Source organism: Pteropus alecto, unplaced genomic scaffold, assembly GCF_000325575.1.
Source record: "Pteropus alecto unplaced genomic scaffold, ASM32557v1 scaffold122, whole genome shotgun sequence".
Lineage (NCBI taxonomy): Eukaryota > Metazoa > Chordata > Mammalia > Chiroptera > Pteropodidae > Pteropus > Pteropus alecto.
The window spans coordinates 430,559-502,647 of NW_006431917.1; the positions used below are offsets into that span (position 1 = coordinate 430,559).

Sequence of the window (72,089 nt, forward strand, 5' to 3'; positions counted from 1 at the left end):
ATATGTGAAGTAAATGTGGACAGAATTAAAGGGAGAAATAGTTCTACAGCAGTAGTTGGAGACTTAATTGAATGTATGTGTCACATGCTGTTGAGTTGGCTCTGACTACTAGTAATCCTATCAATGAGTGATGTCCACAATGTCCTGTCCTCCACAGCCCTTCTCAGCACCTGTAGACTCATGCCTATGGTCTTTTTTTTTTTTTAATGACCAATCGAAGTTATTTATTTAAGCTATCTCTTGCCATAAGCAAAGGGCTGGAAGATAAGTATACTGATAGTCGTTTGATACAGAGAAAGTCATCCTAAAGTCCCATACACTTTTCTGGTCCATGTTTAGAGTAATGGTCCAAAACAGTGCTGTGGTCCCCACTGAGTAGTGATCCAGGTTCTCTTTGTTCATCTTCATAGCCAGTTGGAAGTGGATTCACATGAGGATTAGAGAATAGACTATGGTTACCATCTCCCCAGGGAAAGGGCAGTATCAGAATGGCAGAGGTAGGTATGGGGGAGAAGATGTTTATTTAAATGCAGATTTCTTGGCTCCATTCCAGACCTTGGACCTGATTTGGAGATGGGGGTCGGCGACGAACTAGCGTCTCTTGTGCTCCGTGGTGTGACTTCAGGAAGATGTTCAGCATGCTCATTCCCACCCTGGGGAATGCGATGAAGTAGGTGAGGGTCTTCCTCATGCCAGCTGAGCCCTCCTCCCCGTGAACCCCACCCGACATGGGTCGCGCCAGCTGTGGCCGGAACTGACTTAGCAGCCCAGAAAACCCGGACCCTGCTGCCAACACCATTTTTGACCAAGACCCCCTCAGAGCCTCTATGACCTCTTTTATAGAAGTACTCCATCACATATTCAGTTTTCTTCATTTCCTGCTGCCTTCTATTTTCCCCAGCATTATTGTATTTTTTAAAAAACACTGCCTTCTCATGATGTGCTCGAAATAGGAAACCTTCGGTTTTGTCATTTTTGTGCTCAGTAATATTCCAGGCTTAGTTTTCTTTAGGACCCACTTTCTGGTGGTCCAAGTTATCTGTAGAATGCTCTTCTAACACCATACTTTAAGAGCATTCTTAAAAATTTAGACTTAAATGCTCACTTTTTTAAATTAAACTTACTGGGGGTGACATTGGTTAATAACATATAAGTTTCAAGTATAATACTATAATACATCACTTGTATATATCATTGTGTGCTCATCACTCATGTCTAGTCTTCTTCTGTCACTATTTATTTAATCCCCTTGACCCTCTTCATCCAACCCCCAACCCACCTTCCCCTCTGGTAACCTTCATATTGTCTGTGTCTATGAGTTTGTTTGTTTTGTTTGTTCATTTGTTGCTTTCTGTTTTATATACCACATATTAGTGAAATCATATAGTTTTTCTCATTTTACATCTGACTTATTCCACTTAGCACGATACCCTTGTGATCCATACAAGTTGTTGCAAAAGGCAGGATTTCATCCTTTCTTATGTCTGAGTAGTATTCCGTTGTATATATTCTTCATTTCATCATCCACCAAAGGACATTTATGTTGTTTCTGTGTCTTGGTTATATTAGTAATGTTGTAATAAACATAGGGGAACATACATCTCTGCAAATAAATATTTTCAAATTTTTGGATAGATGCCCAGAAAAGGGATTGCTAGGTCATATAGTAACTCTATTCTTAGATTTTTGAGGAACATCTATACTGTTTTCCATACTGACGGTAACAATTTACATTCCCACCAGCAGAGCATGAGTATTCCTTTTACCCCACAACCGCTCCAACATTTGTAATTTTTTTGTCTTATTGATAATAGCCATTCTAAAAGGTATGAGGTGATATCTCATTGTGGTTTTGATTTGCATTTCCATTACAGCTAGTAAAGTTGAGCATCTTTTCACATGTCTGTTGGATGTTTTTATGTTTTCTTGGGAGAAGTCTTTGTTCAGATCCACTGCTCATTTTTTTTTATTGGATTATTCGTGGGTTTTTTTTTTTTTTGAGTCATATGAATTCTTTATAAATTTTAGACATTAGCCTCTTATCAGAGGTGTTCTTTGCAAATATCTTCTCCCATTCAGTTGGAGCCTTTTTGTTTTACTGATGGTTTCTTTTGCTGTGCAGATTTTTAGTTTGATGTAATCCCATTCATTTTTTTTTGCTTTTACTTTCCTTGCCTTTGGAGTCAAGTTCATAAAAGCCTGAGACCAAGGTTCACAAGTTTAATAACTATGTTTTCTTCTATATGTTTTATTGTTTCAGATATTATATTTGTCTTTAATTCATTTTGAGTTAATTTTTGTATATGATGTCAAAAAGCAGTCTAGTTTCATTCTTTTGCATGTGACTTTCCAATTTTCTCAGCACCATTTATTGAAGAGACTTTCCTTTCTCCATTGTATGTTTTTGGCTCTGTTGTTGAAAATTAGTTGCCCATATACATGTGAATTTATTTCTGGGCTCTCAATTCTGTTCCACTGTGTATCTTTCTGCCAATACTATTTTGATTATTGTAGCTTTGACATATAATGTGAACTTGGGTAGTGTGATACCTCTGGCCTTGTTCTTTTTTCTCAGGATTGCTTTGGCTATTCAGGGTCTTTTGTGGTTCTATACAAATTTGATGGTTTTTTTTTTTTGTTCTATTTCTTTGAAAAATACCATTGGGATTTTGATGGAGATTGCATAAATCTGTATATTGCTTTAAGTAGTATGGCCATTTTAACTATGTTGATTCTTCCGCTCCATAAACATATTACATGGTATTCTGGGATGAAAAGCTCTGTAAATATCAATTATGTTCATTTGGTCTAATGTGTCATTTAAAGCTGATATTTTCTTATTGATTTTCTGTTTGGATTACATATTCATAGCTGTTAATGGGGTATTTAGGTTACCTACTATAATTTTGTTTTTTGTTAGTTTCTCCCTTTAGTTCTGTTAGTAATTTCTTTATATATTTTGGTGCTCCCAGACTGGGTGCATATATATTGATAAGTGTTATGTCTCTCATTATCTTTTTAATCTAGAAATCTATTTTGTCAGATATAAGTATGGCTACACCCACTTTTCTTTGGATGCAATTAATATTTGGAGTTTCATCTTCCAATACTTTATTTTGTGTCTGTTTGTCTTTGTAGCTGAGGTGGATCTCTTGAAGGCAGTCTAGGAAGTCTATAATTGGCTTTTGTTTTTTAATGAAAGTGTATTCTGCTGTTTTTCCAGCAAGATTTATTATATAAAGGTCTCTCTTTAGCCTGCTGCAGAGAAGGTGCTTTTCTTTTGGTTTCCAGTAGATGGCGTCTAAGCTTCTTGAATCCCTGCTTTATATAAAGCCTAAGAATGCTTTTTTTATTTTCTTGTAGATATTTAAGCACGCTTGCTACCCTCAGTTTCAGTCCCTGTCAGTGTCAGCGACAGTCTCAGCAGCATTTGCTCAGATTCCCCTGGGGCTCCGCGGTGTTGGGTCTCAGAGAGTATGGGGGGAGGGGCCTTCTGGGTTGGGGGTTGGAGGCTGCGGCTCAGCATCGGTTTTGCAACTGCAGATGGTAAAATCAACAGTTGTTTCTCTACCATCTCACTTCTCTGCTTTCTGACCTGATGACTGGACTTGCCACTGGCCAGCTATGGGGAGCTCGCAACTTTCCCCAGCAGGGCTGTTCAAGGAACTTGCTGCTCCTTCTCCCCTCCCCCTCCCCCTACAGGGAGCTCTGCTGTGAGAGGTAGCTTCTTTGTTTCTCCCAGTCTACCGCTAGACTCCTGCGGTTCTGACATGTGGTAACTCATGCGCAGATCCCACGGTCAGCCGTGCTGGTGCACAGTTTGAGTGTTTTTTGTTGAGTTTTCGATGGTCAGCTTATTGTTGTTTCAAGGGGAGATATCTGAGGACGTCTCTCACTCTGCTATGTTTCCCAGAATGGCTTTTGTTTTTTAATCTATTGTGCTACTCTGTGCCTTTTAATTGATGAGTTCAGCTCATTTACATTTAGGGTGATTATTAATATATGAGGATTTCCTGTAGCATTTTATCCTTTGTATCCTGGTAGCTCTGTCTCCATTGTTTCTTTGTGTTTCTGTCTGTAATTTTAGTATGATTTTTCCCTGTGTTTCCTCTGTTTTTAATGGTATGTGTCTCAGTTCTAGATTTTTGTTTTGTGGTACAATTAGGTTTATTCAAAAAATGCTTACTGTATACAATAGACCTTTTTCTTTTGATTGTATCATATCTCTGTTCACCTGTGCAAGATCAGTCCTTTCCCCCTTTTATGGTTTTGGTTTTTTTTTTTGCACAAATTATACCTTTTTTAGGCTGTGTGTTCATTTCCAAAGTACAGTAGCTCTTGTCATCTTTTTAAAAAATTGTTTTTACCCCACTTAATCTTTACATATAAGTATTTAATACCCTATTCTAAACAAAAGTTGCAGTTTCCTGCTTCTGTCTGTCAATCTTCTTACTCACAATTCTGTATCCTTTTGTCTTTTTGTTTTAAGCAGAAGGGCACCTTTCAGCATTTTTGTTATGCAGGTCTTGTGGGTAAATTCCTCCAGCTTCTGTTTGTCTAGAAGCCTTTATTTCTCCTTCATATTGAAGGGGTAACCTTGCTGGATATATTATTCTTGGCCGGTAATTTCTCGAATGGTTTAAATATTCAGTTTCACTCTCTCCTAGTTTTTAGAGTTTCTGCTGAAAAAATGCATTGATAATCTAAAGGGGTTTTCTTTATAGGTTACTTTCTTCTTTTCCCTGACTGCTGTAAGACTTCTTTCTTTGTCATTAATTTTTGACAGCTTTAATATAATGTGACTTGGAGAAGACCTTTTTGGATTGAGCTAATTAGGGTTTGTCAGCTTCTTGGATATGAGGATTCATCTTTTTCCATAGGTTTGGGAAATTCTCATTAATTATTTGTTTGAATAAGCGCTATGTTCCCTTCTTCCTCTCTATTCTTTTTGGTATACCCATTATTCTTATATTACTCTTTCTAAAGAAGTCAGATAGATCTCATGTAGTTCCTTCATATTTTATTTATTTATTTATTCTTTCTTTCTTTCATATTTTTTAACTCTAGTCTCTTCTTCCACCTGAGTCACTTCTATATTTCTGTCTTCAATATAACTAATTCTTTTATCTATCTGGTCTGCTCTATTTCCTAAGCTTCATAGTCCATTCTTCATTTAATTTATTGATGTCTTCAGCTTCAAAATTTCTGATTTTCCTTTTTACTTTTTTACAATTCAACAACAAGTTATATATATTTTGTATTGTATCTTAACCACCCATAGTTAGATTTCTTTCTGTCACCACATATTTGACCCCTTTTACCCCATCTATCTCCGATCTCCAACCACAACCTCCCCTCTGGTAACTAGTCTATAACCCATATCCATGAGTCACTGTTTTTCAAGTTTGTTTGTTGCTTTTAGGTTTATATCCCACATATAAGTGATATCATGTGATTTTCTTTTTCTATCTGGCTAATTTCACTTAGCATGATTATCTCAAGGTCCATCCATGTTGTTGCAAATGGCAGTATTTCATTTCTTCTTATGGCTCAGTAATATTTCATTGTATATCTGTACCACAGCTTCTTTAGCGAAACATCTAGCGTAGGACACTTTGAGTGCTTCCATGTCCTGGCCACTGTGAATAATACTACTATGAGCATCGGGTTCAAATATCTTTTCAGATATGAGTTTTCAAGTCTTTGGGGTAAATACCCAGTAGAGGGATTGCTGGATCATATGGTAGATCAATTCTTAGTTTTTTGAAGAAACTCTATACTGTTTTTCATAGTGGCTGTGCCAATTTACATTGCCACCAAGAGTCCATATCCTCAATACATGTTACCTTTTGATTTTTTGATAATAGCTGTACTAACAGGTATAAGGTGATATCTCAATGTGATTTTGATTTGTAGTCCCTTAGAAGATTAGTGATGTCGAGCACCTTTTCATATATCTGTTGGCCATTTGTACATCTTCTTTGGAAAAATGTCTATTCAAGTCCTGTGCCCATTTTTTTTTTGGATCACCAAGTATTTGTTTTCTTTATTTTGTTTTGCTATTGAGTTATATGAGTTCTTTATATATTTTGGAATTTTTGCTTTTACTTCCCTTGCCTTTGAGGTCAAATTCATAAAATCCTCTTTAAGCCCAAGGTCCTTGAGTTTAGTTCCTATGTTTTCTTCTATTCATTTTATTGTTTTAGGTCTTATATTCAGGTCCTTAATCATTTTGAGTTAGTTTTGGTGTGTGGTGATAGACAACAGTCTAGTTTCATTCTTTTTATGTGGCTTTCGAGTTTTTCCAGCACCATTTATTGAAGAGGCTTTCCTTTCTCCACTGTATGTTTTTGGCTCTTTTGTCAAAAATTATTTGCCCATATAAACATAGGTTTACTTCTGGACTCTCGATTCTGTTCCACTGGTTCATGAGTCTGTTTCTCTGCCAATACCACGTCATTTTGATTATTGTCACTTTGTAGTATAATTTGAAGTCAGACAGAGTGATGCCTCCAGCCCTGTTTTTTTTTTTTTCTTTCTCAAAGTAGCTTTGGTGATTTGGGGACTTATGTGCTTTCATATAAATCTGATTATTTTTTTTTCTATTTCTTAAAAAATACTGATAGAGTTTTGATGGGGATTGCATTAAATCTGTATAATGCTTTAGGTAATAAGGTCATTTAAACTATGTTGGTAGTTCCAATCCAAGAACACGAAATATCTTTCCATTTCTTTGTATCTTCTTCAATTTCTTTTAACATTATATAGATCATTTTATAGGTCCTTCATATGTTTCATCAGATTTATTCCTAGGTATTTTATTCTTTTTTTTTTTTCAATTGCAAAAGGAATTATTCTTTCCACTTCTTTTTCTGACACTTCGTTATTAGAGTATAGGAACACTATGGTTTTTTTGAGCATTGATATTGTATCCAGAAACTTTACTGTATTTGCTTATTTTTTCTAGTAGTATTCTTGTGGAGTCTTTAGGGTTTTCTATATAGAGAATCACGTCATCCACAAATAGTGACAGTTTGACTTCTTCGTTTCCTATTTGAATGCCTTTTATATCTTTCTCTTGCCTGATTGCACTCGCTAGGACTTCCCATGATATATTGAATAACAGTGGCGATAGTGGACAGACTCGCCTTGTTCCTGATCTTAGAGGGAAGGTTTTTAGTTTTTCACCATTAAGTATAATGTTGGCTGAGAGCTTGCCATAGATGGCCTTTATTACTCTGTTAAGGTACTTTTCTTCTATACCAATTTTCTTAGCTGTTTTGATCATAAATGGATGGTGTATCTTGTTGAAGGCTTTTTCTGCATCCATTGATAGGATCATAGGATTCTTATTTTTTAATTTATTTATGTGGTGTATCACATCAATTTGCATATGTTAAACCATCCCTGTGCCTCTGGGATGAAGCCCACTTGATTGTGGTATATAATCGTTTTAATATGTTGCTATATTCAGTTCTCTAGTATCTTATTTAGGATTTTTGCATTTGTGATCATGAGAGAGATTGGTCTGTAGTTTTATTTTTTTGAGTTATCTTTACGAGGTTTGGTATCTGGGTAATATTGGCCTCATAAAATGAGTTGTGAGGTATTGCCTTCTCTTTGATTTTTTGGAAGAGTTTGAGGAGAATAGGTATTAAATCTTCTTTGAAAATTTGGTAGAATTCACTGGTGAAGCCATCTGGTCCTGGACTTTTACTTTTTGGTAGGGTTTTGATGATTGTTTCAATTTCCATACTGCTGATAGGTAGGTCTATTTAGATTTTCCAGAAGTTCTTGATTCAGTCTAGGAATGTTGTATTTTTCTAAATACTGGTCCATTTCTTCTAGGTTATTAAATTTGGTGTTATATACTTTTTCATAGTATTCTTGTGTAATCCTTTGTATTTCTGCAGTGTCTGTCGTAATTTCCCCTTTCATCCCTGATTTTATTTGTGTCCTTTCTCTTTTTTCTGTAGTGAGTCTAGCCAAGGGTTTGTCAATTTTATTAACCTTCTCAAAGAACCAGCTCTTTGTTGCATTTATTTTTTCTATTGTTTTGTTTTGTTTTCAGTTTCATTTATTTCTGCTCTAATTTTGATTATTTCTTTCCTTCTGCTGACTTTAGGCCTTATTTGTTCTTCCTTTTCTAGTTTTTTAAGATGAAGTATTAGGTTGTCATTTGGGCTCATTCTTGTTTTTGGAGATAAGCTTGAAATGATATGAACTTTCCTCTTATGACCACTTTTGCCATCCCCCCAAAGTTTCGATATGTTGTACTATCATTATCATTTGTTTCTATGTATCTCTTGATCTTTTTATTTCTTCTCTGACCCAGTTATTCTTCAGTTGCATGTTGTTTAATCTCCATGTATTTGTGGTTCTTCCTGCTTACTTTTTGCAGTTGACCTCTAGTTTCAAAGGATTATATTCAGAGAATATGGTTGGTATGATTTCAATCCTCTTATATTTGTTGAGGCTATCTCTGTGTCCCAGTATGTGATCAATTCTTGAGAATGTTCCATGTGCACTACACAAAAATGTATATACACCTGTTTTTAGATGAAAGGCTTGTTTTTTCCTTCTGCTGACTCTAAGCTTCATTTGTTCTTCCTTTTCTCATTTTTTAAGATGAAGTGTTAGGTTGTTTATTTAGGCTCCTTCTTGTTTTTGGAGATAGGCCTGTAATGATATGAAATCTCCTCTTATGACTGCTTTTGCCATGTCCCAAAAGTTTTGATATGTTGTACTATCATTACCATTTGTTTCTATGTATCTCTTGATCTCTCTTTTTATTTCTTCTCTGACCCAGTTATTCTTCAGTAGCATGCTGTTTAATCTCCATGTATTTGTGGTTCTTTTTGATTTCTTTTTGTAGTTGATCTCTAGATTCAAAGCATTATGATCAGAGAATATGGTTGGTATGATTTCAACCCTCTCATATTTGTTGAGACTATCTCTGTGTATGTGGTCGTTCCTTGAGAATGTTCCATGTGAACTAGAGAAGAATGTATAAGTAGCTGTTTTGAAATGGAAGGCTCTGTAAATGTCAATTATGTCCAGTTGATCTAATGTGTCATTTAAGGACGTTATTTCCTTATTGCTTTTCTGTTTGGATGATCTGTCCATATATGACAGTGGTGTATTTAGGTCCTCTACTACGATAGTGTTTTGGTCTGTTTCTCTCTTTAGTTCTGTTAGTAATTGCTTTACAAATTTCAGGGCTCCGATTGGAAACATAGTTATTAATAAGTGTTATGTCTTCTTGGTGCATGATTCTCTTTATCATTATGAAGTGTCTCCCATTATCTTTCTTTACCTTTTTGACATTGAAGTCTATTTCATCTGATATTAATACCACTTTTCTCTAAATGCCATTTGTTTGAAATATCATTTTCCACATTTTCACTTTGAGTCTGTATTTGTCTTTGGAACTGAGATGTGTCTCCTGAAGGCAGCATATGGTTGGGCTTTGTTTTTTGACCCATTCTGCAACTCTGTGCCTTTGTATTGGTGAGTTCAGTTCATTTACATTTAGGGTGTTTCTTGAAATGTGAGGTATTCCTATAGCCATTTTATCTTTTGCTTTCTGGTAGCTCAGTGTTTTCATTGCTTCTTTATCCTTGTGTTATCTGTTTTTTCTTTTAGTTGGATTTGTGGATTTTCCCTCGTTTTTCTTGTTTAATGTACTTCAGTTCTGAATCTTTGGTGTGTGGTTACCATTATTAATATGTAAAGGTAATATACACACATGCACACACATATACATACATACATACATACATACATACATACATACATACATACAGTAGTCCATTTTCTTTACTTGTACCTTATCTTCGTTTCCCTTTGCAAATTTAGATCTTTGTATTCTCCCTTTTCTGTTATTGTAGTCTTTTTTTTTTTTTTTTCTATGTATGCTGAACATTCATTACTATCTGGCAATTGCAAATCTCTTCTTATTGCTTAAGCTTATAATGCCCTGTTCTCAATAATGGTTGCACTACTCTATCTGCTTGCTTGTCACCATACTCCTAATTATGTGTTTTTTGGTTGTCATTTTGTTTTAGGTGAGCTGACCCCTTTCAGTATTTCCTGGAATGCAGGCTTCATAGTGGAAAATTCCCTCAATTTTTGTGTGTCTGTAAAGGTTTTTATTTCTTCTTCATAACTAAAGAAGAGCTTGCTGGATACATTACTCTTGGCTGGTAGTTCCTTTCATTTAGTAGTTTGACTATTTGATTCCCCCGGATTGTAGGGTTTGTGCTGAGAAGTCCGATGATAATCTAGTGGGTTTTCCTTTATAGGTCACCATCTTCTTTTCTCTGGCTCCCTGAGAATTCTTTTTGTCATTGGTTTTTGATAATTTTAATATAATGTGTCTTGGAGAAAGCTCTTTGGATTGAGATCATTGGGTGTTTTGCTGGCTTCTTGAATTCTAAGCTCCAGCTCATTCCTTAGATTTGGGAAATTCTCATCAACTATTTGTCTGGAAATGCTTTCTAATCCCTACTTTTCCTCCTTTCAAGAAGAGCCATTATTCTTGTTTCTTCTCCTGATGCTATCAGCTAGTTGTATTTATCTTTCATGTTTTCATTCTTTGGTCTCTCTCTAATTCATTTTGATTTATTGCTAGATTTCTGTTTTTGATAACACTGATTCTTTCCTCCATTTGGTTGACTCTATTTCCCAAGCTTGCTGTTTCATTCTTCATCTCTTTTAGTGTGTTCTTCATCTCCAGAAGTTTTACTTGGTTCTTTTTTAGGGTTTCATTCTCCTTGCTAAAATCTCATTTTGCAGATCTATTTGTTTCTTTTCAATTCCTGGAATTGTTGCTTGAATCATTTTGGATCTCACTGAGCTTTTTCAGAAGTACCATCCTGAACTTTCTGTCATTAAGTTACAGACATATTTCTATGTCTTTAAGCTTACTTTCTGGAAATTTTTCTCTTTCCAAGCTGCGTTGTTACCTTGGTTGTTCATGATGTTTAGTGGACTATTTCTTCACCTGGGCATTAATGGAAGTATATATATATATATTTTAATTTATTTTTTCCCAGAAAGATTTATGATATAAAGGTCTCTCTTTAGCCTGTTGCAAATAAGGCCTTTTTTTTCTTATAAATGTTCAGTCAGCTCACTACCCTCAGTCTCAGTCACTGTCGCTACCCTCAGTCAGTGTTAGCGATAGTTTTGGTAGCATTTTTTTCAGATTCCCCTGGGGCTTTGTGGTGTTCAGTCTTGGAGGATATGGATATTCAAAAATGAATAATTCAGGTTTGGAGTACGAGAGTGTAGCTCAGTGTTGCATTTTGCAACAAGGGCTGGTAATGATCAGCTATTGCTTCTGTGCTGTCTCTACTTTGTTTTGCTTTGTGCCCTGATCCCTGGAGCTCCAGGTCTTTCAGACCTGGCTGTTCAGGGAATGCGCCACACTTTCTCTCTTCCCCCTCCTCCTGCAAGGATCTTCAATTGGGAGAAGCACCTTCTTTCTTTCTTCTGGTCTACTGCCTGACTCCTGAGGTTCTGACCTGTGGTAACTCTTATTCATAGATTACTCCCTCACATGTGCTTGTGTGCAGGTTGGGTGTTATTTGTTGAGTGTTAGATGTTCAGCTTATTGTTATTTCAAGGGGAGAGCTCTGGGGACATCTCTCACTCTGCCATGCTTCTGACATCCTTGTTTTTTTTGTTTGTTTGTTTAGTTTCGATTTTTATTGTAAAGTGCTCATTTTGTTCATTGATTTTATTCCTGAACTCATTGAATTACTTTTCTGAGTTTTCTTTTATCTCGTTGGGTTTATTCAGCACTTCATTCTTGAATTCTCTGTCATTTAAATCACTCTTTTATGTCTTAAGTTTATTTTCTGGAGATTTTTCATATTCTTTCTGATCTACCTCGTTACCTTGTTATTCATTGTGTTTGATGGGTTATTTCTCTGGGCATTTGTAGGAATAAAATGTTTTGTTTGTTTGTTTGTTTTTTAAGTATCTGATTCTTAAATGTTTAGCATGTTGACTAGTAGAGGTATTTCTTTTGTTTTCCAGTAGGTGTTGCTGTATTACAAGTTTTTGCTTTTTCTTACCTGCATAACTGGGGTTCGATCTCTGTGGAGTGATGTCATCTTGGCCATGGAAAATGGCCTGTATTTCCTGAGGAGGTGGGTATCCTTTTTATTACTCGGTTGTTTTTCTGGCTCAGGGCACCACTCGTTTTATGTTGTGGTAATCAATGGACTCCTGGTCTGTGTGTTCCCAGCTTTGCTTTCTTGCAGCCAGAAGCCACCAGCCCCCAACTCTAAATGTGTATCACCTACCTCAGGAAGTTGGTTCATGCATCTTTGGCTCTGCTCTTTCCAGTGGCTTTAGCCACAATGAGAACAGACAACTTGGCCTGTAAAATTGCCTCTACCTTTTTGTGATCCTTCAAGTGAAGGTTTTAATTCTGGGCATGCGACAGGAGGGTAGAAAGGAGTGTTTCTGTGTCTGAGGCTTTCTATGTCTGGTGATTGCAGCTTGTTGAACATTGCCATCCTTGCCTCACTTCTCTGTCCCTGACCTCACACTCAGTCTCAATGTGTACTGGTCACCCAGGCCTGATTACTGCTGCTTCACCTCTGTTCTTCCAAATGGGAGGTTGCACCTTGACCCTTCACTGCTATTGCATCCACTGGAACTGTGGCAAGTGCCTGAGCAGTCAGGCATCTCCTGTCTTTGTTCTTCCTCCCTTCCCACTACCTCCCTGCTTGCTTTGATATGCCCACCTGCAGGTGACTCAATGTGTGGATCCCTCAGTTGTGTTTTTGTATTGAGCAGGGAATCCTTTGTTGAATTATAGATGTCCAACTTGTAACTTCAAGGGGAGAAACCTGGAGGTCCTCTCACATCACCATACTGTTTATGTTACCAGTACCTCATTTTTATCAATGGATAGAATATCTAGACAGATGATCAATAAGTAACTGGAGGACATGAACAATACAAAAAAACCAACTAGCCCTAACAGACATACTTGGAACACTCTACCCAACAACAGCACATACACATTCTTCTTAAGTGCTTATGGAACATTCTCCAGGATAGACCCTGTGTTAGGCCATAAAGCAATTTTCATTAAAAACAATTGAAAGCATACAAGGTATCTTCTCTGACCAAAGTGAAATGAATCTAGAAAATAATAGAAAGAAAACTGAAAACTTTGCAAACATATTGGAATTAAATGACACACTCTTATACAACCAATTTGTCTAAGAAGAAATCACTGAGGAAATTAGAAAATACTTTAAGACAAAGGAAAATTAAAACACAACATACCAAAATTTATGAGAGGCAATGAAAGCAAGTGCTTAAAGAGACATCTATAGGTGTAAATGTGTACATTAAAAAAGAAAATCTCAACCTAACATTACATCTTATGGAACTAGAAAAAGAGGAGCAAACTAAACCCAAAGCCAGCAGAAGAAACACAATACAGATGAAAACAGAGATAAAAAAAATATAGAATTTTAAAAAACAATAAAGAATCAATGAATCCAAAAGTTGGTTCTTTGAAAAGATAAACAAAATTGAAAACCTTTAGATAAACTGTTTAAGAAAACAAGATACAAATAACTAAAATCAGAAATGAAAGTGGGGACATTACTGTAGTTTTTAAGAAAAAACTACAAACAATTGTACACCAACAAATTAAATAATCCAGACTAAATGTACAAATCTTCACATACACACAAATTACCAAAATTGACTTCAGAAATAGAAAATCTCAATGAACCTATAACCAGTAAAGAACTGAGTCAGTAGTTCAAGACAGTCCGCCACCCCAAATTCACCAGTAAATTCAAACATTTAAAGAAAAATTAACACCAATTCTATTCACTCTTCCAAAAAATAGAAGAGGAAGGAATACTTCCTAACACATTATATGAGGTCTGCATAATTCTGGTGCTAAGGCCAAACAAAAATACCACTAGAAATGAAAACTACAGATGATTGTGTCTCATGGATATAGATATAAAACTCCTCAATAAAATGTCAGTAAACCAAATCCAGCAGTACATTGAAAGGATCATACAGCATGACAAAGTGAGATTTATCCCAAGAATATAAGTATTGTTCAACATAAGAAAAAAAATCAATGTAATATACTACATTAATAGAACAAAGCAGGGGGAACCCCACATGATCATCTTAATTGCAGAAAAAAGTATTTGAAAAAATGCAACACCATTTCAGGATAAAAATGCTCAGCAAACTAGGAATAGAAAAGAATTTTTTAACATAATAAAGGAAATTAATGAAAAACCCATGGCTAACATCATTCCCAATGGTAAAAGTCTGAAATCTTTCTAACATCAGGAGCAACAAGAATGTCTGCTTTCACCACTTGTATTCAACATTGTACTGGAAGTCCTAGCCAGAAAAAAATTAGTCAAGAAAAATTAATAGAGGGCATCCAAATTGGAAAAATGGAGTTGAACTATCTCTATTTGCAGATGTCATGCTTCTATTTATATAAAATCTCAAAGTATTCCCTCAAAAATAATACTACAGCTAATAAAAATAAGTTGTGTTTCTATACACCAGCAATTAATCCCAAAAGGAAATTAAGAAAACAATTCTATTTGTAATAGCATTCAAAAAAATAAAACATTTAGGAATAAATTTAACTGAGGAAGCAAAAGACATGTAGACTGAAAACTATAAAACATTGCTGAATAAAATTTTAAAGACATAATTAAATGGAAAGACATCCCCATTTTCATGGATTAGAAGACATTTTTGTTAGTCTATTACAGCTGCCATAACAAAATACCACAGACTGGATAGCTTAAACAACAGAAATTTATTTCTCACAGTTCTGGAGGCTGGATATCCAACATCAAGGTTTGATTTCTTCTGAAATTCCTCTCCTTGACTTACAGATGGCAATTTTCTTACATGGCCTTCTCTCTGTGTGCGCAAATTTCTGGTGTTTCTTCTTCTTATAAGAACATCATACCTATTGAATTAGAGCTTCACCCTTATGACCTCGTTTAATCTTAATTTACTACTTAAATCTCAAAATACAGTCACATTGTGGGTTAGGGATTCAACATATGAATTTTGGGGACAGAGTTCAGATTCAACGTAATCCCTATCAATATTCTAATAGTCTTTTTTTCAGATTGGAAAAGTAATTCCTCAAATTCATACAGAATTTCAAGGGGGCCCCTGTAGATTAAAGCTGAGCAAACCCCAAACAAGATAAATCCAATGAAATGTATGCCAAGAAATATTATAATCAAACTTCAGAAAACTTAAAGACAAAAAATTCTTGAAAGAAATAATAGCATTGTTATAGAGGAACAAGGTAGAGAGAGAAAGCAAGTTTTGTGTTCTTATAAGGGCATTATCCCATTAATGATAGTTTCACCCTCATGAACTAATTACCTTCCAAAAGCCCTAGTTCCTAATACTATCACATTGTGGGTTAAACATATGAATTTGGGGGGTTGGGAGTACAAACAATCCACAAAAAAAGCCACAGATATTATCCCCTGGAGCAATGGTTCTCAAAGTGTTATCCTGGACCGGCTTCATTGGCACTACTTGGGAACTTGTTAGAAATGCAAATTCCTGGGCTCCACCTCAAACCTATTTACTGAATCAGATATTGATGGTGGGTCCCAGCAATGGATTTTAACTAGCATTATTCTGATTTTCTGATAATCTGATCCATTACTGCCAATAATACTCAACCTTGTGAAGATACAACTAAAAGATGGTCATCTGTAACCAGGGTAAAGGCTTTCACAAAAATTTATCATGCTGGCATCCTGATCTTGAATTTCCAGCCTTCAGAACTGTGAGAAATGAATGCTTGTTGTTTAAGCCTAAATAAATAAAGAATAGCTAGAGGAAGTTCTTTAACAAGAGAAATGATAAAGGAAACATGGACTATCAGGAATGAGGAAAAAATAACAGTAAAAATATGGGCACATTTAATAGACTATCTCCTACTGATTTCTAATATTAGATCTTTCAAGCAAAAATGATATCTTATGTAGTTCTTAAGGTATACAGGAAATATTTAAAACAATTATACAATAAAGTAGGGAAATTAAAGGACCTCAGTTGAGATAAAAGGTTTTAAACTGGTTAAATGGTGACAGAAGTAGACCATGGTAAATTACGTATGTATAATGTAATACCTAGAGCGAACACTAAACATCTGTACAAAGAAATATACTTAAGAACTCTATAAAGTAAAATTCTTTAAAAAAAAAATGCTTAAGTAACCCATAGTAAAAAATGAAGTGAAACAGGAAGAAAAAAAAGTAGAAAACAAATAAAACAACCAATAAGATGGCAAATGTTCATAGCAGTTTTATTTGTAATAACCAAAAGTTGGAAACAACACAAATGTCATTCAATGGCTGAATGATTAAAGAAATCGTGGTATATCTTTACTTGGAAAACACCCCCCACCCCAAAGGAATAAATTATTGTACCTGAAAAACTGGGATTGATCTCAAGGGAATTATGTCGAGTGAAAAAAAGCCAATCTCAAAAGGTTCTATAGCGTATGATTCCATTTATAAAACACTCTTTGTATGACAAAATTATAGAGAATAGGTTAATGGTTGCCAGGGTTTAGGAGTGGGGAGCAGGCAGTGAAAGAATGGAGACAACTACAAAGGGATAGAATAAGGGATCTCTGTGACACTGCAAGTTCTTTATCTTGATGTGGTGGTAGTTACACAAATTTACACGAGATAAAATTGTATAGCCACACATACACAAGTGCATGTAAAACCAGTGAAATATAGTAAGTTCTGTGGATTGTACCAGTGTCAAATTCGATACTGTACTATAGTAATGCAAGATATTACCATTAGGGAAAACTGGTTGTAAGGTACACAAACTAAATAGTACTATATGGTGTTACTTCTACAGCTTTCTATAAATCTATTTCTAAATAAAAACATTTTTTGGAAGTCCCAGTAGAAAAAAATAGACAAAACATATAAATGGACTATTCATAGACAAGGAAATCTGAGTACCAAAAATACTTGAAAGGCCTCATTGTAGAACAGCTGTGGTACAGGAAGTGACCTTTCACATCCACTGAGTCCTTACATGACACATTTAAATTGCCAGCACCTGCATCCCCACTTAAAGATCCAGAATCCAAAGAAACCTTTGTTGAGGTACATTAAAATCGCTTCTACTCTTATGTTGGTAACTATCCTTGGCTTGACATGTTAGAATCACTTTTTATAGTATGCACAAATGATCTCTTCCTCTCAATCCGAAACCAACCCAAATGTAGATTTTTTTCACCCAAATGTAGAATCAGTTATCCCAACAACTGAATTATTTTTGTTTCTTTACTACTTTCAACTAGAAAAATACTTGTTTGTAATAAAAATTAAAATTAAAAAAAAAAATGGCCTCAAACAAATGTTAGATACTGATTTTTATTACCCTAACATTATAAGGACATGGTAAGCAAAGCATTTTAATTCAGGTTTGGTTTGTGTAATAGCAAAGAAAATTTTCTGTAAGTGTTAGTATCTAATAAAAAATAAGAATCCATTTAAAACTGGTTTCTATAGGTCTAGGTTTCTTGAACCCATTTGATTCTTTTTTAGAGAAATGGGTAATAAAGAAAGGCAAAAAAGAATATCCCCCAAAAAGCAACATAATTTTTACAACCAGATGGTACCTGTCATATTTGTTTCATTCTTTAAGAAATATTACAGATAAATATAACTACTCCCTCCAAACCTTTTTCACTTCCTGAAAGTGGGACCCATGGTCATATATGGATCCATGGTAAACGAAGTACTGTTCTTTGCATTATTTTATAATATTTACACAAATATATTTTATTGTACTTTTTACTTATTATATACTGTGCTCTATCCCTGTATCTCTATGTCAAATTTGTATTTGCTAAATACTGTACTCTATCACAGAAATAATCACATCATATGGATTTACCCCTCTACTAATAGAAATTTATATCTAATTTAGAGTAATACAAACCATGATGCAGTGAACATCCTAGACATAGTAGACAGACATATCTTTGTGGACATGTGTGGGTGCCTCTGAAACCAATAAACCAAAATAGAATTGATTATTCCATATTTGTTTTTAAAGAAATCCTGTTACTCTAAAATATTTCGTTATAGTTTAAGAATTTGCTTTTTATATTCTGTTCTTCAATCTACTTGGATTTTAATTTATATATGTATATATGTATATAATTTTTCATTAATATGTCTTCCATTTATTGAATAGGCTATCTTTTCTTCAATTATTTCCATAGCACTATCATATACAAAATTCCCACTTCTCTTTCCTACAATCCTCGATTTGTTTCCACTGATTTGTTTACTCATGAAGAACACACTGTTTAAATTACACCAGCTTTAAGTATGTGATATCTAGTGACTGTCTTTGTTTTACTTTTCACATTTTCTTCAACCATGTGTAGTCATTTACATTAAAATATAAAATTTTGAATCAGTTTGAAATTCTTAAAGTATAACTAACTGGTGAATGCTGAGTTGAAGTACTTTATAAACTTAGAGATTTGAGAAACAATTTATATATTTTATAATGTTAAGTCTTTTCAGAGTGTTATTTTTCTAAATTTTAAGGTGTTTTTTTGTGTCCTTTGAAATGTTTTATAACTATATATAATGCCTTGTTTATTCTGAGATATTTCATATCAACACACTTTCTAATTATTTCTCATAAAAAAGGCTATTTTTATAGTTTCTCTTTTTTCCCAATCTTCCTTTTTTTGCTAATCCATTGGCTAGGAGCTCAAATATCATGTTGATAAGCAGATATCTTATTTCTAGTTTTAGGGAGAATATTATCAATAGATGTCTAAAGGTTTTTGATGATAAGCTTTTTCATTATACAATTTGTAACCTTGGTAAGAATTGTTCCGTAAATGTGACTTCTTCAATAGGCTTTCTCGCATTAAGATTTCCACTCTAGAACCAATTATGTAATGTGCAAGGAGGTGTTAATACCTACTGAAGTCTTTTCCATATTCAAATATTCATAGTGTTTCTATTTCTAATGAGTATGAATTCTCTGATGTCTAACAAGGTGTGACTTTTGGCTGAAAGCTTTACCACACTCATTACAATGATAAGGCTTTTCACCTGTATGTTTTCTCATATGAAGCGTAAGTGATGAGATCTGAGAGAAGGCTTTTCCACATTTACTACAGTCAAAGGGTTTCTCACCTGTATGACCTCGTATATGTATAGTAAGGGATGAACTTTGGGAGAAGGCTTTTCCGCATTTATTACATTCATAGGGTTTTTCACCTGTATGACCTCTCATGTGTACAATAAGGGAGGTTCTTTGAGAGAAAGCTTTTCCACATTCATTACACACATAGGGCTTCTCACCTGTATGACTTCTCATATGCAAATTAAGCAATGAGCACTGAGAGAAGGCTTTCCCACATTTATCACATTCGTAAGGCTTTTCCCCTGTGTGACTTCTCAGATGAAGCGTAAGGGATGCAATCTGAGAGAAGGCTTTACCACATTTATTACAATCGTATGGTTTCTCTCCAGTGTGAACTTTCTGATGTGTAATAAAATTTTGCTTTTGGCTGAAGGCTTTACCACATTCATTACATTCATAGGGTTTCTCTCCAGAATGAATTTTTTCATGAGCAATGAGATTTGATTTCTGGCTAAAGGCTTTGCCACATTCCTTACATATATAGGGTTTTTCTCCAGTGTGAATTCTCTGGTGTCTAATGAGATTTGACATCTGAATGAATGCTTTTCCACATTCATTACATTCATAAGGTTTCTCTCTAGTATGAATCTTTTGGTGTGTAATGAAGTTTTTCTTGTGGCTGAAGGCTTTTCTACATTCCTTACATTCATAGGGTTTCTCACCAGTATGACTTCTCATATGTACAGTAAGGGCTGAGCTTTGAGAAAAGGATTTTCCACATTCTTTACATTCATAGGGTTTCTCACCTGTATGAATTCTCACATGTATAATAAGCATGGAAAACTGAGAGAAGGCTTTTCCACATTTATCACATTTATAAGGTTTTTCTCCTGTATGACTTCTCATATGAAGGGCAAGGGATGCAATTCGAGGGAACGCTTTACCACATTCATTACATGCATAAGGTTTTTCTCCAGTATGAACTTTCTGATGTGCAATGAGGCTTTGCTTCTGGCTGAATGCTTTTCCACACACATTACATTCATAAGGTTTCTCTCCAGTATGAATTTTTTCATGATCAATGAGATTTGATTTTTGGCTGAAGGATTTCCCACACTCTTTACATGCATAGGGTTTCTCTCCAGTATGAATTCTTTGATGTCTAATGAGATTTGACATTTTAATGAAAGATTTCCCACATTCGTTACACTCATAAGACCGCTCCCTACTGTGAATTTTATGATGTTTAAGAAGTTTTTCCTTGTGGTTGAAGGCTTTTCTACATTTTTTACATTCATAAGGTTTTTCTCCAGTATGAATTCTCAGGTGTCTGATAAGATCCAAGGTTTGACTGAATCCTTTTCCACAATGATTACACTTAAAGGGGGTTATTACAAAATGAGATGAGCTATTGCCAAATGACTTTATAGGTTCACTATATTCACAGTATCCCTTTCTTATAAGGATTCTTTCATTATTATGACAGTCAAAATTATTATGTTCTAAACACTTTCCAAATAAGTTACAATCATAGAGATTGTGACTGGAAGGAAAAAAGTCTGAGTTTGGAGAAAATGCATTTGCAAATTTCTTATGCCATTCATTGACTTTTCCTTCAGTCAGTGTTTTTGTGACTTTATCTTCAAGTTGTGTCAAAAGTCTGTGCTGGATATTATGATGCTCATCAAGTCCCCATATTTCTCCTAGAATAGATTGCAAATAAGTATTACTTTTAATTTTTTCCATTATTATAACATCAAGATTTCGAAAAACTTGCTATTATAGGACTGGCTTAAGGCCTAGTTTACCACTATTAAGCAAATTCCAGGTACATAAAACTTTTATTCCTAAACTTCAGAAAATTTCAGGAAAGCAAATAAGAGTAGAGGCAGACATTTATAAGTATAGCTTTGATTGCTTTTAAGTGAGATTTGAAAGAAAACAGAAAAATTGTTGGATACATAAAAGAGAATGTAGAATTTACAAATAAAGTAAGAAGGAATGATGATAAAGAAAAAAACAGACAAGAAGTTAAAAATACATAATAAAACTATTTTGCAAGACACTATTGAAATATACTTTCACAAAATGACATGATAACTTTCTGGAAAATATAAATGACCAAATTTACTCTATAAGATATAGAAAACCTACATAGGCCAATTTCCACAAAATAAATAGAAAAATCAAAAAACAAAACAAATAGGAAAGGCCCAGAGAGATTAACCTGAAATTTTAACAAACATTTAATGGACAGCTCTCATGCTATGTAAAATGTTACCAAAGACGAAAAGAGAAGAATTCTTAATTTCATGTGATGAAACAAATAATAGTAATACCAAACCTGACAAAGATGACAACCAAAAAAGCAAACTATATGCAAATTTCACTTATGAATATCAATGTAAAAATTTTACATAAAATATCAAAATGACTCAGAAGAAAAAAAAGTTATCCAGAAGCACATTAAATATAAGCTATATCATACCTGAGATTCCCCCCCGCCCCTGCAGGAATATAACTATGTTGCAATATAAAAAAAATCCATTACTATAAGTAAATATATTAATAGGTCAAAAGTGAGAATTCAAGTAACAATTTACAAAGATATTTAATGATAAAATTCAGTATCTATTTTCCATTAAAAAACTCTTTATAAAATGGGACTAGACAGACACTTATTTGACTTAAGTACAGTACAACTTATACACCAGCACCATACTTAATGGGAAAAATCTCAAAGCAATCACGTTAAAGTGAGGAAGATGAATATTATACCACTATTATTACAGTATTGGATAGTACATTAAATATGGAAAAATCAGAGGTATAAGAAGTTGAAAAGGAAAGGTAAAATTAATGTTACTTGTTAACAATAAAATGATTTACCTGCAATATCGAGTCAATTGTAAAATTATTATAAGTAAGAAACTAATTAAATTCACTACATACAGTAAGTATTCAGTTTCAATAACTCTCACCTATACAAACAACTATTTACAAAAACATAAAAGAAGACTACAGGTACAAATGTTACAAAAATATGAAAAATCTGGGGAAAACTTTAATAAGAAATATCCCAAAATTATAAGAAAACTTTAAAATACACACACAGATTTGAACAATTAGAAAGTGTTATGAGTTGAACTGTGTGCCCCCACCACCCCCCTAAAAAAGACATGTTGAAGTCCTAATCCCCAGTACCTTGGAAATGTGAAGTTATTTGGAAATTGGGTCATTGCAGATGTAATTAGTTAAAATGAGATCATAGGGGATACCCTACTCCAATATGACTGGTGTTCTTATAAAAAGAATGTCACACAAAGAGATAGACAGGGAGAACACCATGTGAGGATAAAACACTGGAGCTATGATGCTATAAGTCAAGGAATGTCTGGGGTTACCAGAAGCTGAAAGAGGCAGGGAAGGGTCCTTCTCCTACAGGTTTCAGAGGGAGCATTGCCCTGCCGACACTTTGGTTTAGTATTTTTAGCCTCCAGAATTGTGAGAATAAATTTCTGTTATTCTAAGCACCTAATTTGTGGTACTTTGTTATGGCAATCCTAGGAAACTAAGACAAAGGAATATTCTATTCTTGGAAAAGAACATTCAACTGCAAAGATGACAATTACTCTCAAGCTAACCTATTAACCTAAAGTGGTTTCAATAAGAATGTTTGAAATTACAAGTAATAGCTCAAAGGAGAATGATGCTAGGGGTTGTCACCATAGAGGGAAAATGAGTAAGAGAAGAATAATTACTTTTCGATATATAACCTTGCACCTAAAAAACTGTACTATAAGCATGTATTATGTATTTTAATAAATAAATAAAATTGTTCTAACAAAGCAGTAATTAATAAACAAGAACAAACAACTAGAAGATAAACATGAAAGAGTTGGAACATAAAACTGAAAGAGCCTATCTACCATAATTGGATAGGGAGTAAGTATAGTGAGCAGGAAGAGAAACAAAGAGTGAGAAATTGAGCTTAAATATGGTATAATAAATACATGAATTTATCTATGATCACATCTAAAATTACACTAATATGAGATAAAGAAAAAAGGTATAAACTGACAAAGACAAAGACCATTCCTCTACCCCAGAGAAGATGAAAGATTACTCTAAAAACAAAATGGAAGCTGAAAGGCTCTAGAGTCAGGGACACCAAGCAGAGGAATATGGAGAAAAGGAACTGGCTAAGCATAGAGAGAATAAGTGAAATTCTACATACCGAAGGGTGAGACATACAGTCCCCTGTTGCTGCTTAGCTCCTAGATAGGAAAATGGAGATGTCACTCCCTCTCTGCCACACTGAGAATTATGTAAGGGAAAAATTCTCATGAAGTGGTAAAGCAGGTAAAGTTAGAGACCTGGTTGCAGACTATAAATGTAAAAAAGGCAGTGGAATATTAAGCTTTTGAGTCACTTCGATTAGGAGAAAAAGAAAAGCTCAGTTAAGCAAAAGATGTTGAGGAAGAAGGTAGGATTCGGTACTATACAAACAGAAGTGAAAAAGAACTCCAAAGGCAAGATGAAAATATCTAATGTTACAGAAAAGACTCCATGTTTTAAATGATAGAATGAAAAAGTATCTGATCTATTTTCCTCTTTACAAGAGTGAAGTTATTGATTCCTTTGCGGTGGCTGTAGCACAAATGATATTAAATGGGTTAGTGTTGACAAATACAGTGAAGGCTAGAACAGAGGAAGAAAGACTCTAAAAAAAAAAAAGCTGTTCATGCTGATCATGGGCAGAACAAGCAGCTGACAGTGTTGAAATGTATAACACATCTTGAATGGCAGAATTAATTATCCTTTGAATATAACATTGAAATTTGGGAGTGTAGACTGGTTACAGGAGACTTGATATTCCAAGATATGTCAGAGAAGCCAGGACTGAACAAGGAAACATTCTGAAGTGCTATCTTTTCAGGAACAAGTCTACTGGGGTGAGAGTGTAAGATTCAATTATGAGAAGACTTGCAGCTGCAGTTCCCTTTTGGATGAGAAGAAAAAGCCTAACCATACTTCTACATACATAACCATATAAAATAAAGGGCTTCAATTATGAAGCACAGGTGCATTCATATACATCGAGTTGACAAATTTTTTCTTAAAGGGTCAGATAGTAAATAATTTAGGCTTTGTAGATCATATAGGTTTTTTTAAAATTAAATAATTTTTTCTAATTTATGGTGACATTAGTTAACGAAATCCAACAAGTTTCAGCCATACACTTTAACAGTAAGGCATATATATATTTACATTGTGTGTTCATAGATCATATAGTTTTTGACACAACTATTTGACTTTGCTGTTGTAATGTTAAAGCAGTCAGACAAGATGTAAATGGGTGTGGCTGTGTTCCAATGAAAGTTTATTTATAAAAACAAGTGGCTGCCCTACAAGTCACAGTTTGCTAATCTCTACTTTAGATCATACAGCACTCATTTTCCTTCCTCGACATCACCTTTCTTTAAAGCAGGTCAAGAAAGAACTATCCTCACTCAAAAATGACAAGGTGCTGGAATCAGATCTATAAAAAGTATTACAAGAGAAAAAAAAGAATAGAAATATGATATAAAGAAAGCAGACAAAAATACAAGTGAAAGCCATTATGACACATACTAAATGAAAATCCTGACTAAATATATTGTCATGAATGAAAAAACTTAATGAAAATAGCACCTATGAGTCAGGAGTTCACAATATAAATACATGAGGAAGAAACAATAAGAAAACATAAGAGGATTAAAAAAAAATTTACTGGCAGACTGAGGAAAGAAATGAAAATAACAAAGCCACCTGGAACAAAGAACACCATGCAATTGGGAGGAAAAAAGACAGAGAGAGACTAGTTAGGACTTTTAGTATTGAAATTATGGTGGTGTAACCACACATTGCAAAACAACAAGATAATGAAAAAACGATGAATAACTGGGCTTATAGGAAGTAGCATAAATCATCTCAGAATACCTCAGTACTTTCCATCAACCACATCTGAGCAACACATACACTCAAAAGTGAACAAAACAAAAATAAATAACTTGTATCCAAAACCAGGACTGAGAGAGAAAATTAGAAAGCAAGCTAGAGAATGGATCTGACTTGTGTATCTATGCAAACAGAAGTCCTGTTTAACTGAAGCATAAGCCTTGGACCAGCAATAAGGAAGAGAAACTCAACTGAGGTTCCTACAAAAAGTAAAGACCCTCAAAGAATATTTAGCTGGTCCTCTCTTGGTAATGGCTGCTGGCATCCACCAAACATACATTCAAATCATCTTTAGAAGAAAGCAACCCAATTTAGGACAATAACATCAGAAATTAAGATTTTAAAATTTGAATTCACCATCGGCAATCATCAAGCATGTGAAGAAGCAAGTACAATAAGTGAGTCACTGAAAATAAGATATTTAAACCTAAGGACTTAAAATATTAGAACTGTTAGATACAAAATACAGAAGAGTGATGTATTTTTAAAGAAGCAAAGGATAGAAACAAAGCTGAACAAAACACAGAAATAATTAGAAAGGACAAGAAAGATGTGAAAAAACATGGCAAAAAAAAGGAATGTCTAAAAATATAAAATACTACTATTGAGAACAAAATTTTTAAATGAATGAATTAAAAAGACAAATAAAAACAGTTGAAGAGAGAATTCGTAAACGAGAAGATATATCTGAAGTAATTACTGAGAAGGCAATACAGAGAGGTAGGAAAGTAGAAAATAGCAAAGGAAATGAAAAACAATATATATGTAGGAAAAATAAAAAGGTCTAGAATCTACTTAATAGGAGTCCCAGAAGTAGAATACAGAGAATGAAGGAGAGCCAATATTTGATAAGACTGGCTGAGAAATTTGCAGAATAGAAAACAAATAAGAAAAGAACACTATGGGTAATTTTATAATAACAGATTTGAAAATACAGATGAAATAAATTGTTAAATATAACAGATGACCCTGGAACATCAATATATAGTAAACTTTTACAGATACAGAGAAAACAAATATTTATGAAAGTTATGTTATTCAAATTTGTTAAAATTAACTTGAAAATCAGGATTAAATGTAATTTTCTGGAAAAATATAACTTATTATCAAAAAGTAATACCAAAAGAGAAAAAAACCTACACTGAAGTTATAAAAGGAATAGTAAAAAAAAAAAAAAGCTGTCAAAGAGCCTTCACTCAATAGTCCGCATGGTCCAAATAGTTCAACAGGTAAAATAATCCAAGATTTTAAGGGACTTATATGCTAATGCTATTATAAGTGTTCCAGAACATGAAGAAAAGCTTCCAAATTCTATTTATGAAACCAATGTAAGATTGACTTCAAAGCTTGAAAAAGAACAATTATTTAAATTCATAGTAAAAGAGTGAGAATGAATCATTATGAAATAAACATAATTTACCCATTTATATAAAAGGAAAAAAATCATGGTAAATAAGAAAAGACTGTAACTACATGAACATTAAAAAACTCAAGGTGGGTAAAAGTACTTCAAAGAGGAATTGTACTTCAAATGACCAATTGTGAAAAAATACTAGAAAAACATATAGATAATGGGGTAATCACATTAATATGTTGAGTTCATAAAAATTAAGAACTCAACAGAAAAAAGGGCAAAAGACACAAATTGTTCACAAAGAAATATAGATTTTAAACATATGAAAAGGTTTGTTTGCCATCCCTTGTAATGAAGGAAATGCAAATTCAAACTACCATAAGTTATTTTGTACTTGGAAATATCTATCAAATTAGAAACACATATATTTTATATATGTATGTGTATGCATGTATATATATGCATGTACATATATGTATGTGTGTATACACATATCACATGCATACACACAAATATGAGTACACATACATGACAAATGTAGCAGAAAATGGGAGTTAAGATAAAAATAGCATGGTATTTAAAACTTTTCTTGAAGTGAAAGGGTTGTAGCTATTTCTGTAGTATGGGCACAAAAGCTAAAAATATAGTGGGAAGTATGATTATGGGCACAAAATATGATGCTAAGGTATTCACGATGAAAGGAACAAAAGAAAGCAGAAAGTAAAGAACTATAACTGTTAACAGGTTTATTTGAACAACTATAATTCCATGAATATGTGAAAGCAAAAAAGAAAGGATCTTATGTAAAAGGGTGGGCAGACACATGAAAGATGACCAAAACACAATGATTATCAAAGTAAAGCTGGAAATGTGTTAGGAAATATTGATATGTAACACGCAGGTAAACAGGTCAACTGATCTTTTAAGTTCCTTGGAAAGAAGTTCTGAGGAAAGAAGCATCTTATTTAGAAATAACATCTTAAATTTATAAAGAAATCACACTGATTGTCACTATCAAAGTCTACAGTCTTTAAGAAAATATCTTTGAAGATCATTTCAGAGGAATCGACTATTCACAGATTAACCATTAAAGTTTCCAGCCCCTCCTCTCTTGCCTGGTTCCCTCCCACTAACCTGGACAGTGTCTCCTTAACACTTCTTCCTCTACCACCCAGGGTTCTTCTTCTTGTTCCAGCTTGAAAATCACATCAGGTTTGGTGAATGGATAGCCTGCCAAAGGGAAATGACATAAGGCTTAGGCATAAATACTAGAACAAAGAATCACTCAAGAATTTAGGCCGGCACAAGGAAACCAGGCTTTCTGAAGGACAAGAAAAATGTGGTTTCTGGGGATGTTGCCCTGTGAATCATAACCAAGGAGGACTTTTTGTTTTGAAAGCCACAGCATGCACATTCATGTAAGCAAAGGCCATATTCACTCTAATACTTAAAGGTTCCACACACTTCAGAAAATTGGGGAAAAAAGCGACTTTACTCCCAGAATTTGGGTTATACAGGAAACTACCCTTACCCACTGTGATTAAGTTGTTATAATTTTCTAGCATCACATTCCGGTACAGGTTCCTTTGAGCAGGATCCAACTGCTGCCATTCTTCCTGGGTGAAGTCAATAGCCACATCTTTGAATGTCACTGTTCCCTGTAACAACACACTCCTACTCAATCTGAAGTCATCCACCTTAGATGCTGTGGGCAAAACATATTGAACTGTGTTCTCACGGTATGCACAGGTAAAAGGTTTTAAAAAAAAAAAAACTTACCTAGTTTTGTAATCATCTAAAAGAAAAAAACATTACCAACATCTTGTCGGTTTATGTTCGTTTACTAAATTAGCAAGCGCATATCTTTAATAACCACCAAAGGTTAAAGAGATTTTAGGCACCAATTTATACTGAGTGTGGAAAATGGGGGGAATATACAATTTTACTCAAGTTACTCATTTGGGAACTCACTAGATGCCTGTGATTCAATGAGGCAGGAAAAAAATGAAACCAAGATTTGGATGGAAGCAAAGCAGGGAGAGGAGGATATAGAAAATTTGTAGTATGGTAGAACATTCAACTAGAGATATACATTGATTTAGCAGATGGACATATTCATTGCACAAGAAGTCTACAATGAAATGAGGATTTTATTATTGTTCCTAAGCCTATACTAGGTGTCAGCAGCCATGAAAATGGGATATGGCTGCTCAGAGTTCACATATATTTAAAAAAGAGGGCTACAGACAGAATCATATAAATATCAACGGAAGAAAAAAGATTTATTAAGTTTTCTAGTGCTTTGAACTACAGTTACAAGCAGAACTATGAGAAAACATCAATAATGCTTTAGAATGTATTTCGCAAATGAGATGTGGGTGACAAATTGCTTCAAAGCAGTATGATTTGTTTGCCATTAATTTTTTACAGTTTTAATATAATGTGCCTTGGAGAAGGCCTTTTTGGATTGAGATAATTAAATTTTTTGTTTGCTTCTTGAATTCGAGGATCTAGTTCTTTCCATTAGTTCTTTCCATTAGTTCAGTTCTCATTATTTGCTTGAACAGGCTCTCTGTTTCCTTCTCCCCATCTTCTTCTTCTGGTATCCTTTATTGTTCTTATATTGCTCTTTCTGATGGAATCAGATAGTTCTTGTAGAATTCTTTCATTTTATATATTTGTTCATTTATTTATTCATTTATTTATTTTTATTTTTTAGGCGAGGCAACTCTTGGTTGACCTCTCAGATTGCAAGGATCTTGTCAGTTTACAATCCCTTATTCTTTTATTTTTTACGCCTATAGCACCTGGTCTTCCTAGGTGGTCTCCCATCCAAGTACCAACCAGGACCGATCCTGCTTAGCTTCCGAGATCAGACGGGATCGGGCTTGTTCAGTGCAGCATGGCCACAGACTCATTTTTTTTAACTCTCAAGTCTCTCTCTTCTTCCAGCCTAATCATTTCCAGATTTCCATCTTTGATATCACTAATTCTTTCCTTCATCTGGTCCACTTTGTTTCCTAAGCTCGCTATTTCATTCTTCATGTCTTTGAGTTCTTCAGCTCCGGAATTTCTATTTGGTTATTTTTTAATTTTCAATCTCTTTGGTAAAGTATTCTTTTCATTCACTGATTTTATTTCTTAGTTCATTAAACTGCCAATTTGAGTTTTCTTGTACCTTATTGAGTTTTTTCAGAACTGTAATCTTGAATTCTTTGTCATTTAAATCACATATTTCTTTATCTTTACGTTTACTTTCTGGAGGTTTTTCATTTTCTTTCTGAGCTGGCTTGTTACCTGAGTTGTTCATGGTATTTGATGGATTATTTCTCCACATAGGCATTTACGGGAATGAACTCTGCTTTTCAAAAAAATATTTTTAAGAGTAATCCCTCTTCAGTAGGTTGATAAGAAGAGGTTTTTCTTTTGTTTTCCAGTAGGTAGTACACAAGTCTCCTGCACTGCCCAGGCCTCCCAGATCTCTGCTGTGTGGCAAAAAAAAAAAAAAAAGACCTTTATTCCCGTGGGAAAATGTGTGGGCAGCGGGGTTTTGGGTCCAAGCCCCTGAAGAGCTCCTGAACTCATGGTGCTGACCCAGAGCCAGATGCAGTGTTGTGGTGCCTGAAGTATCTCAGATGCCTCTGCCAGGTAGGGGTGGGGTGGGCTGGGAGAAGCTGTTGGTGTGGTTGTGGCTGTTTTCCTCCCAGTAATGGTGACTGCCAGGCTTCAGCTGCCTCGCCTCTGTATCTCCACCCATCACTAGGACCAGCAACAGTGTGTGTCTGCCACTGAGAAGCTGTTTCCTCAGTTCCTGGGGCTGCAGATTCCCTGCTCTGTATCTTGACACTCGGTGCTGCAGATTCCCTGGGGGCCCACTGCTAGCTCTGGGAAGCTGAGGGGAGGAGAGCTCAGGGAAGGTCAGGGGAGGCAGCCTGGCTCCACGACCCCATTCTCCTTCTGTTTGCACATAGCTGTAGCATCTCTGCCCTTATCACTGGTTCCACTGTAGTATATGCTGATCACTCAGACAGAAATGCTCAGGGCTACAAAAAGTGCACACACCAACCTTATTCCTCCCCTCTCCCCAAGTTTCACAGCAAGTTCTAGGCTGTGTCCATGGCACCTGTCTCTGTCCTCCCTGTTTGCCCCAATTTGCCCACCTTCGGATGCTTTGATGTGCAGATCTCTCAGAAGTGTTTTTGTGTTAGGCTGGAAATCTTCTGTTGGATTATAGCTGTTCAACTTGTACTCTCAAGGGGTGGGATCAAGGGGACCCCTTACGACACCATTCTTCTGACGTATAAGCAAAAACGATGTGATTTGAATATTAGAAATATAACACATTTTTCCTAGTTAAAAACTGATGTCCAAAAGAATGTAACTATACAAAAAAAAAATCTTCAACAGCACTATAACAAAGGGAGCTCTGTCCATATTTCTTGCCCTTTGAGAAATTTCTATGGGAGATAGGTGAGATAAGAAATAACCAGGATCTAATTCACGATCACTGTTTCTAAGAATTTATTTCTAGATCCTAAAAGGACTCTATGAACATAAACATCCACTAACACAAAAGGTTCAGAGTAGGCTATGGGACATGGGAAATCCTCTTTTGGAACCCTTTTCTGCTGAAGATCAAGGCCTTTGAATTAAATAGATTTAAGAAACCAAAGGCAATTATGACTGAAAGACATCCCTCATTTGCTTCCTCCTTCCCCACAACAACAATTTGGCATCCATCCATGTCCAAAAGTACCTTTGTGGGAGCTGTGGGATCCAGCACTATATGTCAAGGGACTTAGGAAGAGTATTGCCAACACATGCATTGGATAATGGACATACAGACCTCAGTCCCAGATGTGGACTCAGCAGTGGCCCATGAACCAATTTTAGTCCCTCTTGGCCATGTTCCAGGAACCCCTGAAAAAACTGTCTTAGACAATCACACATGGATGACAGAGCCTTTGTGAAAGTCCAGGTCTCCAGCAGAGAAGTTCCAGCACATCACTGGAGCAAAAAATTTATTTGGATTCATCAGAGATGGTAAGAACAAATTGACTTTACTCGCATCATCAAAGGTAGTACCTCTCCCTCAAGGTAGTACAGCTTAAGGCCATGAGAGACCCTCTTGGTCCATGATCTCATCCACAGAGAAAAGTGAGAGTGTGTGAGTGAGCACCTGGCTTCCTAACTGTACAGGATAGTGACAGAGAAGCTCATTTCTATCTTGCCCCATCCAGAGTACTGAATTCTAAGCTGCATGACAGTGGGAAGGAAAAGTCTGGGAGAACGGAACATAGGACTCTCATAGGGCATTAAGGGACATGATCCTACTAACTGCATTGTAAACTCCCCAAAAAGCCTGCCCATAAGCTTCTGGGTATGCTTTGCCTCCAGAGTCCCAACTGCCACAAGGGCACACCTAGAGCTCTGCAGGCCTCACTGCCACACACTCTCACATTGTACTTGGCTCCCTGTGCATGCTCCCAATGGTGGTGGTCAGGGCAAGCTTTGGCAGATGAGTAATGAGCATGTACAGAGAGTCAGGCTGAATCTGCAGGTCAGGGAAAGACCACAAACGTGAGTTTAGCACTGCCTTTGGGAAAACAAAAGTGAGTCTCTCAGCGAGCACTCTGCCTGGTGTGTTGTAGGCTCAAGAGAGAGAATATGAGTTTAAGAATTCTGCCACAAGAGGGAGCAAGAAGAGGGGAGTGGGTATATCCAGAGAAGTTCTGTAAAGTCTCAGAATCTCTAGCAGGGCTGACGAAAGTTGTTTTCTGAAAGTAGTTAGTAAAAACTGGAGAAGGTGACTGTTTCAATGCAAAACTTCAAGGAACATGAAAAATCAAGGAAACAATACCACAAAATAATCACAATAATCTTCAAGAAAGATCCCCAAAACATGGATATCTGTGATTTTCCAAATAAAGAATTCAAAGTCATTGTTTTAAAGAAACTCAAAGAGCTACAAGAAAACACAGAAACACAATTCAACAATATCAGGAAAAAAATACATGAACAAAATGAGAAGTTCAACAAAGAGGGGGGAAAAAAAGAACTGAACAAATTATGGAGCTGAAGAATACAATGAATGAAATGAAAAATGACCATCAACAGCAAAATAGATTAAGCAGAAGATAGAATCTTGAGTTAGAAAACAGGAACTGTGAATTATCCAGTCAGAGGAGAAAAAAGAATGAAGAGAATGAACAAGCCTATGTGAATTATAGGATATCATCATCAAATGAAACTATATTCATATTAAGAGAATCTCAGAGTAAGAAGAGAGAGAAATGGGGCAAAAAGATTATTTAAATAAACATTGCCTGATAACTTCCCCCAAATGGGGAGACTTTTTGATAACTATGTTCATGAAGCTCAGAGATTACCAAACAAATTCAATTTAAAGAAATCCTCTCCAACATACACTGCTGGTGGGACTGCAAATTGGTACAGCCACTATGAAAAACAGTATGGAGGTTTCTCAAAAATCTAAGAATTGATCTACCATATGATCCAGCAATCCTTCTGCTGGGTATTTACCCCAAAGAATTGAAAATTCATTATCTGAAAAGATATTTGCACGCTGATGTTCATAGCAGTATTATTCACGGTGGCCAGGACTTGGAATCAACTGAAGTTGATTCCAATAGATGACTGGATAAAGAAGCTGTGGTACATATATATAATGGAATATTACTCAGCCATAAGAAGAGATAAAATACTGCCATTTGTCACAACTTCAAGGTGACTGACCTTGAGATAATCATGCTAAGCGAAATAAGGCAGACAGAAAAAGTTAAAAACCACATATCACTTGTATGTGGGATATAAACCTAAAAGCAACAAATGAACAGGACAAACAAACAGATTCATAGATATGTGGTTACCAGAGGGTAGTGGGGACGGGGTAGATGCAGTAAAAGGGGTCAAATATGTGGCGACATGAAAAAATTAAAAATAAATAAATAAATATTTTTAAAAAGAAATCTCCAAACACATTAAAATATAACTGTCAAAAATCAAAGACAAATAGAGAATCTTAAAAGCAGCCAGAAGAAAGAAGCTTGTAACTTATTGAGAATCCCTATTAGGCTAACAGTAGATTTTTTAGCAGAAACCTTACAGACCAGGAGAGAGTGAGATATATATTCAAAGTACTGAAATAAAAAAAAAAAACCAAAAAACTGCAAACTAAAAATACACTATCCACCAGAGCTGTCCTTCAGAAATGAAAGAGAGAGACTTTCCCAACAAACAAAAGATGAGGGAGTTCATCACCTCTAGACCTACCTTGTAAGAAATGCTGACAGGAGTTCTTCAAGCTGAAATGAAAGGATGCTAACTAGTAACATGAAATACATAAAAACATACACACACTGGTAAAAGTAACTATACAGTCAAATTCAGAAGACTCTAATACTGTAATATGGTGGTGTATTAAGCACTTACCTCTAGTTTAAAGGTTAAAGGATAAGAGTATTAAAAGTAATTATGGCTACAATAATTTAATGAATCAATATAAAAAGAGGTAATTGGTGACATCAAAGACATCAAAGAGGGGCGTAAGAGGGTAGAATTTTCATATGTAATCAAAGTTAAGTTGTTACTGGTGTAAAATAGAATGTCACATCTATAAAATATTTTAGGTAAGCTTTATGGTAACCACAGAACAAAACCGACAGCAGAAACACAAAATACAAAGAAAAAGGAATCAGAGCATTCTACTACATAAAATCATTCACAAAAAAAAAAAAAAGGCAACGAGAAAGAAAGCAGCAAGGGAACTACAAAACAGAAAACAATGAAAACAATGACATGTCTAAATCCTTACTCATCAATAATTACTCTAAATGTAATTGGATTGAATTCTCCCATCAAAAGTCAAAAAGTGACTCAATGGATAATAAACAAGACCCAACTATATGTTCTCTACAAGAGAATCACTTTAACTCTAAGGATATAGATAGTCTCAAAGCAAAGGGATGGTAAAAGATATTCTATGCAAGTGGAAAATAAAAGAGCAGGGGTAACGGCATTTATATCAGACAACACAGACTTTAAGGCAAAAACTATAACATGAGACAAAGAAGGTCATTATAAAATGATAAAGTAGTCAATTCATCAAGAAGATGTAACAATCATAAATATATATGCACCCAACATTGGAGTACTTAAAAAATAAGCAAGTACAAATAGATCTGAAGGGGTAAATAGACAATGACACAATAATAGTAGGGGACTTCAACCTTTCTTTTAACCATGAACGGATCATACAAATAGATAATCAAATAAAGAAACACTGAAATATAGTTTTAAACTATACTTTAGACCATATGAACCTAAGAGATATATAAAGAATATTCCACCTAAAAGCACTAGTATACATATTCTTCCAAGTATGCACAGAACATTCTCCAGGAAAGTTCACTTGATGTATCACAAAACAAATTTTAGTAAATTGAAGAAGACTGAAGTCATACCAAGTATCTTTTCTGACCACAGTGGAATGAAACTAGGAACCAAAAATAGGACAGGTAGAAAATTCACAAAGATGTGGATTAAACATTTAATTAAACGACATACTCCAACAGCTAATGGATCAAAGAAGACAACGAAAGGGTAATTAAAATATACCTTGAAGAAATAAAAATGGAAATAAAACATACCAAACTTTTAAGATGCAGCAAAGGCAGTAGTACTAAGAGGAAAGTTGTGATAAATGCCTACACTAATTAAAAAGAAAGATCTCAAATAAACAACACTTCACACTTCAAGGAACTAGAAAAATGAACAAACTGAGTCCAAAGTTAGCAGAAGGAAGAAAATAACAAAGACCAGAGCTGAAATAAATGAAATACAGACCAGAAAAAAATATTGGAAAAGATAAATAAAAACAAAGGCTGGTGTTTGAAAGATAAACAATATTGACAAACCTTTAGCTAGAAGAGACAAATAAGTAAAATCAGAAATAAAAGAGACATTATAATTGATACCACAGAAATACAAAGGATCATAAGAAACTCCTATGAACAATTATATGCCCAAGAATTGGATAACCTAGAAGAAATGAATAATCTCCTAGAAACATACAACCAACCAATAATGAATCTTGAAAAAATAGAAAATTTGAACAGACCAATAAACAAGTAAGGAAACTGAATCACCAATCAAATATCTCCCTACAAAGAAAAGCTCAGGAAGTTTCTCTAGTAAATTCCACTGAACATATAAAGAAGAATGGACACAAATCTTTCTCAAACTCTTCCAAAAAAGTGAGGCTGCATTACCCTTATACAAAAACCAAATAAGGACACTACAGGAAGAGAAAACTAAAAATCATGAAAATATAGATGTAATTCTCAACAAAAGATTAGCAAACCAAATCAACAGAACATTAAAAGGATCATAAACCACAACCAAGTGGGATCTATTCCTGGATGCAAAGATGGTTCAACATATGCAAATCAATAAATGTGCTACACCACATTATCAGAATGAAGTATAAAATCATATGCTCATCTCAACAGACTCAGGAAAAGTTTGTGAAAAAAACATCATTTCATGATAAACACTCTCAATAAATTGAGTCTGGAGAAGTAATATACCCTAACATAATAAACAACATATATGATAAGCCCACAACTAAAATCATGCTCAATGTTGAAAGCTTTACCTCTAAGATCAGAAACAAGAAAACTGGAAGTCCTAACCAGAGCAAGAAAAAGAAATAAAAGGCATCCAAATCAGAAAGGAAGAAGTAAAACTGTCTTTGTTTCCAGATGGTATGATCTTATATGGAAGCAATCCTAAAGATGCCACCAAAAAAACTGTTAAAGCTAATCAACAAATTCAACAGGGTTGCAGGATACAAAATCAACACAGAGCAATCAACTGCATATATATACTAACAACAAAATATCTATAAAAGAAATAGAGAAAACAATCCCATTCCCAATAGCATCAAAAACAATAAAATACTTAAGAATAAATTTAAACAAGTAAAAGATCTGTACAATGAAAACTACAACACTCTGATGAAAGAAATAGAAGACACAAATGAAAAGATATCCTGTGTTCATGGATCACAAAAAATAATATTGTTAAAATGTTCATACTCCCCAAAGTCATCTACAGATTCAATATAATCCCTATCAAAATTCCAATGGATTTTTCACAGAAAAAAAAAAAATCCTAAAATTTGTATGGAATGAAAAAAGACCCTGAATATTGAATATTCAAAGCAATCCTGAAAAAACAAAAACAAAGCTAGAAATATCACCTTTCCTGATTTCGAACTATAGCACAAAGCTACAGTAGTCAAAACAGTATGGTACTGGCAAAAAAACAGACACAAGGACCAATTAAATAGAATTAAAAGCCCCAAAATAAACCCATGCATACACAGTTAACTAATATTTGACAAGGAGTCAAGAACACTCAATGGGGAAAGGATAGTCTCTTTAATAAATGGTGCTGGAAAAGTGGATAATCACATGCAGAAGAATAAAATTAGACCTTAGCTTACACTACTCATTAAAATTAACTCAAAATGGGTTAAAGATTTAAACATAAGCCTTAAAACCATAAAACCCCTAGAAAACAGAGGAGAAAAGCTCCTTAACATTGGTCTTGGCAATGACTTTTTGGATATGATACCAAAAAGCATAAGTAACAAAAGCAAAAATAAATAAGTAGCACCACAGCACATTAAAAAGCTCCTTCATAGCAAAAGAAACAATCAACAAATGAAAAGGTGACCAATAAAATAAATTATTTGCAAATCATGAATCTGATGAGTTAATATTCAAAATATATAAAAACTCATACAACTCAATAGCAAGAAAAAAAATTCTGATTAAAAAATGGGCAGAGGACCTGAATAGACATTTTTCTAAAGAAGATATACAAATGGCCAACAGGTATATGAAAACATGTTTCACATCACTAGTCATGAGAAAAATAAATGATGATTATCTCAAAACCACACTGAAATCTCACACCTGTTAGAATGGCTATCATCAAAAAGACAACATATAACTGTTGATGAGGATGTAGAAAAAAGGGAACCTTTGTGCACTGTTGGTGAATGTAAACTGGCATAGAAAAACAGTATAAAGTATCCTCAAAAAGATTAAAAACAGAACCACCATATGATCTAGCAATCCCACTTCTAGGTATATATCCAAAGGAAATGAAAACAGGATCCCAAAGAGATCTCTGCCGCCCATGTTCATTGCAACATTATTCATAATAAACAAGATTTGGAAGTAAGTGTCTGTCTGCAGATGAACAGATAGTGGTATACAGCACAACAGAGTATTATTCAGCCATGATATAGAAGGAAATGTTGCCATTTGGGATAATGTAAATTGACCTTGAGGGTGATATGCTAAGTGAAATAAGTCAGACAGAGAAAGACAAAGACTGTGTGATCTCACATGTGGAAAGTGAACAAGTCAAACTCATAAAAAGAGAGTAGAAGAGTAGTGGCCAGGGGCTAGGGATTGGGGAAAATGGGGAGATACTGATGATTGGGTACAAACTTCCAGATATAAAGTAAATAATTTCTGATGATCTAATATACAGCATGGTGTGTACAGTTAATAATAATATATTATGCACTTGAAAGTTTCTACACCACAAAAAAAATTAATAGTAATAATGTGAAAGGATGGAAGTGTTAGCTAATACCATGGTGTTAATCATTTTGTCATATGTAAGTATATCAAATCAACATGTTGTACTTTAAACTTACACAGTATTACATATAAGTTATATCCCAAGAAAGCAAAAAAATATTTTTTACAAAGAAACCAAAGTCAAATTGTCAAACTAAAAAACTCCTTAGTAGAGTTTGGAGAAACATGGCAGAGTGAGAGACATCCCCAGATCTCTCCCCTTGAAACAACAATAAGCTGAACATCTAAGACTCAACAAACAACACCCAAGATGCACACCAGCATATCTGAGCGTGAGATCTGTGCATAAGAGCTACCACACATCAGAACCCTGGGTGCTGGGCGGTGGACTGAGAGAAATAAAGAAGCTGCCTCTCGCAGCTGCCAGAGCTCTCTGTAGGAGGAGGGGGAGGAGAGAAGGAGCAGCGAGTGCTGTGAGCTACACGCAGCCAGCAGCAGGGGCCAGTCACAGGGCAGAATGCAGAATGCACAGAAGCCGGACAGCAGAGAAACAACAGTTGATTTTTATCTGCTGTGGTTGCTAAACTGAGGTTGAGCTGCAGTCCCCAGCCCCAACCAAGAAGGGCCCTTCCCCATGTCCTCAGAGACCAACCATCCAAGGAAATCTGAGCAAACGCTACCAAAACTGTCACTAACACTGACAGGGACTGAGACTGAGAGTGGTGATAGCAATTAAACATCTATAAGAAAAAAAAAGGCATTATTAAGGCATGATAAAGGGAATCATGCACCAAGAATATATGACACTTATTAATATCTATGCTCCCAATCAGGGATCCCTGAACTTTGTAAAGCAATTACTAACAGAACTAAAGGGAGAAACAGACCAAAACACTATCTTAGTGAGGAACCTAAATACCCCATTGTCTGATATGGACAGATCATCCAAATGGAAAATCAGGAAATCACATCCTTAAATGACATATTAGACCAACTGGACATAACTGACATTTACGAAGCCTTCTATTCCAAAATAGCTGCTTATACATTTTTCTCTAGTGCAGATGGAACATTCTCAAGGATTGACTACATACTGGGATGCAGAGATAGACTCAACAAATGTAAGAGGGTTGAAATCATACCAACCATATTCTCTGATCATAATGCTTTGAAAGTAGAGATCAACTGCAAAAAGAAATCAGGAAGAACCACAAATACAAGAAGATTAAACAACATGCTACTGAAGAATAACTGGGTCAGAGAAAAATCAAAAGAGAGATCAAGAGATACATAGAAACAAATGATGATAGTACAACACATCAAATCTTTTAGGACACGGCAAAAGCAGTCATAAGAGGAAAGTTCATATCATTACAGGCCTATCTCCAAAAACAAGAACGAGCCCAAATAAACAACCTAACGCTTCATCTTTAAAAACTAGAAAAGGAAGAACAAATGAAGCCTAAAGTCAGCAGAAAGTAAGCAATAAGCAAAATTAGAGCAGAAATAAATGAAATTGAAAAAAAAATAGAAAAAATAAATGTAACGAAGAGCTGATTCCTTGAGAAGGTTAATAAAATTGACAAATCCTTGGCTAGACTCACTAAAGAAAAAAGAGAAAGGACACAAAATAAACAAAATCAGGGATGAAAGGGGAAATTATGACAGACATCACAGAAATACAAAGGATCATACAAGAATACTATGAAAAAATATGTAACACCAAATTTAATAACCTAGAAGAGATGGAACAGTACTTAGAAAAATACAGCCTCCATAAACTGAATCAAGAAGATCTGGAATATCTAAATAGATCGATCAGCAGTATGGAAATTGAAACAATCATCAAAAACCTACCAATATGTAAAAGACCAGGACCAGATGGCCTCACCCGTGAATTCTACCAAACATTCAAAGAAGATTTAATACTCTCCTCAAACTCTTCCAAAAAATCGCAGAGGAGGAAATACTTCTTAACTGATTTTATGAGGCCAATATTACCCTGATTACCAAAACCCAGTAAAGACAACACACAGAAAGAAAATTACAGACCAATATCTCTCATGAACGCAGATGCTAAAATCCTAAATAAGATACTAGTGAACAGAATACAGCAACATATTAAAAAGGTTATACACCAAGATCAAGTGGGCATCATCCCAGGGGCACAGGGATGGTTCTAAACATACGCAAATCAATTAATGTGATACACCCCATAAACAAATTAAAAAATAATCATATGATCCTATCAAAACATGCAGAAAAAGCCTTCGACAAGATACAGCATCCATTTATGATCAAAACACTTAACAAAATTGGTATAGAAGGAAAGTACCTTAACAGAATAAAGGCCATATATGACAAGCCCTCAGCCAACATTATACTTAATGGTGAAAAACTAAAAACCTTCCCTCTAAGATCAGGAACAAGGCAAGGCTATCCACTATCACCACTGTTATTCAATATAACATTGGAGGTCCTAGCGAGTGCAATCAGGCAAAAGAAAGATATAAAAGGCATCCAAATAGGAAACGAAGAAGTCAAACTGTCACTATTTGCGGATGACATGATTCTCTATATAGAAAACTCTAAAGACTCCACAAGAACACTACTAGAAAAAATAAGCAAATACAGTAAAGTTTCTGGATACAATATCAATGCTCAAAAATCCATAGCGTTCTTATACAGTAACAATGATGTTACTGTATAAGAAAAAGAAGTAGAAAAATTAATTCCTTTTGCAATTGCAACAAAAAGAATAAAATACCTAGGAATAAATCTAACGAAACATGTGAAGGATCTATATAATGAAAGCTATAAGACCCTATTAAAAGAAATTGAAGAAGATACAAAGAAATGGAAAGATATTCCGTGTTCTGGGACTGTGAGAATCAACATAAGTACAATGACCATATTACCCAAAGCATTATACACATTTAATGTAATCCTCAACAAAATCCCATCAGCATTTTTTTAAAGAAATGGAACACAAAACCTGAGAATAAAGAACGAGGCTGGAGTCATCACTTTGACTGATTTCAAATTATGCTACAAACCGGCAGTAATCAAAACAGTATAGGCAGAAAAATGGACACATGGACCAGTGGAACAGAATCAATATTCTAGAAGTAAACCCATATTTATATGGGCAAATAATTTTTGACAGAAATGCCAAAAATATACAGTGGAGAAAGGAAAGCCTCTTCAGTAAACTGAAAAGCCACCTGCAAAAGAATGAAACTAGACTGTTGTCTATCACCACATGCCAAAATTAACTCAAAATGGAATAAGGACCTGAATATAAGATCTAAAACAATAAATTGTATAGAAGAGAACATAAGAATTAAATTGAAAGACCTTAGACTTAAAGAGGATTTTATGAATTTGACCTCAAAGGCAAGGGAAGTAAATGCAAAAATAAATGAATGGGACTACATCAAACTAAAAAGCTTCTGCTCAGCAAAAGATACCGTCAACAAGTTAAAGAGACAACCATCCAAATGGGAAAATATATTTGCAAGCAATGCCTCTGATAGGGGCCTAATATCCAAAACATACAAAAAAAATTCATACAACTCAGTAACACCAAAAAAAAAAAACCTTAAAAACAAACAAAAAACACCAAGTGATCCAATCAAAAAATGGGCAGAGGACCTGAACAGACACTTCTCCCTAGAGGACATACAAATATACGAAAGGATGCTCACAATCGCTAGCTATTAGGGAAATGCAAATCAAAACCACAATGAGATACCATCTTACACCTGTTAGAATAGCTGTTATCAACAGGAGAAGTAATAACAAATGTTGGAGAGAATGAAGAGAAAAAGGAACCCTCATACACTGCTAGTGGACTGCAAGCAAATTGGTAATAGCCACTATGGAAAACAGTATAGGGGTTTCTCAAAAAACTAAGAATTGTTCTATTGTATGATCCAGCAATCCCTCCGCTGGGTATTTACCCCAAAGACTTGAAAACCCATATCTGAAAAGATATTTCCACACTGTCATAGCAGCATTATTCATAGTAGCCAGGACATGGAAGCAACCTAAGTGTCCTACAATAGATGATTGGCTAAAGAAGCTGTGGTACATATATACAATGGAATGTTACTCAGCCATAAGAAGAGATGCAATATTGCCATTTGCAACAACGTGGATGGACCTCGAGATAATCATGCTAAGCGAAGTAAGCCAGACAGAAAAAGTTGAAAATCACATATCACTTATATGTGTGATATATTCCTAAAAGCAACAAATGAACAGGACAAACAGAGACTCATGAACATGGACAATGGACTAGTGGTTACCAAAGGGTAGGGGGGAGGTTAACAGGGCGAAAGAGAAAAAAAGGAATAAAGAGAGAAAAAAAAGAAAAAATTATAAAAAATGTATAAAACTCTTTACAGTAACTTTCTAGGAAATATAAAACAAATAAATAAAATAAAATGAAGGTTTCATCTTCACCAACAAAAAATAAAAAAAATTAAAAAAAAAAAAAAAAAAACAGCGGTTACCCCAGGGTAATGACTTGGAAAGGTACAGGAGTCTAATGGGTGTTATGATAATCTATTTCTTGACCTATTACTTCTGCTCATTACACAAGTGAGTTCATTTTGAAAGTTAACTGAGTGTGAGGGGAAAAAACTAGATACGGACAAGCTGCTAGATAGGGAGGGACATGTGGTCAAAGAAAGGTATATCTCAGTACAGCAAAGCTTTCAGCTGAGAGCGAAAAAGCAGTAAAGTGAGATATGTTCAATACCTAAGAGTACAGAGTATACCTGAAAGAGAAAGATTCCAAAGGAAGTGTGAAGAAAAAGGATGAAATCTGAGGAAAAGGAATTATCCTTGAAGATGAGGCAGATGTCATATATTCTAAGAGTAAAATACAGAAGAAATAAGGAACTGTAGATTCAATTTACTAAAACCACAAATATTCTCAAGAACCATGTAAATCAGGCATTGTTCTAGAGGCTGGAGATACAGCAGTAAACCAAATAAAACATTCTCTCTGTTAACATTCTAGTGAAATAGAATTATAAGAATTTACCAGAAATTTTTACTTTAGATTATGGCCCAGTCTATACAAATCCCCACTGAAAAAAGATAATTATGTAGAGTCATTTGAAGACTCACATCCCATCTATTTATTAAGATATACTAGTTTTCTTTTTTTAATGAGGTTAAACATATATAGGATAATGTGGTACAATGCACTAATTTTAAGAGTACAACCTGATACATTTTTATACAATTATATATGTGTACCTACCATGCAGATCAAAAAACAGAATATTTTTGGTACTCCATAAGGTTCCCTCATGTCCCTTCCTGGTAAATATGTCTTCAAGGGTAATCACTGTTCTGGTTTCTATCACAAGTTTTACAAGTTTTCAAACTTTATATAAATGGAACCATATAGAATGTACTCTTTTATTTCCAGCTCCCTTACTCCACATTTTTGTGAGATTTATCCATGTTGCTTTGGGTAGCAGTAATCTGCTATATTTTATTACATGCAATAATATAATTTATCCCTTTTTCTGATAATCTTCATTGTGTTCTAATGCTGGGCTATTTTGCCATATATTCTTCATTTTATCATTGATCAAAACAGACCATCAAAAAAGCTTGGTTATCAACTACAAGGGGTCATACTATTACATATTTACTGATCTAGGTACAAATGAAAAGATTGCTTATGCTAAGAAATGTTCATTGTTATTCTTATGTATAATGAAAATTATGTAATGAATTTCTGCTCTGGTTTGCTTTACCTATAACAATGAAATTCAAAATTGAAGCCCAACTTTAATCTCTCTGAATGAATACATTTCTGCATAACCATATTTTAACTCTTTCCTGGTTTTAATATTCCAACAATATTTCTTCTGAACATATGTTTTATCTATATAGAATTTTCCAATTTACTATATGGATTACTACAATCCTCTTTAAACTATGCTGTAGAATAAAGCAAGGAACAACTACAGTATTTAAAATTTACCTGGGACTCAGTCATTTCCTCTTCTTTCTGGGGATGAACAGGGCCTGAGAAGGCAGAGCTGAGAAGAGAATAAAACCATTAGACTAGGCTTGCTTTGTGGTTTCAGAAACATGCACCCAGAAGGTAAAGGTAACCCTGTAGCAAAAAGATACTTGGATCCATCAGAAAGGCCAAGAATATTCATATCACAGCGCTGCTAGTAAGTACAAAGATAACTGGTATGGTCAAGTGGACCTTAGGCATAAGGTGATAGGAAAAGGGGAATGCATATGTGGGAAATGCCCTATGAATTTATCAATAGCTCTGTATCAGAATACACAGTTCACATGGAGCTAGCTTCATGAAAGCACATAACCAAGAAAATTATAAAACTGACAAAAACCTAAGTAAGGCATTTTAGTTTATTGAAACATTTAAAGAGAAATATTTAAGTACCAACTAAATGGGAATTTAACCAAAATGTCAACTAAATGGGAATTTAAACAAAAGGCTGACATAATTATATTTTGAGGAAGAAGTATGAAGTTTGTGTGTGAGAGTAATATGTATCAGAGATATTGGTGGTGGTAAGTTAAATCCTTATTTTCCATAGTAAAAAAATAAAAATTCAAATCTGAAAAGTGTCGAATAATAGGATAAACGTGATTTAGAAAAATGGCATAAATACAAGAAGTCATATTTAAGATTTGAAAGTGGTTCTCTCTGGGAACAGAAGTAAGGGACGGGGAGAAAAGGAACAAGGTATAGTTTTACTTATTATTACAAGTCTAGTAGCACTATTCCCCCTCCCCTGCCGCCAAATACAAATTTAATCAAGAAAACACACATCATTCCAATAGATTCAAGCAATATCACAGTGTATAAAAAACATAGATGTCCTCCCCTGCATCCATTCACAGCCCCTTTCCCAGGTTTAATTTGATTGAAGAAAATTTATGTTATTTTATCGTCCGCTCTCTTTTTTCTTTGATTGTTTTTGGCTTGTTTTAAATGATTTCTGTCACTCATTTGGGTTTTTTTTGGTTTTTTTTTCCTAACGGATCTTTTAAAAGAAACTTTAGGCCAGATGAATTATAGTGGGAAAGAACAATGAGTGACCTGTAACAAAGAGATTTGCCTTCTAGTTCTCTCTGCCACTAATAAGCACTGTGATCCTGGGAATCCCATTTTCTTAGAACTATTATAACCGACTTTTAAGAGGAGAGCAGAATATGATGATATCTCAATAGCTCCCCTGGCATCAGCACTGTGAAGTTCTGTAAAGAAAATCTGATACCTTAAGGCAGGAGAACCAGCATATTTCTAAAGGCCAGATGCAGCAGATGTTACTGCCTAAAAACAGCCATTGACTCTACCTTATTCCTTGAAAACTAAAACCTAAATTTATCACCGTGGCAACATACATTCTTCCAAGGATGAATTAAAATTGATATAGGTCTATGAGGGTATTCTATTTTTCTTTGCCAATTACTCACTTTCCTAGCGTCTCTTCACAGCTAAGAGTTACATGTGACATAGTATGAAAAATTTTGTTTTCTAGTTTAAAAAAGGTGTTTGAGCTATCCAACTACAGAAGAAAGATTCAGATGATTCCTAAGATCTATTTGCATTAAAAGTCCTCTATTGATGGGGGGTGGACACTCTTTTACAAAATTATTTAGGTTAACTTTCTTTCTCCTCCATCACCTTCAGTGAGGTTGTCTTACATTTGTAGTACAGTTAAATGCATTTCTCATACTGTGCATTCCATTTTGGTTCCACCTCCATCTTCACTGATATCTACAAGATTGCTAGGAATTTGATTGGATTGTATCAAATCTATAGGTCAAACTGATGAGAAATAAAAACAAGTCTTCCAATCCATGAACATAGTGTATTTTTAATTTTTAATTTCATTAGTTTTTTTCCTTCTATTTTCAGCATACAGTGCCTGCACATATTTTGTAGAATTTATTTTTAAGTATTTAATTTGGGGGGCATGGCATTTTAAATTTTACTTCAAATTCCAATTGTTCATTGCTGGAATATAAAAACAATTTATAGTTCTAGGTGCTTTTTTGTAAATTCTTTGGGGTTTTCTACTTAATCATGTTGTCTAGAAACAGACTTATTTTATTCCTAATTTGAATGTCTTTTACGACCCTCTCTTGCTTTATTGCACTGGCTAATACTTCCAATATGATGGCGAATAATGGTGGTGACAGGACAACCTTGCCTTGTTCCCAGTCTTAGGGATAAAGCAGTCAGTATTTCACCATTAACTACAATGTAAGCTCTAAGTTTTCTTTTTTTTTTTTTTTAAGATGCCTTTTAGTATAGGATGTTCCCTTCTATTCCTCATTTGGTGAGAATTATTTTTTTATGAATAAATGTTAAATTTTGTAAAGTGATTTTTCTGTATCTATTGAGACAATATTATTCTTGTCTTTTATCATGGTATACTACAGTAACTGATTTTCAAACAGTGAATTTGAAATTCATCTTACATTCCCAAGATGAACCCTTTAGGTCATGCTATGTTATCCTTTTTGTGTATTGCTAGATTCAATTTTTCAATTCAGTGTTGAGGATTTTTGTGTCTAAGTCCACAAGAAATATTGGTCTGTAGTTTTCTTTTCTTATAATGTCTTTGTCTGGTTTTGGTGTCAGGGTAAGCCTGGCCTCATAAAATGACTCAAAGTGTTCCTCCTTTTCAGGAAGAGTTTAGGTGGAATTTCTATAATTTCTTCATTCGATGTTTGCTATTTCAACTGTGAAATTATCTGGGCATGGAGTTTCCTTTTGAGAAGATTTTTTTAAAATTGAGATGTAATTGACATATAGCATTATATTAGTTTCAGATATACAACAAAATGATTCAATATTTGTATATCTTGAGAAGTAATCTAGTTAACATCCAATACCCTAGTTATGAAATTTTTTTCTCGAAAATATACTCTTAGCAACTTTCAAATATGTTCTACAGTGTTAACTATAGTCATCATGCTGTGCATGACATCTCCATGACCTACTCATTTTAAAATGGGCAGTTTGTACCTTTTCACCCTCTTCATCCATTTCTCTCACGGTCCCCCCCACCCCCCACCCCCCACCCTAATCACCAATCTGTTCTCTGTATCTATGAACTTGGTGTTTTTGTGAAGTATTTTTGCTTGTTTTTTCTTGGTTTTTTGATTCCACGTGTAAGTGAGATCATACAGTATTTGTCTGTTTCTGTCTGACTTACTTTACATAGTATAATGCCCTCAAGGTCCCACCATGTTGTAGCAAATGGCAAAATTTCATCTCTTTTTTATAGCTGAATAATATACCATGTGTACATAGACCACATTTTTAATCCACTCATCCATCAATGGACACTAAGCTGTTTCCATATCTTAGCTATTGTAAATAATGCTGCAGTGAACACGGGGATACAGATATCTTTTGGGGTTACTGTTTTCATTTCTTTTGAATAAACAGAAATAGAATTGCTGCATCATATAATAGTTCTATTTTTAATTTGTGCCCTGTTTATCATAGTGGCTGTATGAATTTACATTCCCGCCAGCAGTACACAAGGGTTCTTCTTCCTCCACATCCTCACCAATCCTTGTAAATTATTGTCTTTTTGATAATGGCCATTCTAACAGGTATGAGGTGATACTGTAGTTTTGATTTGCATTTCCCCGATTAGTGATGATGAGCACCTTTTCACGTACCTGTTGACAATGTGTTTGTCTTCTTTGGAAAAATATCTATTCAGATCTTCTGCCCATTTTTAAATTGGATTATTTGTTTTGCTATTTGGTTCTATGAATCCTTTATATATTTTGAATATTAACTCCTTATCAGATTTATGATTTGCAAATATTTTCTCCCATTTAGTTGGTTGCCTGTTCATTTTGTTGATGGCTTTCTTTGCTATGTTGAAGCTTTTTAGTTTGATATAATCCCACTTGCTTATTTTATTTTGTTGCTTTTTCTTTTAGTATCATAGGTTTTTAACCACAAATTTAAATTTACTGATATACAACTATTTAGGTTATTTTTTACTGAGTAAACTTTGGTAGTTTGTGTCTTTCAAAAAATTTGTCCACCTAAGTTGGAGAATTCATGGACATGGAGTTGTTTGTAGTATCCCTTTATTATCCTTTCAAGATCTGTGGGGTCAGTGTGATGCCCTATCTTTCAATTCTAATACTGGCAATTTGTGTCTTGTCTCTTTCTTTTATGGTCAGTCTGTCTAGAGGCTTAAAAATTTTATTGATCTTTGCTGATATTATTGATGCAGAACCTATTTACTAACAGTCATAATTGAGCTACTCCTTCCCCACTACCAGGGGCAGTACTTTTTCTTCCAGTTCCCTTTCCTAAACTGTAAGGTTTCCAAATGTGCCCTAGGCAACAGTTTTTGTTGCTCTTTATTATGTCAATTAAAGTCTCCTTCTGTAAGAAATTAGGTCTGGGATGCTGTTCCCTTTCCCCAGCCAGCACCACAAGGAAAGATATCTCAGGATTCTCCCATCTTCCTTATTTATGATCTCCTGATGAGATTATTGTAAGAAAATCCTACAAAAGATTAAAAACTCCCCAAATTTACAACTTCTTCAGTGGTTCCACACTCTTCCTGGCCCACTTTCAACATTTAACAATTTGTTTAAAAAGTTTCGCTATATCTTCTTACTGGCTTGGCTTATATGGTGTCTGGAAGTGTCCATCCCAGATGAGTCCTGTTTCTCCCAGAAGACATCTATATTTCCTAACATTTCAGGTTACTTGGTTGCCCTGTGACCTAAATTCTCTGATATGTTCAAAAAAAGTTATTAAGTTGCAGTTCGTCTCGTTTTTTTCCTTGTTATAAGGATGGAAGCAGAGCTCTTTCTAGCTCTCCATGTCCCTGAGCAGAAACCCAAAGTCCCTCCATTACAATAAACGTTTGAGAAGGGCCATGCTTGGAAAGCATGCAGCAAACATCTGTTTATTTTGGTATGGGGCTCGAAAATACCTCCCACATGAAATTATGATTAAGACAGTATCTTAAAGTTAATTAGCTATGTTGGAGTGGGGGTGGGGTGGGGAAGTATTATTTATACGCAAAGTAGTAACAACTGGCAAGGCCTCGTGTCTGGGGTGGGGAGAAAAAGAATATAGTATACTGGAGGAATTCAAAGTTAAACAGACTAATTGGGGAAAACTTAAGAAATAAATTCTCAGATTACATGTTCTAGTCATACCAAATGTTCTTTTTCTCCCCCTTTGCAAAGAACTTACTGAAGTATATCCATTTGTTCGTTTCTAAACTATTATGTATAATACCCTACTGAAATGAGCTCTGATACAGTTAAATATACATAACAATTTTGGTACTACATCATCATCATCATCATTGCCATCATCATTATCTCTGCCTACTTGAATCTAAATTGTGCCAAAACCCCACAAATCACTGAGAGCCCTACCTCTGTCTGCATTTCCCAAAGGAATTCTTTAGATAAACTGAGCTAATTTACACACTGTAGATATGGCTTCATGGTGGATACTGAATATTTTCTTCCCACCACTACTCCAACTCTTCCTTAGTCTTTTCTTCACTATCTCCATGTGTCCCTGGATTCCAGGACCTACCACCTCATTTGGCAACATGTTTAAATTACAGGGGTAGGAGAGGGTGGTACCATTTATAACTACGTGCCTTTCTTAAAAAACACACAGCATCAGCCACTACATATCATTTTCCCCTACCTGGAAACCACCTCCTGATTTCGCTTGACCAATGCCTTCTTGTCCTTAAAGAAGGCTAATTAGGAAATATGTTAACCTTAATTGGGATATCTCTCTATCTGGATCTACCATACTCCTATATCCCATGAGCTTACCCAATTTGTGGCATTTATCATTCTGCAATAGAATTTGTTCATTTGTCTGTCTCCCTAGGACTGTGAACCACTTATGGCAAGGACTGCTTATGTGGCTTCTTCATGGCCTACAACAGTAACCTGAATATAAAGGGTACAGCAGAGGTTTAGTCAAAGAATTTAAAATAACTATGATTAATATGTTGAGGGCACTAATGGAAAAATTAGGAGACTAACTGGGTAATATAATCAGAGAAATAGAAACTATAAGAAAAAATCAAGAGAAATGCTAGCAATAAAAAATGCATTAACAGAAATGAAGAATGCCCTCGATGGGCTCATTGGTAGAGTCAACATAGTTGAGGAAACAATCAGTGAACTTGGAGATAGATCAACAGTAACCAAACTGAAATGCAAAAAGAAAAAAGAACAAAAAGCAAAACAGAAGAGAATATCTAAAGTAGGGGACAATATGAGAAGATATAACATATCTGTAACTGAAATACCAAAAGGAGAACAAAGCAAGACCAGAAGAAATATTTTAAGTAATAATGGCTATGAATCTTCCAAATTAATGACAGACATCAGATCACACATCCAGGATGCTCAGAGAACACCAAGCAGAATAAATATCAAAAAAAAACACATGTAGGATATCATACTCAAACTGAAGGAAACCAAAAAAAGAGAAAAATAACACCTTATCTATGAGCAAAAAGGATAATTACAGCAAAATTCTCATCAGAAACCATATAAACAAGACAAGAATGGAGTGGAAAATTTAAAATGTTAAAAAAAAACAAAAACCCATCAACCTAAAATTCTCCACCCAGGGAAAATTATTCTTCAAAAGTGAAAGAAAAATCGACTTTTTCAAATTAACATAAACTGAGGGAATTTGTCACCAGTAGACTTACCTTGTAAGAAATGTTAAAAGTGAATAAAAATAATATAGGTTGGAAACTTGAATCTTTATAAAGAAAGGTAGAGCATCAAAGGAAGAATAATGAAGGTAAAATAAAATCTGGTTCTTATTCTTAGTTGATCTAAAAGATATTTAAAGCAATAATCGTAACAATGTATTGGGGATTACAGCACACGGGTAAGTGAAATAAATGAAAGCTATGTCGCAAGGGATGGGAAGGAGGAATTGGGAATATTCTGTTAAAAAGTTCCTGTACTATATATGAAGCAGTATAGCATTTTTTGAATGTGAGCTCAGATTAATTAAAAATATATATTGTAAACTCTAAAGCAAGCAACACTAAAAAAATTTTTAAGTATAAATGATATAGTAAAACAAGAGACAAAATGAAATTATATAAAATGCTCAATGAAAACCAGAGAAGTCAAAAAAAGGAGAGAATGAGAAATGAAGAGCAAATGGAACAAATAGAAAAGTTATGATGAAGATGGTTGATATTAACCTAATTATAGGTATACTTCAAAGACATTGAGAGTTCAGTTCCAGACCACCGCAATAACATATTACAATAAAGTGAGTCATAAATGTTTTTGCTGGGTCTTGCCTTCAATTTGTTAAAAACACAGCATCTGTGAAGTGCATTAAAGCAATGTGCAACAAAAGGAGGTATGCATTAACTGCAAATGGTCTAAACACACCAATGAAACAGAGATTGTCAGAGATGAGAAAAACACCAAGACCCACCTATACGTGTTTACGACACACTAAATATAAACTCTCAGATAGGTTAAAAGTAAGGATGGGAGTGACATAAGTGAAAATGGAAAAAGAGGGAACTCCAGTGGTCCATCTCTTCCCAGAAACTGAAAAATCTGGTAAAACCTGTTAAAATCACCATTACAGAAACTCTGGAGGACAACAGTCAAAGGTTACAATAATAAAGTGAATGCTTAACCAGGAGAGATGACTTAAACACAGTAGGAGATCTGTGTGGCATCTTAACTAACCTATTCACGATTCACAAAAGCAACAAAAATTCTAAGGTACCAGGAATAATTCAAACAAAAGCTATGCAAGAGCCTAATCAAGAAACTTCAGTCAATTTACTGAAGGTCGTAAAAGTGGTCCTAAATAAGTATCATGGTTAAAAATAGAAAAGTCAGTATGGTAAAGATGTCAGTTTTTCCCAATAATATTTATAAAATTAATATAATTCCAATCACAATTCCCCAAAGGTTTTTCATTCAACGTGTCAAGCCAATCTTCAAATTTATTTAAAACGAAAGATGAAAAAAGTGAGAGGAGAAAAAAAGACATGAATAGTAAGCTACAATTTATCTAAGAGGAGTGGAGTGAACATACACACAAAAACATATTTGCTTATATAAAAAAAGGAATATAACCTCCCAAAACTAAAAAAATTTAAAAAGTTACTAATAGAAGTAGAGAAGGAACGAGGTGATAGAGATACAATAGAATAAAAACAAGACTTCTCTATGTTTTATGTATTTGTTTTATATATACTTTAATATACTTTGTGTTATACAGTTGACTTTGCAACCATCTAAATGTTTTACATAATTATAAAACAAAATAAAAATAATGTGAAAACAAAAGCTATACCTAAAAATCAAAATCAAAATAAAACAAATGAACCTAATCACACATCATCATGTTTGTGGCATAACCACACAGAGAAATTAGTTCTTGTTACTTTAAAGCACAATAATTAGACTGTAATTTCCTAGAAGGATATATCCTAAAGACAAATAGATCTATAAAAAATGGAAAATTATTTGACCAGGAATATTGTAAATATTGATAATATTACTCTGAAACTATCTTATTTACATATCTTAGAAGAGATGTGTTAAAATACTCAGAGCTATCTTGGAGAGAGAGCCAAAGATGGGAATATTTGAGCTTCAAAAAGAAACTGTGGGGTAGCTCCATAGTGTAGTGGTTAGTACATCTGCTTTACACGCAGAAGGTCCTAGGTTCGCACCCCAGGTGGAGCCACAGACCATACCCTGGGTACACCAGGTCCCCCGAGTGCGCCAGGGGTGCCAGGCCCCGGGGTGTGCCAGGCCCTGAGTGCACAGCACAAGCTTGTGGGAAGAGACGCCCTGCCTTCAGAGATTCAGTTCGTAAGGGGAAAACGGCAACATCCATAGTTCAGGGGTGGAAGTGTGTGTGTGTGGGAGGGGTGGCGGGATTAAAGGGGAAAAATAAATAAATAAAAATAAAAGGATTTATTTTAGGATTAAAAAAAAAAGAAACTAACTGCAATGGTTTGAAACATCAAAATCAAATGTGTTAAGTCTGTGCATATATAAGAGTATTAATAATAATGATAACAATCCATTGGGAGATGCTAGGGAACCAATTCAAAAGCCTAAAAACCTAAAGGAAAGAATCAATTTATCCTGCCTTTCCTGTACGAACTGTACCTCAAGGTAACCACAGTTGATAAAGTAAATTTTTTCTTTAGAAAAACCCCCAGATAGTAAATGAAGAAGGAATGATAGAATTCAAATATCACCATTTTGTAACTGTTACTGAAATATAGCTAATAGTTACCCATGTTTTCTAAAACCAGGATGATGGTAAAAAGAGGAATTGTTCTATTTTAAAAACGTTTGACAACTAAAGGGAAAAATATCTTTCTCTCTCTTCACCTTACTTCCTCTAGTATTTCAACCAAACGATCTTTCAACCCCACCAGGAATTTCCATTCCTTTATTCTACCAATTTTTTACTGTCCCTCACCTTCCTAATCTCATTTTTCTACTACCTGGCCTAAAATTCAGTCAATTAATATAATTAATTCTTGTCAACTTAGACTCCCTTGTCTCTCTCTCACATTATTCCTACTTACTTCATGAAACCAATACTTTGGTTAAATCCAACTCTCTCCCTATCCTGTCTGTGGCTATGACTATGAAGATGAACACTACAAGAGAAAAATTTTAAAACCATGTGGAATAGGCTTACTTTATAGTCATGAATACTAACATCAAGTGAGTCTTCAATGATGCCTGGAAATTACATTTCTCTACTCTAGTCTCTATTCCATTCTCCTAAGTGATTATTTTATTCTTTTCCTCTGTCCTCAAATCCTTAACATTTGCTCTTGCTACTTAAGGACATGCCTACAGTATTTCTCCTCTTTCTCTCCTGCGTCATCGTTTCTCTACTGAATCATTTCAATCAGTATGTAAACAAAGTTATTACATACCTCTTAACTCCATCTACCACTCCATTTCGCTCTTTCCATTTACAAAAAAACTTAAGAGTTTTGTCCATACTGGTATCTCCTATTTTTCTTCTCCAGTTCTCTCTGGCCCCATACTCCAGTGAAACTGCTCTTCAGAGTCACCAGACTTCCATGTTGCTAAATTCAATATTCCTTTCTCAATCATTTTACTTGACCTATCAACAGCATCTGACATGGTCCTCATTAAAACACATTCTTTCCTTGGATTCCAAGATATCGTACTCATCTAGTTTCCTTCTGGAACCATTCTAGCTTGCTCCTTTCAGTCTCTTGTGCTGATTCCTCTTGATTTTCCAGACTTTGTAATGTTGGAGTGACCCAGAGATAAGCCCTCTACTTCTACCTTTTTCTATCTATCCTACCCTCTAAGTGACTTCAGTCTTTTGGCCTTATATATATCATCTATATACAGATAATTCCAAAATGTCTGCCTCCAGATATCTTACTACCAAGTTATTATCTCCACTTGAATGTCTAATGGGTATCTCACACTTCACATAATATATTCTAAACTGAAATCTCACTATCTCCCTAAGTCCAAAGTCAGTTTTTCCTTCTTTCTTTTCCTTTTCAGTTAATGATAACTCTATCTTCAAGTTCCTCAGATGAAAAAATATTATGTTATCTTGTCACAATTACACTCTACATAGCTTTGTCAACAAGCAAATTACAACAGCTCTACTTTTAAAGTATATCCAGTACATGACTATTTCTCATCATTTTTACCACTCTGGTTCACAACATCTTTTCCCTAGATTATCGCAATAGTTTCCTAATTGGTCTCTCTGCTTCTGCCCTTGTCCCCACTCCCTTCCCCCATTCTTCTCCCTGTAGTCCTCTCATCAAAGTTGCCAAAGCAATCATCTTATATTATATGCAGATATCACTCCCATTCTCCAAACTCTCCAATAGCTTCCTATCTTATTCAGAGTAAAAGCCAAGATCATTAATATGGCCATAAGGCCCAGTCTGATCTACCCTCCTTTCCTCCAGTTACCATTCTTCTCTCCTCTCTTCTGTTTGCTCTATTTTAGCCATGCCAGCCTCTTCATTGTGACTGCTGGGGCCTTTATAACTGTTGTTCCCTCTGCCAGGAATAACCTTCCCTCAATTATGTGAGTAACTAGCTCATTTACTTCCTTCATATCCCTGTTATAACCTTTTCAGGATACCTTCCTTAGCTATCCCATCTAAAACTCCTACTCTTACTACTCCTAATTCTATTTATCTTCTTGCTTTATTTTTTCTCAGTATTTTACACTATTTAATGTATATTTAACTCACCTCATTTACTATCTGGCCCACCACAATGTAAGTACCACGATAGCGGGGAATTTGTCTCTTTTGCTCAACTCTATATCCCAAGCATCTAGACTGTTCCTGACACACAGATTGCATTCAGTAAATGGTGAGTGAATGAATGAATCATTAATATATTAAGAACTCTGGAAAAGAAATTTGAAAATAGAGTGATGCTTTAGAAAAATACTTTAGAAAACACATAATTTACAAAACGATTCTAAAATGCTTGACTTCATCGCTTCTCAGCTTTTTGGCTAAGATCAAGTGTAAAATGCTTGACTTCAGTAGTAATCAAACAACTGCAAATTGAAGAAATTATTTTACACCTAGGGGAGTTAACAAAGATTACTAATGTTAATGATATCCATTGCTATCAAGAGTATGAATACAGGCAATATCATAGTATGCGAATAATACTGTAGGTTATTGGAAACTTACAGGAAAATAATTGGATAGATTTAGGGAGCCATTAATAAGTGCGTACATTTTGATCCAAAGGAGCCTGCCCCACCCCCACAACCCCAAAATTAGGAAAGTGCACTATGACATGTGCCAAATAGTTGCTGCTAAACACCATTTTTACTACTGTGGTCCCGAGTAATGGCAAGAAGTTGAAAATCCAGTTAATTACCCATCGACAGGGATAAATGCATTAAATTGTATACTATGAAAAATTTTAAAATGATGACACAGATTTGTAATTAAATGGAAAGATTTTGTTTCTTAAATGACACTGGTAGGTTACAGACGGTATAATGTGACAGCAATTTTAAAGCTATTATGCACATATACAATAATATATAAACTCATTTATACGTATGTATTCACAGAGGGAGGATGAAAAAAATGGTAAGTTAATTTTGACAATGGCTGATAGAATTATGAATAATTCTTGTTTTTGTTTTTTTAGATGTTTTGCGATTTGGGGCGGGGAGCAGGGGGCAAGAATAATTAAGTTGGTATGCACACAAAACAACATTGCTAATACACGAAGATAAAATCTAAAATAAATACTAAATAAAGTGTTTGATTACTGACGTCTCGTATAAAAACATTTTCTATCATAACCGAAGAAATGAAGCACTGTTTCAGTCTCATAAATCACACACACAATCGTACTCTACCTTCCATACGCTGAGTTTCTCAGTCACGATCCCACCAGTCACGCACGCTCGCACGCACGTTCATACTGAAATATAAGAAAAGCAAAGCCATAAAATCTGCTTATATACACAACCCCACGGCCACACTCAGTCACAATTATCTGGCAAACACCGTAACATTACGCCACACTCTCAGTCTTTCACACGCCACTCCCACGGCCTCAGGGAACCACTCGCACCGGCTCAGCCTTGCCCAGCATCCTCCTCCAACAACGCCGGCTGGCGTCCGCAGGCCCCTACTCACACCCATCACAAAGAGTCCCGGACTCGGACCTCGCGGCTTCCCGAGGACTCACCACCGAGCCCGCGGACACAGGCCCCACACATCGACGCCCCTAAGTGGCACAGCGGGTGCGAGCTGAGGTGGGGGTCCGCCGCCTGTGGCTGAGCTCCGCACGAACCCTGGGCCGTTAGGCGCAGGACAACACTTCCCAGAGGCCCCCGCGGCTCACCCCGGCGGGACTGGCCTTCCTGTTTGCGAGTAGTGGGACTAACCAGCCGCGGCGTCCCAGGGCGCTCAGATCTGCCGGGGAGGCTCAGGTGAAGGTTTTACGGAAGCGGCTTCCCTTGAGCCCGGCACTTGGAGTCTGGGAATGGAGCTTGGGGATGAGAAGAATCCGAAAAGGTCTGCAGCTTTCCTGCACCGGACTACATTTCCCAGAGGCCTTCGCAGCCTGAGTCTATTTCTGCAAAAGTCACTTTCTCGATACAGTTGGCTGGAACTTCGGAATCCTGGGGTTATAGTGCCTGGTCCATGAAGGAAACACCGCTCAGTCGGTTTGGTTCCGTCGGGTTAGGGCTCCACCCGGGGCTGGACTACAGCGGGATGAAACTGAGGTGGGGTAGGGGCGGGGAATCAAGCCCGTTGACGGGACGAGACCAGCCAGCCTGAGCTTCGAGCTGGTGGCGGCAGTCAGGAAAGGGAGGAGTTACTTTGTGTGACCGTATGTGGGAGATTTTGGGGTAGGGAGTCTATGAGGTCCAATGACTTTTGAGGTCGTGCGAATTTACGACCATTTGTGCGACCATGGTCGCGTCGTATATCCTTGTGACCGTTTGATTTTGATCCTGCACTTTTGTCAGAGACAGTGTGTGTGCTTGTGTCAATTCTTGTTTCTGATTTTCTGACTGCTTCTGTTACAATATGGAAACTTCTGAGGTTAAGTCAATAAACCAGTCACTAAAATATTAAATGGGAGAAATTATAGAGATTTGTGAGTCTGTATTAATAAAACACCCATGCTTTTTTACACTGTTATATGGACAAAGGCGATACAGGAAATTTGGAAAGACATTGTTGAGGACGGCAAAAACATTGAGCCATCAAATGAAAATTCGTGTCAAGAATCCATAGCCTCAGCCAGAGGAATGAGGGGCATAAGTGGGATACTAGAGAAGTAATCAAGAACAAAAATCTAAGAATCTAGCAAACCTGACTATATGTCACTCCTGCCTTAAAGACCTGATTCTGTTTTCAGCATTTCATATGGGTTGCACTCTGACTTCAGAATAATCAAAAAACAATTGACAATGAAAGTTGAAGACTCAATGGAATAATTTTTCATTAGACACTAAAATGGAGAAAATATCTATGAAAACAGTAAGCCATACTTTTATGCTATGATATGTTGGCAAAGAGGACAAAATGCTGGAGACTACAGCATGCTAAATATTGGAAACATGTAGTCCTTGAAAGTATCAGAGAGGCTTCTGGCTCATAAGCTTACCATGCAGCTATTCGAAACCCAAAGGACTATATCATCTCTAGGATGCAGTAGCAAATAGTCTTCTTTTCACTAGACGATAACGGGCACTGTTTCAGTATGAATCTATGTCTGGGAAGGGACAGGGGACCCCCGTCAAACACTATGTAGAGAGACACATGTCCTCTAAATAAGTTTTGCTTATTTGTCTCATGTGTCTTTACCAACAGTAATTTTTTTTCTGTCTACTATAAGAATTGCTTTTTGCTAATTGTTTGGTTAAAAAAAGAGAAAAGAACAGAGTTGGCTGTTTTATGTCCTTCCAGCTTCCTGATCTCGATTTTTTTTACCGGTGGGTTTGTTTATTTCTCCTTTTATTTCTGTTAAGCTTTGCTTTATATATTTTAAAACTCTCTTATTAGATGACACACATTTAGTGTTCTGATAGTTTCCTGTACTTGACAAGAAATTTTGAAATTTACCCTTTATAATATTGCTCTTTTTCTTGGTCTATTTTGATATTATAGCTTCATCATCCTTTTGGCTAGTGTATGGTTTACCTCTTTCTACCCTTTTACTTTTAATCTTTCTGTTTTATTTTTTTAAAGTGTCTCTTATCAAACAGCATCACTTTAAAAATGACAATCTTACTCTTTAATCTGATATATTTTGTAAATTTACATTTAATATATTTGGATTTTGGTGTACCACCTTAGAATTTCTTTTCTTTTTGGAATAGCTTTTTAAAACATTTAACTATTTATTTTGAAGTAATTCTAGATTTGTGTACAATTTTAAGAAATCTCATGTACCCCTTATCCATTTTCCCCCAATGGTAACATCTTGCAAAACTACAGATAATATCACAACCTGGATATTAACATTGATACAGTCACAATTTAGAATATTTCCATCATCACAAGGATTCTTTATGTTGTTCTTTTATAGCCACACACACTTCCCTCCTCACCCCACTCCCCAACACACTCTATAAGGCCTGGAAACCCTAATCTGTTCTCCATTTCTGTTAATTTTACTTTTCAAGAATATTATGCAAATGGAATCATGCAGTTTATAATTTTGGTATTGGCTTTTTCACTCAGCCAAATTCCCTGACGGTTCATACATGTTGTTATATGTATAAATAATTCATTCCTTTTTATTCCATGTTGTTATATGTATAAATAATTCATTCCTTTTTATTCCATGCCACAGTATGTTTAGTCAGTCACTCATTGAAGAACACATAGGTGGTTTCTAACTTTTAGCTGTTACAACTAAAACAGCTATATACATTCATGTAGTTTTTGTGTGTGTGTGTGAACATAAATTTTAATTTCTTTTGGGTGAACACCTAGGAGAATTTTAGAAGGAATTTGTCAATTTATACCCCACAAAAAATCTATCTGGAATTTTTATTGAGGTTGTGTTGAGTATATAAATCAATTTGGGGAGAACTGACATCTTTTATTATTTTAAATATTTATTTTCCAATTAGAGTTGGCATTGAATATTATATTTGTTTCATGTGGACAACATAGCGATTAGACATTTATATAACTTACAAAATGAGCACCCTGATAAGCTAATACCCATCTGACACCATACATAGATGTTACAATATTATTCACTATATTCTTTATGCTATACTTTACAAACCTATGATTACTTTGTGACTACTGATTTGTGCTTCTTAATCCCTTCCATTTTTTCAACCATCCCCTCAATGCCCCGCCCATCTGGCAATCCTCAAAATGTTCTCCATATCTATGAGTTTGTTTCTGTTTTGTTTATTTTGTCCATTAGATTCCACATTTAAGGGATATCATACAGCATTTATCTTTGTCTGATTTACTCCATTGGCACAGTACCCTAAAGGACCACACATGTTGTTGCAGATGGCAAGATTTCATTCTTTTTTAAACTTTTTTTTTATGGCTGAGTAATATTTCATTGTATATATGTACCATCTCTTCTTTATCCATTCATCCACTGATGGACACTCAGGTTGCCTCCATATCTTGACTATTTAAATAACGCTGCAATGAACATATGGATACACACATCCCTTCAAAGAAGTATTTTGGATTTCTTTGGCTAAATACCCAGAGGTGGAATTTCTGGGTCCTTCTTTGTCTCTTGTTATAGTGCTTGTTTTAAAGTTTATTTTGTCTGGTATAAGTATTGCTACCCCAGATTTTTTTTTTTCATTTTCATTTTCGTGAAATATCTTTACCATCCTTTACTTTCAGTCTGTGTGTGTCTGTAAACCTGAGGTGAGTCTCTTGCAGGCAGCATATGTAAGGGTTTTGTTTTCTTATCCATTCAGCCACAAATGATTGGAGCATTTAATCCATTTGTATTTAAAGTAATTGTTGATAGATACATAGTTATTGCCATTTTATTATTCCTATTTTTTATCTTTTTTTTTCTTCTTAAAGAAATCCTTTTAACATTTCTTGTAATACTGGTTTGGTGTTGATGAACTCCTTTAATCTTTTCTTGTCTGGGAAGCTCTGTATCTGTCATTCAATTCTAAATGATAGCTTTGCTGGGTAGAATAATCTTGGTTGTGGGTTTTTACTTTTCATCACTTTGAGTATTTCATACCACTCTTTTCTGGCCTGCAAAGTTTCTGTTGAGAAATCAGCTGACAGTCTTATGGGAGATCCCTTGTAGGTAAGTAACTGTGTTTTTTGTTTGTTTGTTTTGCTACTTTTAAGATTCTCTCTTTGTCTTTAACCATTGGCATTCTAATTATGATGTGTCTTGATGTAGACCTCTTTGGTTTCACCTTGTTTTGGACTCTCTGTGTTTCTGTGTTTGTATGTCTATTTTCTTTGTCAGATTAGGGAAGTTTTCCATCATTATTTCTTCAAATAGGTTTTCAATTCCTTGCTGTCTTTTCTCTTGGTATCCCTGTGATGTGATTGTTGGTATGCTTGCTATTATCCCGGAAGCCCCTTAAACTATCCTCATTTTTAAAAATTTCTTTTTGTTGTTGCTATTCTGATTAGGCGTTTATGCTACCTTATCTTCCAAATCGCTGATTCGATTCTCTACTTCATCTAATCTACTGTCGATTCCCTCTAATGTATTCTTCATTTCATTTCAGTTATTGTATTCCTCATTTCTGACTGGTTCTTTTTTATGTTTTCTATCTCCATTTTTATGCTTTCTATCTTTTTATTAAAGTTCTCACTGAGTTCCTCTACTCTTCCCCTAAGTTCTTTGAGTATCCTTATAACCAATGTTTTGAATTCTGCATCTGGTAGATTGTTTGTCTCCCTTTTGTTGAGTTCTCTTTCAAATGGAGCTTTAGTCTGTTTTTTCATGTGGGACATGTTTCTTTGTCTCACCATTTTGGCTGCCTCCCTGTGTTTGTTTCCATGTATTAGGTGAGGCTGCTATGTCTCTCAGTCTTAGTACAGTGGCCTTATTTAGTAGGTGTCCTGTGGGGCCCAGTGGTGCAGTCTTCTCTGATCACCTGAGCCGGGTGCTCCAGGTGTGTCCCTCGTATGGGTTATGTGTGCCTTCCTGTTGTAGTTGAGCCTTGGTTGCTGTTTGCTCATCGATGGGGGGGATTGATCCTCAGACTGATTGGTTGTGAGGACTGGCTGATGAGGGGATGATGAAACAAAGCAGGATTCACTTTAGCAGGGCTCTGGTGCCTGTTCAGTCTACCCTTTAGGTATATCATCCTGGATGCTGCTCTAGCTTGGTGGAAGCCAGCCACTGGTGTGCTGGCCCCTGAGCTTTCTGGGAGGAGCTCCACTACAGGCCAAGTTCAGTTGCAGCCTGTGCCCTTTTCGAGGCCACCTGGCAAGAGTCACAAAGCAATCCACAGGTGGCCATCACCCATGCTGGGCTTAGACGTGCCTGGAGAAGCCACACTGAAAAGCAAGGCTGGCTGCCATTAGTGCTGGGCTAGGGGCTGCTCAGGGTGGGTTACGGGGCACACCAAGGCCAGATGCTTCTTATTCGAGTTTCACGAACCTTTCAGAGATTTTAGGAAAGTCCACAGCATGAGCCAAGACAGGCTGTTTGTATGGAAAAGCAACTTGAGGCAGCTTGGCTGTACTTGCAAGTTGTGAGAGATGGGGTTTCAGAGAATCACCAGGGCAGGGTGAGCAGTGTTAGCCAGGTTGTTGGAGACTCAGATGTGACAACCACCTGTATCTGATGCCAGGAGTGGAGAGGGCTCAATAAAGGACTGATGGATTCTGCCAGCACTTCAGTCTGGGAGAAAGCTGCCCCTTTGGCCCTTGCCCTGAAGGAAGACAATTCAGTTCCTCTGTGTATGTCCCTGCTGCTTTTTGAGCTGCTGCCTCAACACTGGAGCTCAGAGCATGTGAATCCAGCAGCGAGTGAATCTATGTGTGGGCCCTTTAAGAGGAATGTCTGTGACTTCTGCAGCCCTCTGTTTCAGCCAAAAGCTCTGGTGCTTTTCACAGCCGGAGGTTGTGGAGACTTTTCTTTCCGGCACTGAAATCCTGGACTGGGAAGCCCAGTGTGGTGCTGAGACCCCTTACTCCTCAGGGGGGACCCACGAAATAGAAATATTCCTCCAGATTTCAAATGCCACACAGGTGTGGAACCAGCCTGTTCTGCTTCTCCACCCCTCCTGTTTTGAGGTGGCCTCTTATTATGTCCTAGTTGTAGCACCTCTGTTCAGCCAGATCATAGGTGACTCCCAATGATGTTTGTTTTGTAGTTTAGTTGTAATTTTGATGTGGTCATCAGAGGAGGCAAGTATAGCCTCTACCTACTATGCCATCTTGACCAGAAATCCAAGAACTGACATCTTCAAAATGACGAATCTTATGATCAATGAACACGATGTAGCTCCATTTATTTAGATCTTCAATTTCTCTCAGCAATATTTAGTAGTTTTTAATGTACAAGTGATTAATTCTTTTGCCAGATTTTCTCCAGAGTATTTCAGAGTTTTTGATGCTGTTGTAATTTTTTTTTATGGTGTCATTGCTTAACGAAATCCAGAAAGTTTCAGGTGTACAATTCAACAGTAAGGCATATATATATATATATTGCATTGTGCGTTCATTGCCCATAGTTAGATTTCTTCCTGTCACCACATTTGATCCCTTTTACTCCATCTACCTCCCACCACGCCTTCCCCCGACCCTATAGTAACCACTAGTCTATTATCTATGTCCATGAAACTCTGTTTGTTTGTCCTCTTTGTTTGTCGCTTTTAGGTTTATATCTCACATAAGTAATACGTAGTTTTCAACATTTTCTGCCTGGCTTATTTCGCTTAGCATGATTATCTCATGGTCCATCCATGTTGTTGCAAATGGCAGTATTTCATCTCTTCTTATGGCTAAGTAATATTCCATTGTATATATGTACCACAGCTTCTTTATCCAGTCATCTATCATAGGACACCTCGGTCGCTTCCATGTCCTGGCTACTGTGAATAATGCTGCTATGAACATCAGTGTGCAAATGTCTTTTCAGATATGAGTTTTCAAGTCTTTAGGGTAAATACCCAGTAGAGGGATTGCTGGATCATATGGTAGGTCAATTCTTAGTTTTTTGAGGAACCTCCATACTGTTTTCCATAGTGGCTGTACCAATTTGCAGTCCCATCAGCAGTGTGTGAGGGTTCCTATTTCTCCACATCCTCTCCAGCATTTGATATTACTTGTCCTGTTGATAGCAGCTATTCTAAGAGGTGTGAGATAGTATCTCATTGTGGTTTTGATTTGCATTTTCCTAATAGCTAGCGATGTCGAGTATCTTTTCATATGTTTATTGGCCATTTGAATGTCTTCTTGGGGGAAGTGTGTTCAGTCCTCTGCTATTTTTAAATTGGATTCTTTGTATTTTCTGTTGTTATAGAGTTGTATGACTTCTTTGTATTTTGTGCATATCAGGCCCTCATCAGAGGCATTGCATGCAAATATACTTTTTCATTCTAATGGTTGTCTCTTTACCTTGTTGATGATTTCTTTTACTGAACAGAAGCTTTTTAGTTTGATGTAGTCCAGTTCATTTACTGTTGCTTTTACTTCCCTTGCCTTTGAGGTCAAATTCATAAAATCCTCTTTAAGTCCAAGGTCGTTGAGTTTAGTTCCCATATTTTCTTCTATGCATTTTATTGTTACAGGTCTGATATTTAGGTACTTAATTGATTTTGAGTTAGTTTTGGTGTGTGGTGATAGACAACGGTCTAGTTTCATTCTTTTGCAGGTGCTTTCCAGTTTTCCAAGCATCATTTATTGAAGAGGCTTTTTCTCTCCACTGTATATTTTTAGTATTATTATTGAAAATTATTTGCCCATATAAACACAGGTTTACTTCTGGACTCTCAATTCTGTTCCAGTGGTCCATATGCCTGTTATTCTGCCAATACCATGCCATTTTGATTATTGTAGTATAATTTGAAGTCAGGCAGAGTGATGCCTCCAGCCTTGTTCTTTTTCCTCAGGACATCTTTGGTGATTCGGGGTCTTTTGTGCTTCCATACAAATTTGATGATTTTTTGTTCTATTTATTTAAAAAATGCCGATGGGATTTTGATGGGGATTGTATTAAATCTGTATAATGCTTTAGGTAATAAGGTCATTTTATCTATGTTGATTCTTCCAATCCAAGAACACGGAATATCTTCCATTTCTTTATATCTATTTCAATTTCTTTTAATAGGGTCTTATAATTTTCATCACATAGGTCTGTCACGTTTCATTAGATTTATTCCTAGGTATTTTATTCTTTTTGTTGTAATTGCAAAAGGAATTATTTTTTCCACTTCTTTTTCTGACACTTCGTTATTACAGTATGGGAACGCTATGGATTTTTGAGCATTTATTTTATATCCAGAGACTTTACTGTATTTGCTTATTGTTTCTAGTATTGTTCTTGTGGAGTATTTAGGGTTTTCTATATAGAGAATTATGTCATCAGCAAATGACAGTTTGACTTCTTCGTTTCCTATTTGGATGCCTTTTATATCTTGCCTGATTGCACTCGCTAGGACCTCCAATGTTGTATTGAATAACAGTGGCGATAGTGGACAGTTTTGTCCTTTTCCTGATCTTAGAGGGAAGGTTTTTAGTTTTTCACCATTAAGTATAATGTTGGCTGAGGGTTTGTCATATATGGCCTTTAAGATACCTTCTTTCTATACCAATTTTGTTAAGTGTTTTTATCGTACATGGGTGCTGTATCCTGTCAAAGGCTTTTTCTGCATCTATTGATATGATTATATGATTTTTATTTTTAATATGTTTATGTGGTGTATTACATTAAGCAATTTGTGTATGTTGAACCATCTCTGTGCCCCTGGGATGAAGCCCACTTGATCATGGTGTATAATCTTTTTAATATGTTGCTGGATTCGGTTTGCTTGTATCTTATTTAGGATTTTTGCATCTGTATTCATGAGAGATATTGGTCTGTAGTTTTCTTTTTTTGTTATCTTTACCAGGTTTTGGTATCAGGGTGATACTGGCCTCATAAAATGAGTTGGGAAGTATTGTTTCCTCTTTGATTTTTTTGAAGAGTTTGAGGAGAATAGGTATTAAATCTTCTTCCCATACTGCTGATCAGTCTATTTAGATTTTCCATTTCTTCATGATTCACTCTAGGAAGGTTGTATCTTTTTGAGTACTGGTCCTCTCTTCTAGGTTACTAAATTTGGTGTTACATACTTTTTCATAGTATTCTTGTATGATCCTTTGTATTTCTGCAGTGTCTGTTGTAGTTTCTCTTCTTTCATCCCTGATTTTGTTCATTTGTGTCCTTTCTCTTTTTTCTTTAGTGAGTCTAGCCAGGGGTTTGTCAATTTTATTAACCTTCTCAAAGAACCAGGTTTTCGTTGCATCTATTATTTTTTATTTTTTTTGTTTTCAATTTCATTTAATTCTCTAATTTTGATTCTTTCTTACCTTCTGATGATTTTAGGCTTCCTTTTCTAGTTTTTTAAGATGAATCATTAGGTTGTTTATTTGGGCTCGTTCTTGTTTTTGGAGATAGGCCTGTAATGATATAAACTTTCCTCTTATTATTGCTTTTGCCATGTCCTAAATTTTTGATATGTTGTACTACCATTATCATTTGTTTCTATTTATCTCTTGACCTCTCTTTTTATTTCTTCTCTGACCTAATCATTCTTCAGTAGCATGCTGTTTAATCTCCATATATTTGTGGTTCTTCTCACATTTTTTTACAGTTGATCTTTAGTTTCAAAGCATTATGATCAGAGAATATGGTTGGTATGATTTCAACCCTCTTATATTTGTTGAGGCTATCTCTGTGTCCCAGTATGTGGTCAATTTTTGAGTATGTTCCATGTGTACTAGAGAAGAAACTTTTGGGGGATGGAAGGCTCTGTAAATGTCAATTATGTCCAATTGGTCTAATGTGTCATTTAAGGATGTTATTTCCTTATTGATTTTCTGTGTAGATGATCTGTCCATATCTGACAGTGAGGTATTTAGGTGTCCTACTAAGACACTGTTTTGGTCTCATTCTCCCTTTAGTTCTGCCGTTGTTTTATATATTTTGGACATTTCTGATTGGAAACATAGATATTAATAAGTGCTATGTCTTCTTGATGCATGATTCCCTTTATCATTATGAAATGTCCCTCAATATCTTTAAGTTTTATATTTTGAAGTCTTTTTCGTCTAATATAAGTCCTGCTACTGCCGCTTTTGTCTGAATGCCATTTGCTTGAAATATCATTTTCCACCCTTTCACTTTGAGTCTATATTTGTCTTTGGAACTGAGATGTGTCTCCTGGAGACAGCATAGGGTTGGTTTTGTTTTTTGATCCATTCTGTAACTCTGTGCCTTTTTATTGGTGAGTTCAGTCCATTTACATTTAGAGTGATTTTTTGAAAATATGAGGTCTTCTCATAGCCTTTTTATTTTTTGCTTTCCTGTCGCTCAGTGTTTCCATTGCTTCCTTCTTTTTTTTTTCTTTTGGTTGGGTTTTGTGGGTTTTCCTTCTAGTCCTTCTTTTATGTTATATACTTCAGTTCTGAATCTTCTGTGTGTGGTTACCATTATGAATATGTAAAGGATAGTTATATAGAGAGTAGTAGTCCATTTTTTTCTGCATGTGCCTTAATTCTGTTTCCCTTTGCGAATTTGGATCTTCTAATCATCCCTTTTTCTGTTATTGTTGTCTCAGTTTGTCCCTATGTATGCTGAACATTCATTACTACCTTGCAATAGCAAATCTCTTCTTATTGTTTAAGCTTAAAATGCCCTTTTCTTAGCAAGGGTTGCACTCCTCTGTTTCTATCTGCCTGCTAGTTGCCTTACCCTTAGTTATGTATTTTTTGCCATTTTGTTTTAGGTAACCTGATCCTTTTCAATATTTCTTGTAGTGCAGGCCTCATAGTGGAGAATTCCCTCAATTTTTGTATGTCTGGTAAGGTCTTTATTTCTCCATCATATCTAAAGGAATGCTTTACTGTATATATTATTCTTGGCTGATAGTTCCTTTCATTTAATAGTTTGAATATTTGATTGTACTTCTTTCTGGCTTGTAAGATTTGTGCTGAGAAGTCCAACGATAATCTAATGGGTTTTCCTTTGTAGGATACCATCTTCTTTTCCCTGGCTACCCTGAGAATTCTTTCTTTGTCATTAATATTTGATAGTTTTAATACAACGTGTCTTGGAGAAGGCCTTTTTGTGTTGAGATAATTGGGTGTTCTGTTGACTTCTTGAATTCCTAGCTCCAGCTAATTCCTTAGATTTGGGTGCCCATTATTCTTATGTTTCCTCTCCTGATGGTATCAGCTAGTTTTTGTATTTCTCTTTCATTATTTTTCATTCTTAGGTTTCTCTCTTCTTCTTTCTGATTTATTTCTAGATTTCTGTCTTTGATATCACTGATCCTTTCCTTCATTTGGTTGACTCTATTTCCCAAGCTTGCTATTTCATTCTTCATCTCTTTCATTGTGTTCTTCATCCCCAGATGTTCTGTTTGGTTCTTTTGAGGGTTTCAATCTCCTTGCTATAAAACTCATTCCGTTGACCTAATTGTTTTTTCAATTCTTGGAATTGTTGGTATGAATTATTTTGGATCTCATGAGTTTTTTCAGAATTACTATTCTGAATTTTCTTTCATTTTATTTGTATATTTCTATGTTTTTGAGCTTATTTTATGGAGATTTTTATCTTTCTTCCTGAGCCGACTTGTCACCTTGGTTGTTCATGGTGTTTAGGGACTATTTCTCCACTTGGGCATTAATGGAAGTGTATTCTGCTCTTTTCCAAGAATGATGATTTATTATATAAAGATCTCTCTTTATCCTGTTGCCAAAAGGTGTTTTTCTTTTGATTTCTAGTAGGTGGCATATAAGCCTCTTGGATCCCTATTTTATATAAAGCCTTAATAATGCCTTTTTTTCCCTTATAAATATTCAATCATGCTTGTTACCCCCAGTCTCAGTCCCTATCAATGTTAGCGACAGTTTTGGTAGCATTAGCTCAAATTCCCCTGGAGTTCTATGATGTTCAGTTTTGGAGGTAATGGGACACGGTCTCTTTTGCTTGGGGGATGGGGGCTTGGGCTCAGCCTCCATTTTGCATCTGTGGCTGGTAATAATCAACTGTTGCTTCTGTGTCACCTCCACTTCTCTGTGTTCTTCCCTAATCTTTGGGCACTGCTGCAGCCTGGAGCTCATAGCTCTTTCCCAGGCAGATTTGTTCAGGGAACCTGCAGCACCTTCTCCCATACTCGTCCTTCAAGGGCTCTCTGTCTGGGCAGGCAGCTCTTTGCTTCTCCCAGTCTACAGCCCTACTCTCTGTTGTTCTTACCTGTGTTAGCTATTATTTGTAGAGCTCTTGCTCAGACGTGCTTGTGTGCAGGTTGGGTGTTTTTTGTTGAGTTTTAGATGATCAGCTTATTGTTGTTTCAAGGAGAGAGATCTGAGGACATCTCTTACTTTGTCATGCTTCTTGTAAATGTTGTCTTTTAATTTCAGTTTCCAATTTTTCATTGCCAGTGTATAGAAATAAAATTGCTTTTTGTATTTTGATATTGTAGTGTGTTATCTTGCTAAATGATCATTGATGTTTCTAATAGAGTTTTGGAGATTCTCTCAGATTTTCTTCATAGATGATTATGTCATCTGTGAAAAAAGACTGTGGTAGCAATTTCTATCTATTGTTGCCAATCTGCAGGTATGTGTTGGGCCTCCAACCCAGAATTTGGTTGGAATGTTCAAACTGATAACACCACACACACTAAGAGTATGAAAAATTTAATTACTCACACAATGAATTTTTCTAGGGATAGCAGGGTAGATTTCCCAAGAAAGTCTGCAAATGGCTTGCAAGAGCAAGGACAAGAAATTGGCATTGAGTTTTTATGGCAGAGGCTTACGTGTTTTAAATTTTCTGCTAATGCCAAATGATGGAGCACCTGCACTTGCCCAGATGTGAGACACAAGGGGAAGAAGGAATGAGGTTCAAAAGCTATGAGCAGCTGCATCTGCCGCCCCTGGTGCTGATTGTGTGCTCATTCAGTATGAGGACCTGGTACCTCTTTTGTGAAATGGCTGCTGAGGCAACCCCGGTGCCCACAGTGACAGACAAAAAGACGAAAGAAAGAGTCAAGAGTGAGAACAATGATATCAATTTGAAGTGGCAGGGCAGGATAGTTTTGTGATGAATGCAGTTTAAAATTAGGAGGCATACAGCACTTAATAAACTAATGAAAGCATACTGGGAATGGCAAGGTTTGTTAGTGAGACAGATTAGATTCAGATTTGATGGACAGTCAATCAATGAAAAATACACATCTGCAAAGTTGGAAATGGAGGATGAAGATACAATTGGTGTGTTCCAGCAACAGGTGGGAGGAGTCTACTAAAAATAGAAACCTGCTACTTTACCCCAGAACTATGTTCTTCTAGACCAAGAAGACATTCTCACTTAGAAAACACAATTTGTTTTCACCATATCCTGACTGCTACAATATAGTTTCTCTATTCTTTCATTTCCCCCTTCCCCATTCCTTTATTGTACATAAAGTAACTGGTGTATATACACAAGCATATTGAATTTTTAAAAAGAACTAAATAGCCAATGGTATGTTTTGATCAACATCAAATAGAGGATAAGGAAAAATAATAGTTCTGTGAAAATACCCACTTTCTACATCAGTGGCATGCTCATTCAGCTCTTATCTTTATATTGCAATAAGTTATTTTGCTCTCCTTGTTTAACAAAAAAAGAATAAAAATTCTTGCATACCTTGTTTGATTGGAGAATTTTAATGTTTTTCATTTATCATTATTAAGCCATGGGAATTTTATAACTTTTCTATATGTAGCTGTTACATGAGAGGCAATCTGTCTTTAAGTAGAGATAAATTACTGTAAAGTAAATGAATCCTAGATAGTTTTCCCTTCAAGTCAAGAAACTTGTTTAAATAAACTTCTTATTTGACTGTAAAAATGCTACAAGCAGTCAAACATCAAAAAATGGATTTAGACTCTTCATTACACTATCACATCTGTACACTGTTATTTCCTTTTCTTTCCTGATTTCACTGGTTAAACCTTCAGAACAGGATTGAATAGAAGATGGGACACTGGATATTTTTTCTATGTTCCTGACCTTAGAGTGAAACCATTCAATTTTGTACTATCAAGTGAAGTGCTAGCTGAAAGTTTTTGGTACATGGCCTTCACTGTATTGAGGAAGATTTTTTTCTGTTTTTGATCAGTATATTAGGTATGGATGTTGGATTTTGTCAAATACTTTTTCTTCATCTATTGAGATGATAACATTGTCTTTCTCTTTTAGTTTGTTAATATGGTGAATTATACTTGGCTTCAAATCTTACATTCTTGGGATAAACACACTTGGCATTATCAGTTTTATTACTATTGGATTCAATTTGCTATATTTTTATTAGGAACTTTTTGCACATATGTTCATGAGGGATATTGTTCTGTAGTTTTTTCAGGGTACTGTTTTTGTCTAGATAACTCAGAATCAGTTGGGAAGAATTTCTCTCTTTTCAATGTTCTAGGAGAGTTTGTATAGAATTGTTATTTCTTAAATGTAAAATAATTTTAAATGTTTAATAGAAAATAAAATTAAATAGAAATGTTAAATAAAATTTGCTAGTGAAGTCACCTGGGCCTGGTTGGGTTTTTTGTTTGTTTGTTTGTGGTTTTTTTTTTTGGTAGGAAGATTTTTAATTGCAAATTCAATTTATTTTATAGACACAGGACTACTCAGGTTAACCATTTTTTTAGTAAAGTTTGACAGTTTGTGTCAAGAAGTCTTTCTATTTCATCTAGTTGTTTAATGCATTGGATTAAGTTGCTATGATATATTTTGTTATCCTTTTAATATTTGTAGAATCAGTAGTGATGTCACCTAATTCTTGATATGGGTAGTATATCTCCCTTTCTTTCCTAATCAGTTAGTCTGGCTAGTTTTATCATTTTTATTAATCTCAAAGAACTAGCTTTTGATTCCATTTATTTTTCTTTATTTTCCTGTTTTCTATTTCACTTGATTTTTGCTCTGATCTTTAAGTTATCTTTGTTTCATTTGTGTAGTCTTCAATTTGATCTTTGTTTAGTTTCTTAAAGTAGAAGATGCAATCATTGGTTTGACAGCTACCTTCTTTGCTAATGTAGATATTTAGTTCTAGAAATTTCCCCCTGAAT

The 72,089-nt window shown here is 35.3% G+C and overlaps 1 protein-coding gene and 2 pseudogenes across 1 annotated transcript; 1 reads left to right on the plus strand and 2 right to left on the minus strand.

Annotated features, from left to right (window-relative positions):
* Window positions 1-16,337: 16,337 nt before the first annotated feature.
* LOC102879384 (zinc finger protein 569) lies at window positions 16,338-57,016 on the minus strand. The gene is given in 6 exon segments (XM_015600564.2): window positions 16,338-19,163; window positions 19,165-20,903; window positions 27,689-27,784; window positions 28,086-28,212; window positions 44,207-44,264; window positions 56,957-57,016. Coding segments are annotated over 5 exon segments (2,088 nt in total). The 5' UTR covers window positions 44,222-44,264; window positions 56,957-57,016; the 3' UTR covers window positions 16,338-19,052.
* On the minus strand, window positions 29,350-29,468 carry LOC112474108 (annotated as a pseudogene).
* A 12,798-nt stretch (window positions 57,017-69,814) lies between the features above and the next one.
* Window positions 69,815-70,273, plus strand: LOC102881771 (annotated as a pseudogene).
* Window positions 70,274-72,089: the final 1,816 nt, after the last annotated feature.